Raw genomic sequence first — 72,089 nt, forward strand, 5'->3', positions numbered from 1 at the left:
TGGGGAGGGGGCACAAACCTAATCCTATTGGTCCCTGTCCTCCAAACCAAGATGGATGATTCTTCAGGGAGGGGGTCACCTCAGCTCTGGACACCTCAGTGGTGGTCCTGGCTGGGGTGGTCACTCCTCCCTGTTTTTCCTAATTTTCCCGCCTGACTTGCCACCAAAAGTGGGGATTTGTCCGGGAGGCGGGCAACTCCACTAGCTGGAGTACCCTGAGGCACTGTAATCCGAGGCCTGAGCCTCTGAGGCTCACCGCCAGGTGTTACAGTTCCTGTAGGGGGAGGTGTGAAGCACCTCCACCCAGGACAGGCTTTGCTACTGAACACAGAGTGCACAAAGGCACTCACCCCATGTGGTCAGAAACCTGTCTGAAAGTGTCAGGCTGGCACAGACCGGTGAGTCCTACACTAGCAGTTTGGGTAACATACAGGGGGCATCTCTAAGATGCCCTCTGAGTGCATTTTTCAATGATGCCGACACTGGCATATGTGTGGGTTTATTGTGCTGAGACGTTTGATACCAAACTTTCCAGTATTCAGAGAAGCCAATATGGAGCTGTGGAGTTCGTAATGACAAACTCCCAGACCATATACTCAATATACTCATTACGGCTACACTACTCTTACAATGTCTAAAAATTGACTTAGACACTGTAGGGGCATATTGCTCATGCAGCTATGCCTCACCTGTGGTATAGTGCACCCTGCCTTAGGGCTGTAAGGCCTGGTAGAGGGGTGTCTTACCTATGCCACAGGCAGCGGTTTATGGGCATGGCACCCTGAGAGGGGTGCCATGTCAACTTAGTATTTTTCTCCCCACCAGCACACACAAGCTGCAAGGCAGTGTGCATGTGCTTGGTGAGGGGTCCCCTAGGGTGGCATAATACATGATGCAGCCCTAAGGACCTTCCCTGGCCACAGGACCCTTGGTACCATGGGTACTTTTTACAAGGGATTTAACTGTGTGCCAGGGTTGTGCCAACTGTGGAAACAAAGGTACAGTTTTTAAGAAAGAACACTTGTGCTGGGGCCTGATTAGCAGGATCCCAGCACACTTTCAATCAAAGTTGGCATCAACACTAGGCAAAAATTGGTGGGGTAACCATGACAGCAATGGCACTTTCCTACACACTGTTTATCTAAATTAGAGATGAACCCAACAACTGCTGCTTATTAATTAAATATACATTAAAATGACTAATACTTGCCACCCACACCATTCTTAAAGCTTTGGGGACCTAGAATAGTATGAATTGCCACACTTCTAGGGTGTGATGGTTACTAGTTGTGTTGGTTCTGTCACTGGCGACACTGGCAGGGGCAACGGGTGGTGGAAGCTGTAGTGGCTTCCTGGCGAGGGCCCTAGCACTTATTATAGCCTTAGAACCCGCCGTAGCGGGCTCTACCGGCTATTAAAGGCCCGCTCCCCGCGTTAAATGCCCGAGCCGAAGGCGAGGGCATTTAACAAGGGAGAGGGACTTTAATAGCCGGTAGAGCCCGCAACGGCGGGTTCTAAGGCTATTAGAACATTCTGCCACTCAGGGCAGAATGTTCTGTTAAAAAACAAATTGCTCACAGAGCCCGAGGGGATTAAAATCCCCTCGGGCTCCGTGAGGCTTTGTTCACAGCTGCTGCTGTGAACAAAGCGAACATTGGAATGTTGGCGCTGCGGGCTTTTACCGGCCAGTAAAATCCCGCTGCACTCCATTGTCTTCAATGGAGCCCCCAGCATTCCAATGTTCTAATATGTTTTTTGTTTTTTTTTACAAACTAAGCACTGCTGAACAGTTGTGAATCTACATCATTCCGATTTCTTTCACCACCATACACTTTATGTCTCTTTGTCTCATGAGCCCCAAGACTCTCTAGTCTTAACTCCACCTCATGCACCTTTTTCCCAACACCCTCCACTGCCTATCTCTCAGCACACTCTCGCAGGCTCTTTTTCAGCCCTATCTTCACCATTACTTCTTTCTTTCTTTCTTTCTCCCTTTTCTGCCTTTCTGTCTCTACATCTCTCTTTCTCTGGGTCAAAGTCCAATGATGCAACGTAAGTCTCAGACCCGAAACAGGAGTGTGGTGCCCGCTATCAATGGCATTCTACCTAAGTATTGACTCCAGAATATCATGTTACCAGAATATTGAAGGCCAAAATATAAAATATAATGAATGTAAGGATCCAAAGCAAAGTACAGGGTTACTTTACTTAACTTCTCATAGATTAACCTTGACCATACATATTTTCAAGCTACTCGATGTGGAGATAGCAATAGAATAGCTATGCTCACCTATATGGACTTACCATCTAGATATTTTGGTCCTTGATATTTTGGCCAAGATATTTTTAATCTTTCTGTAGTCAATATTTAGACATACAATCCCACCAGGATCCACCCACACAAAATAAGCACTACTCATGACATATCAAAATCACTCTGTTGATGTATCTGCTCACGTTAACAAACATAGGGCCCGATTCACAAAGGTAAACTTAGACATGAAGTCTAAGTATAGACCTAAAGTCTAACTTTAGACCTGAAGTCTAAACTTAGGGTTAGATTTACTACAAAGTGGTGCAGTGCGGTTCTGTGCCAAAATTTGCAGCGCTGCGTCACTTTAGAAATGCAGGGATGAGCCGTATTTACTGAAAGACGGCACATCCTCTGTTTCCCTTGCGCCGGCTCTAAATATAGTTGCCAGGGCCAACGCAGGCATCCTTGCACCATAGTCCAAGGGTATCTGCGTTGAAGGGAATTTACAAGGTGTGGTAAAGCCACAAAAAGTAGCATAGCGCCACTTTGTAAATGTGGCGCACTGCACAGCCCCACTGGAGCATCACAAAAAGTGACGCTTTGGTGGCTCGAGGGCCTTGTAAATCTGGCCCTTAGACTTCGGGTCTAAAGTTATACTTCAGGTCCAAAGTTGGACTTTAGGTCTAAACTTAGACTTCATGTCTAAGTTTACGGTTGTGAATGAGGCCCATAGTGTGTGGTGACCAATGCACAGAACATCTGAGTAAGTATAACCAACTCCATGGTAGCAGGGGACAGGCAGCAGGCCAGGAGGGAGACTGTTCGCCCTCTCTGTGACAGATCCACCCAGTGCCATGTCCAGATGGGGTCCACAGCCTGGCCTCTGTGTTCATGAAGTGCTGTGTGTACCCTTTGCTCTGTATTCCTCACAGTTCATTTGGTTTTCATTTCCACTCTTCTGCTTCTGGGAGGGATACCCTCAAGTGCCCTTAGATCAAATCAGCTGAGTGAGAAGCAGGAAATATTATGTTTTCCTCACTCAATTAGCCCTCTGTCTAGCTAGGAGAAATAATTGAAAAAAGTGGGAGTAGAGTGTTTCTTATGTGAGGAACAAGCAAAGCTGAAGGAGGGGGTTTCACATGGTCACAGATTGAAGCGCTATTATGGGGGCACATGAGTTAATGATAGGTACGTGGTACCTAGGTGCCCATCAGCTACCTTTCTAGCATCAAATGCTTGCCACCAACATTTCAGCACACAGGGTCAAGATGTGGACATCACCAGCCAACTGGCATACACAAAAACTGTGCGTCTTCCTGCTAGGCTGCTGCCTCCATAAAGAAGGTAGGCTGGTGCGGCTGGGACAGAGTCACTTGCATCTCAGGCAACCCCCAGCACCAACCGGCAGGGAATCTTCTGGTTCTCTGATGTCTAACTGCTTACTACTGAGGTCCTAGTTACATGATCAAGTACACCCCTTTAGCACTTGACCCTCAGAGTTATTAAGTCTAGCAATCCAAGGCTTAGTCAGGGAGGTGTTGTGTGTTGAGGGACTAAAAAAACATCAAGTAATAGTCAACAAACTGCAGTCCTATCAGTACCTCAGGTTCGGAAAACACAAAGGGGCATATTTAAGAGAAGTGGCGCTGGACACAGTGCGGCGCCACTTTTCCTGCGCCCCTTAAACACCACCATATGTGCAGCATACTTAAAATACGGTGCACCGTGGCGGTAGTTAGGGGACTAGCGTCTGAATTTTTTACACTACTCCAGCGCTTTGCAGGATTAGCGTAAACAATTCTGACACGAATAACCAGGTTTTCAGCAGTTTCCTAAGTTCCTGACAGCAAGTGACAGAGCTGATCTGACACTGTTCTCGCCTGTTATGGGCGCACTGCTAAGGTAGTCCTCTCTCTGCTCTGGGATGGTTCAAGTGCTCTACCACTGAAGGTAGATCCAGGATGCGGGAGCAGCGGTGCACAGCTCACTGTGTGAAGAAAGTGCAACTGTGACTACAGCCAGATGATGGTATCTGTGCATGTGATGACCGCTGGCACCTACAACCTCGGGTAAGTTACAGCATTGCCAGTACCAGATAGTTGGAGGTGCCCTGGGGGCCGCAGGACTCACTAACAGGGATCTTGTCGCTGGTGTGTTCCTCAGACCCAGTCTCAAAACACCACTCCCAAACAAGAAGGATCCCCCCAATTCACAGTGAGGGCACCTCCTCTTGAACTGGACTTCTCTCTGCACTTGGAGTCTTTCTTGAAGACCGACTGCGCCCAAAGATCGAGCTTGCCTTAGTGCTTCAGAACATCTTGGTCCCAGGTCACACATGGGAATGCTTCTCCTAGCAGTTTCCTGGACACTTGATCACAGGTGTCAATTCAAGCCCCTTGGTAGATGTATCCAGACCTTTAAACCATCCCTCTGCTTCTCGAAGGATGGATCCCGCTTCAGAGCAGAGCTGCTGGTTTGCCTTCATCTCACTGAGCCCATTTATGGCTGTGGCATCTTGTGAGCAGCATCTTTTTCATACATGGGCACCTGCAATGCTGCTTCTTCTCAATTAGTCAGCTCCATCCTTTGAAGTTTGTTACAGGCTGCCCCTCCTAGCAGGTTAGTATGGTATTTCGCAGGGTACTGGTCCTGAAATTGGCAAGGGGAGTCGTCAATCAGCACCCCAAAGGTGAACATCAGAACATTCTCCTGGTCACCACTGGTTTGAGATTCTAGGTCTCTGCTCAGGACATCTTGGCACACTAACTGCAAGTTTCTGCACCACCGTTTTACTCAACTTCTAGTCCTTGTGCATTCCAGCACTTCAGTCTGTGATTGGTTCTGGAAATGTCAGCACTTTTGTGATTTCCACGTACACTGGTCCAGTCCAGGCTTTGCGACAAGTGTGAGCAGGAAGGCAGTGGAAAGCTGGAAGCGTCCTCTCAGCAACTCAGAAGAAGAGCAGAAAGACAAGTGATGGTGCCCCATCTAACTCCCTGTGGGGGTAGCCTATCTCACAGAGCAATGAGTCAGGAGGGGCAGAGAAGCTCCCTAATTTCAAAGGGGTCCTCTGTCCCCTTTCCTAATTTCAGCATCATCCCACTGTCTGGCCAAGATATGCCTGACCCAACCTGGAACCCACTGTGGCTGTAGTCACTCCTTGGCTGCTTTCTGCACACATCCTTCACGCAAAGGCAAGAAACGCACATGCAGCTTGTCCACTGCCCTAGGACACGCTCATGGATGGGTGAAAAACCTGGTCACAAGCGACTGGCAGAACAATTTAAAAATAAAAGAGAGCCCAATAAGTAGCTCTTCCAAATGGGTAAGAGAGAGAAAGCCCTACACTAAAATTACCTCCCTGCCACCACTGCCTGCCCTCTACAGTCCAAGATGATATCAGTCACTCTCCTAAGAAAGGGGGAGGCATGTGGTGTGTCCTCCCAACCACACAGCATCACTCCCGCCTCTCACTACAAGTCATGGAAAGGTCTGATTATGAACAGGACTGTATTGTGTGAAACGGTGTGGGCTACAAGGCCTTCACAGCAGGGGTCCATGCTCTCCAGAGCCACACAGAAGACCTTCCCCTTCCCCAACATCTTCCAAAAGTCTGCAATTTAAAAGTCACTCTTGATGCAGACTTGTCCCTTGTTCTCTATTTCAAGAACAGAGCCTAGAATGCAATCTTCAACCTGCAGGGCCTCGCAGGGTCCTGCCTCTGCTGTTCCTGCCACGGTGGCCCTGCAGCCACCTTCAGAGACATCTTAAGGCATTGGCAACTGCCCAGGGCCCCCTCCATCCAAGGGGCCCCCTGAACAGTAAACATTCTACTTATCTAGCTTTCCTAAATCTATTTCCATATGTCAGCTTTACTCCTTCTTGCCTACCTCTAAGTTTGTGACTTTGCATAATGGCATCTTGAGGGTTTTTTGGGGGCTCTGGAAAAAAAATTCAACTGTTAACACCGGCTTTTAAAACTGGTTTGGCATCATGTGAGATTCAGTTGGCAGAAAATGGGCAGTACAATTATGAATACGGGGCCTCCATAATATGGTTTGCCTGGGGCCCCAAAAATCCTTAAAATGTTACTGGGCCCACCTTGCACCGTTCATTTCCCATACCAACAACTCAACAGCCCCAACCCGGATGTCCATCTGTGTCCATGTGCAGAAAACTTCCTTTATCCAAGCACTGACGCCCTGGCATATCATGCCGCCCACCCCATTGTCACTCCGTGTCCCGATCTCAAAAAAGGGTAAAACTTAGGACCCTCTTCCTGGGTCCCCAAGACCCCTGCGTTGCTGTCCTCAACCCCGCTACAAAGCTTGCTACTCCACCATCCAAAGAGCTAGCGTCAGCTACCCAGAGCAGACTCCATCCTCCCACGGAGGTACAAGCACTGGGGTACAATCTTAAATTTACAAGGCCCTTCCCTCCATGGAGTCGTGAATGGTATAGAGGGGTGTGACCTGACTCTGGATGACTGTGTGACTACAGGGAGGCGCTCCCACTGGGACTCCATTTTAGGAACAATTAGGGGTGAAACTCGGAATGACCCTGTGTGTTTACTGGTAAGGGACCATTAAGGTCATCATATCCTGCCTTTTACAACTATGATTACAGGTACCAGATATTTTGAACTTTAGAAGTCATCTAAAGTCCTGATATAGTCTGTCCAATTCATATGTGCAATGTTGAATGGCCGAAACATGTCAAAAAATGAGCAGATGACAGGGGTGAAGGGGCAGTAATAACCCGCTTCGTTGCCGTGATTCAATTTTTAATCCTATCCAGGGAGTCCATGAATAAAGTTAGTATAGTATATCCATGATATTCTTTTAACCTTTAGGTTTGTGTATTCTTGCTGAGTAGGTCCCTAGATGTGGGCATTGTATTGTCTTTAGGCATTGCTTTTGCTCTGTCCCTGACGTTGGTTAGCGCAGGGATGTCGTAGCAAGCACGATGATGAAGCATGCCACGACTAGTGGGTGAGGGCAGTACCTTGCATTGTTTCCTACGAGATGGGCCCTGTAGTCTAGAGGAGCATCAGTTATCACCCCTTTGCCTGAGCTGTGTGTGTAAGGTCCTTCCCTCTCATACCCTAGCGACACCCCAGAAAGTGCTGGCGTTCTCCTAAGCCAACAAGTTTTTGGACAGCTTTGAAACCATCAACTTCTTAAGCCTGCAACTTTCCACCTTGGTTCATACCACCTAGACATGTGGGCGATCATAACCACCTTGCACCCTTACTCCCCGCAGAGTGCTATAAAGCAGTTACAATGCAGTTTAGGAGCTACACAAGAAAAAGTACATCTCAATGGTATACATACATATTGTGGCCACATTTGTGCAGTCCCTGGGATGCATTCAATTTGCTCAAAAATGTGCCAGGGAGTATCTAGACTTGTCACCCACCGAGCAATCTTTTTGTTAACCTCAAGGACACATTTTTGAGTTCACCAACAAACAGGTGCAGAATCCATGAGAAACACATGCTCACTTTCCATGATACATACATGCCAGGGCTGGCCATGATCTCTTAAAATGGCAGGTACCACTCTGGCCGTGGGGGAGGAGGAGATGGCTTCTGCCGCCCTGAGGGGCGGTGGGCTGCCCACTAGGATCTAAACCAGGCCCTAAGGTAGCTCATAGAGGCCTTCTTCATTGAACATGTCAAGCTTCATGAATAATATTGGCCTGAAGAGCTAACGTAATAAGAACATTTCTCACCGTTTGAAGTGATGTCACCTGTATCCACTGAGCTAATGGGGCATAAAAGGGGTCATTGCCATACATATGTAAGGATACCCCGAAAGATTAGAAAGCCTCACGCGCCCACGCCTTTCCTACGGCATCCATTTTGTTTCAGCCTGGCCGATCCAGAGCTAAGTGATGCTTACTCTAAGCACTGGCCACAGACCCCCAGTGCAGAGGTATCCGTCATGGCCTACAAAACCTCTCGCGACCGGTGCTCTCTCTGACCTTAAGAGATCAATCCAAACTCAGACTGTTCTAGCAGAAGTCAGGTAGGCTAAGCATGACCAGATCTTAAGAACCAAGGGCCATATGTACGAACACATTTTCCCATTGACACAGAATGGGAAAAACCCTTTGCTACATCTGGCCCCAAAAACCGGGACATTCTGCAAAAATAGAAGGACTACAATTTAACATCAACAGAGCCGCGTGGAATGACAGTTCTCATCAACAAAGAAAAAAAAAAATATTTCTTTAAAACCAGCAACATACTTGTTTCTTAAATTGCTTGCTTATTACAGCTGCTAAGTAGCACAGCTATAGAACACCTAAAAAAGCGCCTCTCACTGTTTTCAGTCGACCCCCTCTAAAAACCGGGACATGAGTGAAAATTGGTGAAATCTTCTGGGGCAGGTGGTGGAAATACGGGACTGTCCCGGCAAATCCGGGAGGTCTCTGAGCACCCTAGGTAAGCTCCCCAAGTGTTATACCCCCCCCCCTCCCTTACCTGGCACCTGGCTCCTGCATCACTCGCAGCAGTGTCGCCCTGGCAACGCCGATTTCCCGCCATGATGTCCGGCTGTCACCTTGATGGCGGGATGACGTCCAGCAGTAAAGGACCCAAGACCCCGGGGGATGGGAATTGGGTCACAGCCTTCCCTCTCTTCGGTTAATTGGACTCGTCTCAAGGTCAAGAGACACAAACTCTGCGGCCGAGGCCCAGCTCCAGCATGCTCGGAGCAGCCCCCTGGTTCTCTGCGCTATCAGTGACATGTATCGTGTAATTACCGCACACTCTGCAGGCTATTGATAAAACCGTAATAAACAGGCTCGCGAAGGACGACCTCATTAATTGTGGAAAACAGCGCGATATGAAAGTGGCAACTGCGCCAGCGCACAGGATGCGCGCAAGAAGCTCCCTGTGACTGGGGCAAGACATTAACAGGGAGAAGTCGAGCCAGAGCCGAGCCAAGTGACTAGCTGGGTTCTAAGAGCACGAGCCGAGCCCTGAAAATCGCTGGCCCAGGATCACACGATTTGGTCAATCAGAAAGGCCAGGATTGGTCACAAGTTTTCTGGTATCACGTTATGCAATTTACCTATCAGATGGCTCCCCGTCTCTTTTTTGACAGTAAAGTGTTTCTGTTTAGTTTTAATTCTAGGTGTATGATTGTGGAGCGTGGGTGGCAGGCAGAATCCACACTAAAGCTGAGCTCCTTTTGGGCTCGAGGATCCAAGATGACCTCGAGCTGACCCTGAGCCTGGCTCAAGCCTTAGGTGGCTCTAGCTGGAGCATCACTCAGGCAGGTACACCAGGCCAGGGTGGGTTCAGCAGTGACCCCTGACCCAGCGCCCCATTTACCTTTTCAATCTGTGGAAACTAATTCAATTTGTTGATGAAATGTGACTCCCCACCCTCTTCTGAGGGCTTCCTCCAAGTTGTGGCCTGGCCCTCATCCTGGAGTATTATAGACAGGGCCACTGAAATTATGCGACAGGAGACAGCCGAATTATGCGGCGGGTTGAGTGAATTATGCAGCAAGAAAAGGTAAATTATGCAGCACAATGCGGCACATTTTGTAATAGTATTACTTCATTATTTCATCAATTTATACTTGGTAACACTGTATGGGCATTGTTTGCACCTCATTAGCACCATTTTAACCCACAAACGTATCAATAAGAAACAGAATGGTGACCAGTCCAGCTTTGCAAAGGTACTTCCAGTGCACAGCAGCACACATTGCTGCATTGTTAGTAACTTGTGAACTGTTTGAACTAGAAACAACAGTTCCTCTTTGTTAAAATCTGCAGATTATGTGGCAGATGATGGATTATGTGGCAAAAGCGGCATATCTATAATGATGCGAAAAATCGCCGCAGCCTCACAATTGCTTGACGCCAGTGGCCCTGACTACAGGGTTGCCAATACGACTGAGTTCCTGATTTCAACAGGCGTGCCAAGCTTTTAAGAAGATGGAAGTCCGGACTCCGCCAGCCTAGAGGAGGCTGGTCAGCCATATTTGAAATTGCCCATGCCTGCAGCTGGAACTTTTTGACAAAAATGCTCCAACTGACAAATGTTCTGTGGAAATGCAATGCTGGCGGACCTCTTATGTCATGGTGATCTAGTTGACATTTTTTGGTTTCAAAGAAACAAACCCACACAGGTCGGTTTGATGCTGCAAATGTAACAAGCAGTGGCAAAACCAATAGGTCACGCCTTTAAAGAGCGAGTGCAGAGCTATTGTCAGTGCAGTGCATGATTATGCTGTCAACTGATAATGACAGAAGTACTCGCCTCTCAGTACAGAAATGCAGACAAAGGAGGCATTCGACCCATGACAGGTTCCTCTGACAAGCTCAAGAAAAGCGAAACAACTGAGTGAGAAACTAACATTGAATTAGAATTTTGACAAGAAAGCAGATTCAAAAAGTGAAAGTTGAAATGAAAAGCTGGCAATGATAATGTTGAGTTAAATCATCTTTTTGTGCATTGTGCATTGCACTCCATAACTGGAAAAAGTCAGTTTTCTGTTTCCTGCACCTAGAGTAGCTAGAACATTAAAATACCCCCTACTTTAAACCAAAGCTGTTATGGCACCAAGCAAGCGAAGCAACTCATTGCAACTCTCCGAGAAGAGCTTAGTTTACTCTTCCCTCAAAGCATCTACCAATTCATCTTTTCATCTTCCCATCCACCTGCCAAATCACCATTTCACCTTTATTTCACTCATTTCACTCATCCATTCAGTCTTTCACCTAACATTCAGTCTGTCACCATTACGCCCATCAGTCAGCCCATCCATATCCAGACCTCTCCATCTATCTTCAAACCTAATCATCACATCCACCAATCCATTCAGTCAGTCATCCATCCTTTCAGTTATCCATTCGCATTTCATTCATTCATTCATCCTTTCACCCATCCATCCTTTCACTCCACACATCCATCCATCCTCCTTTTCATTCATCCATCCATCAACACGTTCACTTAACCATCCATCCTTTCACTCATTCATCCATCCTTCGACCCATCTATCCACTCATCCATACATCTGTCCATTTACACTTTCACTCATGGATCTGTCCATCCACCCTTTCATCCAGGCATCCATCTACCCTAATTTTCACCCATCCATTTCTTTCATTCATCAATACTTGCATCCATCCTTTTACTCATCCATTCATTCATCCTTTCACTCATCCTTTAATCCATTCTTTCACTCATCCAGCCATCAAACCTTTTCACTCAGTGCATCCATCCATTTACCCTTTCACTCGATTTATCTGTTCACTCATCCATTCATCCTTTCTCACATCACTTTCATCCATCCAGGTATCAATCCATTTACCTTTTCACTCACATGTCCATCCATCCATCCGTATTTACCCTTTCACTCATGTATCCATCCTTTTATTCTTTCATCCATCCAACCATTCACCCTTCCCCTCTTCCACCCTTCCACCTATCCATTCATCAATTATTTTCCTTTCATTCATTCATTCTTCATTCATTCACTCATTCATTCTTACATCCATCCTTTCATTCATCCATACATCAATTCCTGCATTCACTCACCGTTTCACTTCATCAACTCATCCACCATCCATTTCCCCTTTCAATCATCATCCATCTTTTCACTCACTCGTCCATCCATACTTTCTCTCATCACCCATGCACCCTTTCACACAGCCATTCATTAATCCATCCATTCATCCATCCTTTCCCCTTTCACTCATCCATCCTTACATCCATCCTTTCACTCACTCGTCTATCCATACTTTCTCTCATCACCCATGCACCCTTTCACACATCCATCCATTAATCCATCCATTCATCTATCCTTTCCCCTTTCACTCATCCATCCTTACATCAATCCTTTCACTCACTCATCTGTGCATCTATCCATTCACCCCTTCACTCACACATCCATTCACCATTCCATCCATCCTTCCATTCACTAACCTTCACTCCCTTTCGCATTAATTGTGAGCCCTTGTCTGCAGAAGGAAGAGACCAATTAAAGAGCAGGTCCCTTGGTGGAGCTGCCAAAGCGGGGGGTTGGCCTTGCCCCTGTACTGCTCCATAACCAGCAGTTAATGGTGTTTTTTCATTGACTTTCAATGTTTTTTTATTTATCTGCCAGCTATCTATTCAGAGCTCTGCTCCCCTTGGTTGCACATCGCTGTAGTTGGCTGCAGGGCCTGGCCTTTCTTCATGCGCACACACCCCTCTCACGTACAGGTTTTCACCATGCACGGTGGGAAATGGCCTTAGACCAGGTAGTGTTCCCAAGTCCCTCCACTGGTTATGTGCAGCGAGGTTAGTCACCGGCCCTGGCATTTTTTGCCCCCTTTAACTTTACCCGCTGACTTTTTTGCAAGTCTTAATTTGCTGCCTTCTTTCATGCAGATTTGTCAAACATTACCAAAGTTATTAGTGAATTAATCTTATATTATCCCCATCTATCTTCCCTGACCAATTAGCTCAAAACTTAACATAACCAACTAAAGTTAAACCATGCTGAAGACCAGTACATTGTGTGAAGACTCATCAAACAGTGCAAATGATGGCTCTTTGAACCTCTCCCTGTGAAAGACCTGCATGAACCTGACAACACCTAGTGTAAGCTAAATATGCTAAACCTCTACCAGATGTCATGCAGGCAAATCAATTGGTGGCAAATTATTTAGCAAAACAATGTTTTGACTCCCCACTCAAACTAGTCTCTCCTTCCTTACTGGATCTGCACGAAACCTGAAATCCCTGCACTGGGTGTAACTTGACAACTGCCCGCCATATTCCATACAGTTAATCAAACAGTACCAAGGTACAAGCAAATGAAACATGTACTGTCTTCCTCTGACCTTTGCCCTCCGATGGATCCGGCCAAAATAGTCATACCAGTAGCAACGTGATTCTTCTCAACTTCTGTCAAATTTTGTGGAGAAGTGTCACACAGTGCCAAAGTTTTTTTTTCTTTTATCAAATTGACACTTCTCCCCTCCCCCCATGTTTTTGATGGATCCCCTCTTTGATAAATTGGCATGAATTTGAATATACCAAGAGTAAGCTCACCATGCAACAGAGCAGATGTAGTGTTTGTTGTGTATCTTAGCGCAACACCCAAAGTAGCTGCACTGTGGTGTGCAAAGGGAATAAAGCAGTGTAGTGACACAATATTAAATCGGCCTGTTGTGGCTTACCACCCCTGCGCTAGAGCACAAACAGGCTGCTGCACAACTGTGTGCACAGGGAACCCATAAATTGCACACCCTAAAATAATACCTCAGCACAATGCCCATAAGTGGATGAATTGGAGATTGTTTCATGAGGCAAAGTGTCTCCAAGATAATACACCCTAGAGCAGGGGTACTCGCGAACGTTTCCCTGGGGGGCACAAAGTTCTGTCTGTGGTATCCCAGAGGGCCGCACAGATGCCAGTACTGCAAGGGTTGGGATGATGAAAGGTTGGCGTAGGGGGATGCGAAGCAGCTGCATGGAATGGACAACAAAATGAGCCTTCCCATGGTTTATGTCTGCCATCAGTGCTTTAGTCTCATTCCCCTAGAATTGAAGTCAAAGCATTAACATCTAATTCTAAACATGAGAGGGAAAGAGACACTCATCTGGCAGGTGAATTGCAAACTATGAAACCAGAAAACCTGGTTATCAGTCCTGGCATCCCCATTTAACCAAATTGTGTGATCCTAAGCAATTGGTTAATTTTACTTTGCCTCCCTTTTCTTCACTTCCACATACAAGAGCCCCTTGACACATACGAGTCAGGATGTGTGCTGTACAAAACTATGATGTAGTTCCAATTACATAACAAGACTATGCACAAGGTGCACCTGACAAATGAGTTTCTTCTTGGTTCAATAATGGCATTGTTTTCTAAATTGGGGCGGCATGAATGTTTCCAAGATCATGTTCGAAAACTGTCACTGCTAACGCCTCTAATGCAGTGATATAATCTGCTCTTCTAAGGTAAAATGCTCATGCATGTTGAAAAAATACACTTTTTTAAGTTTGCAGAGTTGATCATGTTTCTGCATGTTAAGTGCAAGATCTCTTTAAAACTAAAGGTGTTTCTAATGAGAGGTTATCTAGGATGCCTTTTCTTCTATATTGTTACTTTAATTAACATGTAAATAAAGTATGCCGGTTTGTGTCGCAGCTTTCTGTTTGTTCCTGCGCTGTCAAGTGAACAGCAGCCCAGTGCTACTGTTCACCAGGGGGCCGCAATTAAACATCAGGAGGGCCGCATGCAGCCCCCGGGCCGTACTTTGAGTATCCCTGCCCTACAGTATGTGAAAATAGAGGTTTTTTTTAGGAAAGGGGATACTCAAAATTTGAGCTCTAGTGCAGGAATGGAATTTTTTTAATATTCATTATAAAACCATAAAAGGGGTGGTACAGGAGTTGTAAATGCAAATGCATGAAATCATTGCCATGAAGGTTCTCAGTAAACAGGGAATACAAAATAAGGTGCAAAATCAGAAAAACTCTAAGGGGCATATTTACAAAATAAGCCATCTTGCTGCTCCAAGCTGTGCCATTGGGAAAGTGCAGGAAATGGGTCATATTTACAGCAGTACGACGCATCCTTTTACTTTCCTCCGTGCTGGCGCGCAATTGGCAGCCCTGCGCCAATGTAGGCACCCTTGCACCACTGTGCAAGAGTGCCTGCGTTGCAGGGATGATTGTTTATGTGCAGGAAGGGACACCTTCCTGCACATAAACAATGATTAATGGTGTTTTCCTCCTTCTATGTGCGCTTCAGAATGCACCACACATACAAAGAAGAAAAACAAAGAGAAATAAAGGTTTTTCTCCTTGTTGTGCCACTTTTACGCCACCCCTGGGATGGCATAGGAATCTGATGCATTCACGGTCTTGTAAATCTGGGAACACGTCAGATTTCATGGGTATTGCGTGAGAACACCCACAGCAACACCCATGGAACGCCCCTTTCAGGAAGAATAATGCGTGAAAGCGGTCCATATTTACAAGGCCATGAAAAGCCACGCAAAGTGGTTTTGCGCTGACTTGTAAATATGGGCCGGCCCACTGCGCCACCGGAGTGTCAAAACAAGTGACGCTCTGGTGCCGCTAGGGGCCCGGGGCTTGTAAATACGCCCCTAAGTCCCAGATGAGCAGCCAAAACAATAAGATCTCAGGCAGCATCGCTAGCAGCACCCAAGAGAATCAGGAAAATCTTTTTGCTCGTCCCTAAAATGTGGGGTTCATGTACAGTTTTCTTGCAGAGGAAAGCATGCATTTCTGCGTAAGCATAATGTGATCAAACAAATAACACTTTTAGCAAATCAGAGCATGGTTCTATTAAATGTCAAATTGTCTCACTATTTAAGCTCTATCTCATTACATGAATACTGATTTTGCCCATTCTAGGCTAATGTCATCTGGAGGTAGCAGGACAAACTAGTTACAAGCACAACAGCAAACTATTGAGAATGAACACAGTACATCTCACTGTTGAGCTGTTGTGTGTCAGATTACCGCACTCTGACCCAAACATATAGAAGCACATTTTGACTTGATGGCTGGCAGTTTTGTTCCTATGGGCCTGATTGAGAGGTTGGCAGACAGCAGTCCGTCATTCCGAACAGCAGAGGACATTACATCGGCTACCCTGATGGACTACCACCTGCCAGATTTAGAGATCACCACAGGCCGAGGGCTGTTCCTAGTACCTTCCAAGAATGACCATCCAATGTGGCCACTGTAGGTCGTTTTTAGAAACAAATACCCACAATGGAGTTTGTTTGCCCCATAAGTGATTGCCCCATGTTATTTTTTTTTATTTACAGGGTGTCCCCTTACTCTCCCGCTCATCCTTCCCATCCTCGACTAAGCTTTAGAGGGGGGGCCTTCAGCACAGTACCCTGACCTGAGAGATCCTGAGTGACTCCGGGGGGTGCCCTCTTCATGTACTATGCAGGGGTTCCCCATCAAGTTTCGTTACTCCACTGCCTGAAAGAGTTACATGAGTCCCAAGGACGCACATGCCAGGCTCTAAAAGGCCAGAAGGCCTAAAGCTGAGTAAAATGATCTACGTGGCGCTGACTCTGCTCCAGCCCTTCCAGCCTTTCGGAAAGGGGCCCCCGTCCCCTCTTTTTAAATCCACACCTGTCCTTTCCACACATGGGCTCCGAGCACGAGGTTTGGGAGCTGCAGAAACAGAGGAACAGAGGAAGGGCCAGATGTAGGAAGATTCCAAATTGCGACTTGCAATTTGAGAGTCCCTGCGACTCGCAAATTGCAAGTCGCAATTTGGAATGCAGAAAGGTGTCTCAGACACCTTCTGCAACTCGCAATGGGGTCGCAAAGACCCACCTCATTAATATTAATGAGGTGGGTCGCAATTTGCGACCCCATTGCGAGTAGGGGCACTCGCGGGTATGGTGGCCTGCTGGAGACAGCAGACCACCATGTCCGTGACTGCTTTTTAATAAAGCAGTTTTTTTTTTCAAAGTGCAACCCGTTTTCCTTAAAGGAAAACGAGCTGCACTTTGACAAAAAAAACGAAACCTTTAGTTTCGGTATTTTTCAGGGCAGGTAGTGGTCCATGGGATTACTGCCTGCTCTGAAAAACTATTTTTTTTCCAGACATAAAGGGGAAGGGGTCCCATGGGGACCCCTTCCCGTTTGCGCCTGGGTTACCATCCACTTCAAGTGGATGGTAACTGCGCTTTCATTAAGCGGTCGCAAATGAAAATGAATAGCATTGCGAGTCGCAAATAGGAAGGGAACACCCCTTCCTATTTGCGAGTCGGAAATGCATTTTGCGAGTCGGATCCGACTCGCAAAATGCATTTCTGCATAGCAAAGAGGCATCTGTGCCTCGCAAACGGCGATTTTCGCTATTTGCGAGGCGCAATCTCTTTGCTACATCTGGCCCGAAGTGTCTTTCTAAGGATGACGGGAGACTCAAGGAAGACATATTTTGGGGACATCATTCAAAAAACAGTGAGTTTTGTTACCCATTTTTCTCCTTCTTTAAACCCCACGATGCCAAACAATATTTACTTAAGCATTGAAAGTTGAGATAGAGAAATAGCCAGAAGTGAGATACAGAAAAATGTCCACTTTCATAGGGGCCCCTTGGAAGGCGGTGGCCCCCGCGATCGCCCACTTTTTCCAAGCCTTAAAACGTCTTTGGACGGATGGAGTGAAATATCCAATTTTAAATCCTGCTCATCTGCGGTTTCCAGTCACTTCTCATGTAAGAAACGAGAGCATCTCCTGGGCGCAGAAGTGAAATCATTAAAATAACCTAACGAGCGGCAGAATCAATGGCCCGGACGAAGTGAAATTAGAAAAAGGGATTAATTGATTTTCTTATTTTTTTAATCAGATTCAAAAGGAATTTTAAACATAACTTATTCGGAATCGTTAACTCAGGGAAATAAATTTCACGATTCTGCCTCCGAGGGGCTCGTGAATGCAGACCTTTCAGATTAAAAGCTGCTGGGGGGCAGCCCCCGCGGGCACGCATGGAGCAGGGGGGCTGGGGTGGACCCAGGTGGGTGGCTTATTCATGAGGGAGTGAGCCTGCCAGCCTGGCACTCCTGGGCATTCATTCCTCTTCCTGAAACCTTCTTTCTGCACTGCTATTCCCTCAAGAGACTGATATCCACAGACCCCTGAGGTCCAGGGGGGTCCCGACCCTTGAGGGGGCTTCAACCCTTCAAGGGGACCCCCGTTCACCCCAAGGCCAATGAACATCTGAGAGATATGGGAGGACATTGGGTCCCCTCTTCACATTCTGTAGGGGAATCATTACTTTGCGTTATGCAACTGAATATCTATTGGATACTCATTCTTCCTTTTCAAGCTTTCTCTGTGTCACATTCCAGCTCTCCTGGTATTCCCTCGGGTGCCTGATATCCCGCATTCATTCTTCCTTCCCAAGCTTTGGCTGTGCCACACTCCAGTTCCAATGCTTTACCCTCAGGAGACTGACATCTCCCAGGCACTCATTTTTCCTTGCCAAGCTTTCCCTATGCCACAGTGCAGCCTCTGTCTGATAGCCCATAGTCATTCGTTATTCTACCCTATGCTTTCCACGTGGCCCAGCCCTGACTGCTGATATTCCCCCTTGGGAATGAAATCCCTAGGTACTTATACTTCCTTGACAAGTTTTGTCTGTGCCACACTCTGGCTTTGCTTCTACTCCCTTAGGAGACTGATATCCCACAGCCACTCATTTTTCCTTCCAAAGTTTTCCCTTTTGCTTCAGTCCAGCTCTGCTGCCATTCTCTCAGGAGACTGATATCCACGGGATACTTATTCTTCCTTACCAAGCTTTGCCTGCACTTCAGTCCAGCTCTGCTGGCACTCCCTCAGGAGACTGATATCCCTAAGGGATTCATTCTTCCTTGTCAAACTTTGCCTGCATTCCAGCCCAGCTCTGCTAGCATCCACTCAGTAGAGCAATATCCTCAGCATCCATCATCCACATTTGCCAAGCCTTACCTGTGCCACAGTCAAGCTCTGCCAGTACCTTCTGAAGAAATTATATTCCCTGGCACACATTATCCTTCCCAAACTGTTGCTGTGTCCAAGTCCATCCCAGCAGATATGTTCTCTAAAGACAGACATCCATTGGGCAATAGTAGTTTCCTCCCAACCTTTCCCTTTGTCTCAGTCGGGCACTGCTGAGGTTCCCTTACGAGACAAATATTCCCTGGGCATCAATTCTTCCTTGGCAAGCTTTCTACGTGCCCCTTTTGGGGGTGAGTGAAACTCGCGGAATTTCACTTCCCGGAATTCCATAAAACTCAGCAGGATTCTGTGGAGTTCAGCCAACTGGAGGAAATATACATGTGGCACTGCTTGTGCTACAATTAATGCCAGTTGCGCAAGCAGCACTGAAAAATCAGGGCGAACTGCACCATGTGGTGTGCAAGAGGGCACGGCCAGTCGAGTTGATCTTGCTGCCACTCGGGTTGAAAATCTCCTCGAACTGCAGCAAATCTACACAAGACTTGAGAAGCAGCCTTCTGACCGTGACCGCCCACGTTAGAACATGGCGCTGGGGACGCCAAATTTCACTTGTGCCTTCTTACACTCTCATTTCTGGAGCCTTGAGGAAAAAAGCCCGCCATGCGCCCATTGGCAGATTATGGCCAGACTCCATGTTACAAGAGTATTGGGAGTTTCCAAATTCCTTCAATTCCGCGAGAGGAATCCAACATTCTGCCCACCTTTACCCTGTGCCCGAGCCTTGCGCTTCTGGTATTCCTTCAGGACAATGTCAGTTTCCTTATTTCCCAGTCCAGCTGTGCCACTATTCCATGTGGAAAAAGATTTCCTACTGCCATTAATTCTTCTTTCCCAATATTCCTCTGTACTCGAGTCCAGCTTTTCTGTTATTTCCTGGGGAAACTGATATCCGCAAAGCATTCATTCGTCCATCCTTTCAAAACTTTCTTTGTGCGATTTTGGTGCCTGCTGGTATTCCCTCAGGGGTCATATTCCCTGAGGGGTCAATCCTCTACGACACTCATAATTTCTAGTCCTTCGGGTATTCATCAGGAGAGGAGTGTTTTGTACCTGTTCTGTGTATGAAGGAAGCTTGCACTGCTGCTGTCAGTGCTGTACCCGTCCTATGGATAACGGAAGCTTGCACTGCTGCTGTCTGTGTTGTACATGTTCCATGTATGAAGGAAGCTTGCTCTGCTGCTGTCCGTGCTGTATGTGTCCTGTGTAAAGGGAGCTTGCACAGCTGTTGACTGTGTTGTACATGTTCCATGTATAAAGGAAGCTTGCGCTGCTGCTGTCAGTGCTGTACCTGTCCTGTGTGTGAAGGAAACTTGCGCTGCTGCTGTCTGTGTCCTGTGTATAAAGGAATCTTGCACTGCTGCTGTCAGTGCTGTACCTGTCCTGTGTGTGAAGGAAGCTTGTGCTGCTGCTGTCAGTGCTGTACTTGTCCTGTGTATGAAGGAAGCTTGTGCTGCTGTTGTCAGTGCTGTTCCTGTCCTGTGTATGAAGGAAGCTTGCGCTGCTGCTGTCCATGCTGTACATTTTCTGTGTATGAAGGAAGCCTTTGCTGCTGCTGTCTCTGCTGTACCTGTTATGTGTATGAAGCAAGATTGCACTGGTGCTGTCCATGCTGTACCTGTCCTGTGAATGAAGGAAGCATGCACTGCTGCTGTCAGTGCTGTACCCGTCCTATGGATAACGGAAGCTTGCACTGCTGCTGTCTGTGTTGTACATGTTCCATGTATGAAGGAAGCTTGCTCTGCTGCTGTCCGTGCTGTATGTGTCCTGTGTAAAGGGAGCTTGCACAGCTGCTGCCTGTGTTGTACATGTTCCATGTATAAAGGAAGCTTGCACTGCTGCTGTCAGTGCTGTACCTGTCCTGTGTATAAAGGAAGCTTGCACTGCTGCTGTCAGTGCTGTACCTGTCCTGTGTATAAAGGAAGCTTGCGCTGCTGCTGTCAGTGCTGTACCTGTCCTGTGTATAAAGGACGCTTGCGCTGCTGCTGTCAGTGCTGTACCTGTCCTGTGTATGAAGGAAACTTGCGCTGCTGCTGTCTGTGCTGTCTGTGTCCTGTGTATAAAGGAAGCTTGCACTGCTGCTGTCAGTGCTGTACCTGTCCTGTGTGTGAAGGAAGCTTGCGCTGCTGCTGTCAGTGCTGTACCTGTCCTGTGTGTGAAGGAAGCTTGTGCTGCTGCTGTCAGTGCTGTACCTGTCCTGTGTATAAAGGAAGCTTGCACTGCTGCTTTCTGTAGTGTACCTGTCCTGTGTATAAAGGAAGCTTGCACTGATGCTGTCAGTGCTGTACCTGTCCTGTGTATGAAGGAATCTTGTGCTGCTGTTGTCAGTGCTGTACCTGTCCTGTGTATAAAGGAAGCTTGCGCTGCTGCTGTCCATGCTGTACATGTTCTGTGTATGAAGGAAGCCTTTGCTGCTGCTGTCTCTGCTGTACCTGTTCTATGTATGAAGCAAGCTTACACTGGTGCTGTCCATGCTGTACCACTCCTGTGTATAAAGGAAGCTTGCACTGCTGCTGCCAGTGCTGTACCTGTCCTGTGTTTGAAGGAAGCTTGTGCTGCTGCTGCCAGTGCTGTACCTGTCCTGTGAATGAAGGAAACTTGCGCTGCTGCTATCTGTGCTGTACATGTTCTGTGTATGAAGGAAGCTTGTACTGCTGTTGTCAGTGTTGTACCTGTCCTGTATGTAAAGGAAGCTTGCGCTGCTGCTGTCTGTGCTGTACTTGTCCTGTGTATGAAGGAAGCTTGCACTGCTGTTGTCTATGTTGTACCAGTCCTGTCTATGAAATAAGCACACGCTGCTGCTAGCTGTGATGTACCTGTCCTGTGTATAAAGGAAGCTTGCGCTGCCTGTGTTTGCACCTGTCCTGTGTATGAAGGAAGCTTGCACTGCTGCTGTCTGTGCTGTACCTTTCCTGTGTATAAAGGAAGCTTGCACAGTTGCTATCAGTGCTGTACCTGTCCTTTGTATGAAGGAAGCTTGAGCTGTTGCTACCTGTGCTGTACCTGTCCTGTGTATTAAGGAAGATTGCACTGTTGCTATCAGTGCTGTACCTGTCCTTTGTATGAAGGACGCTTGCACCGCTGCTGTCGGTGTGTTCCTGTCCTGTGTATGAAGGAACCTTGCACTGCTGCTATCTATAGTGTATGTGTACAAAATAAGCTTGCACTGCTGCTGTCTGTACTATATCTCTGCTGTGGTTGTCTATTTTCAATGATATAGTGCTTGCAGTCCTAAGGTATTCAAGCACTACGCTGCAGTTTCTCGGGGACACTAGACTAGATAGAGATGCTGGGTCTGCACGATTCTAAGATGGTTGTTCAGCTGTGATGATTGTGGTAAATCACTCAATAGGGCACCTGGTTGATGGAGACTTTGGCACGTGCTGTAATTGTCATTATCACTTGAGGGTGTGTAAGATCTACTGCGGGGGCTGTGAAATGTAAATTTGTCCTTTAAAGCTGCACAGCTCACCTTAGGGGGGTGTGCAGGTAAGGATGTTAGACTAACATCTCATAACCTAGGCTGTCACAGAAGATGGACCACTGAGCTCCCTTCAACCAGGGCCAGGAACAAACAAATTACTCAGACTTTGCTTCTTAGTGGCAGCTCTTAGAACAGGGACAGCACCAAGGCTCAGATGGCATAACACATGGCACAGCGATTCAAAACCTTTTCTAAGAGGTCGTGTGTGACAAGTATATTAGGGATTGGGGCACGAGAACAGTGTTTGAATTTTTACCTTCTGGCTGGGAAATATGTCAGCCACTCCACGCCAAAGAGGTCAGTGTCGATCACCCCTGAAACTGATGCCTGTACTGATTCTGGGCCTACATGTTCAAAGTGGAGGCAAAGTTCCTGAACAGGAACCTCGCTCAAACCAGGGATGGCCAATACGCAGTCTTGTCGTTGGATAGGATGCAGAGTTGAGGCGTACTTGTTTCAGGAATCCAATGCCTGGTTGGGTCTCCACCTATGAACTTGCTCACATTTTCAAGGGAATTTTCAAAAGATTCATTAAGCTGGGCTGTTATCTTTTTTTCTGGGCCAGAGTCAATTTAGACCCTGCAGAAGTCTCTAGGAATGGTTGCAGTGACTCCAAAATGGGGACTGAATTGCTTGTGAGGTTCATGTGGAGGTCCTCTAGCTAATCATATATCTTCATTGTCACTGGTGTTTGACTGAAATACGTCCATAAGACTTAGGTCCTAATTATAAGTTTTGCAGTAAGTACCGCCTACTGCTGCGGCAACGCCCGCCAAAAGACCGTCACTGCGGCTAACATCCGTCTGCCATATTATGACCACAGCCGGATTTCCGCCATAAGAAGGGCGGAAATCCAGCTGTGGAATGCTGGCAGACGGTGTTGAAGTGGCACTGCTACCACCACCAGCGCTACAGCAGTAGTCCGCCGCCAGCCGTATTATGAAAAATAATACAGCCTGGTGGTGTTCTGCTGGTGGGTGCTGCTGGCCGTTGCAGCGCCCCTTCCCGTCCCCTGCCGGAAGACCCCCTGGATTCAGGTAAGTCGGGTTTCCAACAGGGGAGAGGGGTGGGGAGTGTTGTGTGTGTGTGCATGAATGTGTGAGTGTGTGCGTGTATGCGAATGAGTGTGTAGTGTTGCACCAGAGAGGCTGCACGCCCTGCCCATGCTGCACTGTGCACCAGAGAGGCTTGTACACTCCTGCTGCACTGTGTCAGTGCACCAGAGAAGCTTCCACAGCCCTGTCCGAGCTGCACTGCGTCAGTGCACCAGAGAGGTTTGCACACTCCTGCTGGACTGCGTCAGTGCACCACAGAGGCTTGCACACTCCTGCTGCAGTGCGTCAGTGCACCAGAGAGGCTTGCACACTCGTGCTGCACTGTGTCAGTGCACCAGAGAGGCTTCCACAGCCCTGTCCGAGCTGCACTGCGTCAGTGCACCAGAGAGGTTTGCACACTCCTGCTGGACTGCGTCAGTGCACCACAGAGGCTTGCACACTCCTGCTGCAGTGCGTCAGTGCACCAGAGAGGCTTGCACACTCGTGCTGCACTGCGTCAGTGCACCAGAGAGGTTTGCACACTCCTGCTGGACTGCGTCAGTGCACCAGAGAGGCTTGCACACTTCTGCTGCACTGCGTCAGTGCACCAGAGAGACTTTCACACCCATGCCTGTGCTACGCTGTGCACCAGAGACGCTTGCACATTCCTGATGCACTGCGTCAGTGCACCAGAGAGGCTTGCACGCCCCTGGCAGTGCTGCACTGCGTCAGTGCACCAGAGAGGTTGCACAGCCCTGTCCATGCTGCACTGCTTCAGTGCATCTGAGAGGCTTGCATGGCCCTGTCCGTTCTGCATTGCATGAGTGCATCAGAGAGATTTGCATGGCCCTGTCCTTGCTGCACTGTGTCAGTGCACCAGACAGGCTTGCACCCCCCTGGCCGTGCTGCACTGTACACAAAAGAGGCTTGCACGGCCCTCTCCGTGCTGCACTGCATCAGTGCACCAGAGAGGCTTGCACGCCCCTGGCTGTGCTGCACTGCATCAGTGCACCTGAAAGGCCTGCACACCCCCTGCCCGTGCTGCACTATGCCAGTACACCAGAGAGGCTTGCACGCCCCTGGCCGTGCTGCACTGTGCACAAAAGAGGCTTGCAAGGCCCTCTCCATGCTGCACTGCGTTAGTGCACCAGAGAGGCTTGCATGCCCCTGGCCGTGCTGCACTGCGTCAGTGCACCTGAGAGGCTTGCACGGCCCTGACCGTGCTGCACTGTACACCAGAGAAGCTTGCACGGCCCTGTCCGTACTGCTCTGCTTCAGTGCACCTGAGAGGCTTGCACGGCCCTGACAGTGCTGCACTGTGCACCAGAGAGGCTTGCATGGCCCTGTCCGTACTGCTCTGCGTCAGTGCACCAGATGCTTGTACACTCCTGCTGCCCTGTGTCAGTGCACCAGAGAGGCTTGCACACTTCTGATGCACAACCTCAGTGCATCAGAGAGGCTTGCACACTCCTACTGCACTGCGTCAGTGCACCAGAGAGGCTTGCACGGCCCTGTCCATGCTGCACTGCTTCAGTGCATCAGAGAGGATTGCACACTCTTGCTACACTGCGTCAGTGCACCAGAGAGGCTTGCACGGCCCTGTCCATGCTGCACTGCTTCAGTGCATCAGAGAGGCTTGCACACTCTTGCTACACTGCTTCAGTGCACCAGAGAGGCTTGTACGGCCCTGCCCTTGCTGCAGTGCGTCAGTGCACCAGAGAGGCTTGCAGGCCCCTTGCCGTGCTGCACTGCGTCAGTGCACCAGAGAGGCTTGCAGGCCCCTTGCCGTGCTGCACTGCAGCAGTGCACCAGAGAGGCTTGCACGGCCCACCCATGCTGAACTGCGTCAGTGCACCAGAGAGGCTTGCACGGCCCTGTCCATGCTGCACTGCTTCAGTGCATCAGAGAGGCTTGCACACTCCTGCTGCACTGCGTCAGTGCACCAGAGAGGTTGGCACGGCCCTGCCCATGCTGCAGTTCACCAGAGAGGCTTGCACGGCCCTGCCCATGCTGCAGTGCGTCAGTGCACCAGAGAGGCTTGCGGGCCCCTTGCCGTGCTTCACTGCGTCAGTGCACCAAAGAGGCTTGCAAGGCCCTGCCCATGCTGCAGTGCGTCAGTGCACCAGAGAGGCTTGCACGCCCCTGCCCACGCTTCACTGCGTCAGTGCACCAGAGAGGCTCGCACGCCCCTGCTTACGCTTCACTGCATCAGTGCACCAGAGAGGCTTGCACACCCCTTGCCGTGCTTCACTGCATCAGTGCACCAGAGAGGCTTGCACGGCCCTGTCCGTGCTTCACTGCGTCAGTGCACCAGAGAGGCTTGCACAGCCCTGTCCGTGCTTCACTGCGTCAGTGCACCAGAGAGGCTTGCAGGCCCCTTGCCGTGCTTCACTGCATCAGTGCACCAGAGAGGCTCGCACGCCCCTGCTTACGCTTCACTGCGTCAGTGCACCAGAGAGGCTTGCACAGCCCTGTCCGTGCTTCACTGCGTCAGTGCACCAGAGAGGCTTGCAGGCCCCTTGCCGTGCTTCACTGCGTCAGTGCACCAGAGAGGCTTGCACGCCCCTGCTTACGCTTCACTGCGTCAGTGCACCAGAGAGGCTTGCAGGCCCCTTGCTGTGCTCCACTGCGTCAGTGCACCAGAGGGGCTTAAAGGCCCCTTGCCGTGCTTCACTGCGTCAGTGCACCAGAGGGGCTTAAAGGCCCCTTGCCGTGCTTCACTGCGTCAGTGCACCAGAGGGGCTTGCACAGCCCTGTCCGTGCTTCACTGCGTCAGTGCACCAGAGAGGCTTGCAGGCCCCTTGCCGTGCTTCACTGCGTCAGTGCACCAGAGAGGCTTGCAGGCCCCTTGCCGTGCTTCACTGCGTCAGTGCACCAGAGGGGCTTGCACAGCCCTGTCCGTGCTTCACTGCATCAGTGCACCAGAGAGGCTTGCAGGCCCCTTGCCGTGCTTCACTGTGTCAGTGCACCAGAGAGGCTCGCACGCCCCTGCTTACGCTTCACTGCGTCAGTGCACCAGAGAGGCTTGCACAGCCCTGTCCGTGCTTCACTGCGTCAGTGCACCAGAGAGGCTTGCAGGCCCCTTGCCGTGCTTCACTGTGTCAGTGCACCAGAGGGGCTTAAAGGCCCCTTGCCGTGCTTCACTGCGTCAGTGCACCAGAGAGGCTTGCACGCCCCTGCCCACGCTTCACTGCGTCAGTGCACCAGAGAGGCTTGCAGGCCCCTTGCCGTGCTTCACTGCGTCAGTGCACCAGAGAGGCTTGCACGCCCCTGCCCACGCTTCACTGCGTCAGTGCACCAGAGAGGCTTGCACGGCCCTGTCCGTGCTTCACTGCGTCAGTGCACCAGAGAGGCTTGCACGCCCCTTGCCGTGCTTCACTGCGTCAGTGCACCAGAGAGGCTTGCAGGCCCCTTGCCGTGCTTCACTGCGTCAGTGCACCAGAGAGGCTCGCACGCCCCTTGCCCACGCTTCACTGCGTCAGTGCACCAGAGAGGCTTGCACGGCCCTGTCCGTGCTTCACTGTGTCAGTGCACCAGAGGGGCTTAAAGGCCCCTTGCCGTGCTTCACTGCGTCAGTGCACCAGAGAGGCTTGCACGCCCCTGCCCACGCTTCACTGCGTCAGTGCACCAGAGAGGCTTGCAGGCCCCTTGCCGTGCTTCACTGCGTCAGTGCACCAGAGAGGCTTGCAGGCCCCTTGCCGTGCTTCACTGCGTCAGTGCACCAGAGAGGCTCGCACGCCCCTTGCCCACGCTTCACTGCGTCAGTGCACCAGAGAGGCTTGCAGGCCCCTTGTCGTGCTTCACTGCGTCAGTGCACCAGAGAGGCTTGCACAGCCCTGTCCGTGCTTCACTGCGTCAGTGCACCAGAGAGGCTTGCAGGCCCCTTGCCGTGCTTCACTGTGTCAGTGCACCAGAGGGGCTTAAAGGCCCCTTGCCGTGCTTCACTGCGTCAGTGCACCAGAGAGGCTTGCACGCCCCTGCCCACGCTTCACTGCGTCAGTGCACCAGAGAGGCTTGCAGGCCCCTTGCCGTGCTTCACTGCGTCAGTGCACCAGAGAGGCTTGCACGCCCCTGCCCACGCTTCACTGCGTCAGTGCACCAGAGAGGCTTGCACGGCCCTGTCCGTGCTTCACTGCGTCAGTGCACCAGAGAGGCTTGCACAGCCCTGTCCGTGCTTCACTGCGTCAGTGCACCAGAGAGGCTTGCAGGCCCCTTGCCGTGCTTCACTGTGTCAGTGCACCAGAGGGGCTTAAAGGCCCCTTGCCGTGCTTCACTGCGTCAGTGCACCAGAGAGGCTTGCACGCCCCTGCCCACGCTTCACTGCGTCAGTGCACCAGAGAGGCTTGCAGGCCCCTTGACGTGCTTCACTGCGTCAGTGCACCAGAGAGGCTTGCAGGCCCCTTGCCGTGCTTCACTGCGTCAGTGCACCAGAGAGGCTTGCACGCCCCTGCCCACGCTTCACTGCGTCAGTGCACCAGAGAGGCTTGCACGGCCCTGTCCGTGCTTCACTGCGTCAGTGCACCAGAGAGGCTTGCACGCCCCTTGCCGTGCTTCACTGCGTCAGTGCACCAGAGAGGCTTGCAGGCCCCTTGCCGTGCTTCACTGCGTCAGTGCACCAGAGAGGCTCGCACTCCCCTTGCCCACGCTTCACTGCGTCAGTGCACCAGAGAGGCTTGCAGGCCCCTTGTCGTGCTTCACTGCGTCAGTGCACCAGAGAGGCTCGCACGCCCCTGCTTACGCTTCACTGCGTCAGTGCACCAGAGAGGCTTGCACAGCCCTGTCCGTGCTTCACTGCGTCAGTGCACCAGAGAGGCTTGCAGGCCCCTTGCCGTGCTTCACTGTGTCAGTGCACCAGAGGGGCTTAAAGGCCCCTTGCCGTGCTTCACTGCGTCAGTGCACCAGAGAGGCTCGCACGCCCCTTGCCCACGCTTCACTGCGTCAGTGCACCAGAGAGGCTTGCAGGCCCCTTGCCGTGCTTCACTGCGTCAGTGCACCAGAGAGGCTTGCAGGCCCCTTGCCGTGCTTCACTGCGTCAGTGCACCAGAGAGGCTCGCACGCCCCTTGCCCACGCTTCACTGCGTCAGTGCACCAGAGAGGCTTGCAGGCCCCTTGCCGTGCTTCACTGCGTCAGTGCACCAGAGGGGCTTAAAGGCCCCTTGCCGTGCTTCACTGCGTCAGTGCACCAGAGAGGCTCGCACACCCCTTGCCCACGCTTCACTGCGTCAGTGCACCAGAGAGGCTTGCAGGCCCCTTGTCGTGCTTCACTGCGTCAGTGCACCAGAGAGGCTTGCAGGCCCCTTGCCGTGCTTCACTGCGTCAGTGCACCAGAGAGGCTTGCACGCCCCTTGCCGTGCTTCACTGCGTCAGTGCACCAGAGAGGCTTGCACGCCCCTTGCCGTGCTTCACTGCGTCAGTGCACCAGAGAGGCTTGCAGGCCCCTTGTCGTGCTTCACTGCGTCAGTGCACCAGAGGGGCTCGCACGCCCCTTGCCGTGCTTCACTGCGTCAGTGCACCAGAGAGGCTTGCACGCCCCTTGCCGTGCTTCACTGCGTCAGTGCACCAGAGAGGCTTGCACGCCCCTTGCCGTGCTTCACTGCGTCAGTGCACCAGAGAGGCTCGCACGCCCCTTGCCCACGCTTCACTGCGTCAGTGCACCAGAGAGGCTTGCAGGCCCCTTGCCGTGCTTCACTGCGTCAGTGCACCAGAGAGGCTCGCACGCCCCTTGCCCACGCTTCACTGCGTCAGTGCACCAGAGAGGCTTGCAGGCCCCTTGCCGTGCTTCACTGCGTCAGTGCACCAGAGGGGCTTAAAGGCCCCTTGCCGTGCTTCACTGCGTCAGTGCACCAGAGAGGCTCGCACACCCCTTGCCCACGCTTCACTGCGTCAGTGCACCAGAGAGGCTTGCAGGCCCCTTGTCGTGCTTCACTGCGTCAGTGCACCAGAGAGGCTTGCAGGCCCCTTGCCGTGCTTCACTGCGTCAGTGCACCAGAGAGGCTTGCAGGCCCCTTGCCGTGCTTCACTGCGTCAGTGCACCAGAGAGGCTTGCACGCCCCTTGCCGTGCTTCACTGCGTCAGTGCACCAGAGAGGCTTGCAGGCCCCTTGTCGTGCTTCACTGCGTCAGTGCACCAGAGGGGCTCGCACGCCCCCTGCCACCCCATACATATGCAGACAACGTCCTTCACTGCTGTCAATCTGGCGCGGTTCCCTGGCAGGTAATTCACTCGCTCGGTGTAAAGGATATTGTGCTGCGTGTCCTGGAAGCTGTGTTTACAATGTTCCAACAAAGAAATGATTTGATGCGCGGCGGAGGGAGCCACCGAGGAGCAGCGCTCTGGATTTACTGTAAATGTGTCATTTTCTCCAGCTCTGCTCAATATATCTCTTCCTTTATAACTCGGGGGATTCTGCGGGGTCTCTTGAGCGACGCCAATGAACCCTGAAGCTGGAAATTACTTTGGGAAAGTTACAAAACATCGGTGCAACTTTTCTGCATTGACAGCCAGAGCAGGCGTGTCTGCTGAGGTTTCCTTTGTGCTCGGAGAGGAGATACAAGATCACACAAGGAGCCGCCCGCCCAGAATAATCTCTGAGCTGGGATTAAAAGATTTCATGTTCCTCAAACCGGTGCAATTTAAAAACACAAAGGCCGTACTCTGACTCTTGGGCCAACGCAAATGTAAATGTTAATTTAAAGTTAACACATGATCGTGCTGTACAGTGATGTTTTGAGTGATACATACGGATAATTTATGGAGGGGTTGGTTGATGGAGGGGAATTTGTAGGGAGCAGACCTTATTTCAGTCTGACATTTTTATAGTAGAGAAAATCCTCACAAGATTTCCTTTTTGGGTCTGCCTCAGATATTACTTTACTTTATAAGCCTCCTGTTTTAAAAAAAAAATAATACAAAAAATACCTACATATCTACGCATTCTGAGGGGGTTTGGTTCAGGGGCGTTTAGCTACTAGTGGCATTCACATTTAGGGCACATTTTGGGCAATGGCCAGTGATGCTCTCTTCACTGTGAATGACATGTTGGTACTAAACATGTGCACATCCCTCTAAAAAGTGGCCTCCTTCAGTGCCAAAGCTGGTAGTCTAATCTCTGCTTTTCTTTCATGTGTTTTTTCATTTATTTCTGCAACGGGTCATATTTTATTATTTTGAAAACAGGCTGGTTATGCCTATCGCACATGTTTTCAGAAAATAAGTAAAAAACATTACAGGCTTTCCAATGCCAGACCTATTTATTGCGCTTGTCTTTATTTCTAGTGACTCTCATGGTCCCACCTCCTTCTGCCGTAGTTAAGAAGTTTCATATTGTTTTCATTTTACCAAATCACATAGTTATACCAAATACAATTTGACAGCAGCCAACATTCGTGTGCTCTATAATTTTCAATGCACTTTTATTTTTATTTATTTTTTGTCTTCAAATATCGCCACTACTGCGCCTGTACCACCCCAGGTCATGGCAGAACCGATGTAAAACAACTTGCCTGATTGATTAGTAATTCTAAAGTGCTCCAGCCCGCGACAGAGATGGGAAATAGTTTATCCTAAGGCCATATTCGCCACCAGGGAAGTACCTTGGTCAGGAAGGAGGGGCGTGGAACAGGGTTACAATTTCCCAAAATTCTCCCCGGCATGTGTCTTTAAAATACAATATGGGAAGCCGGACAAGAGCGGGGTTTAGAAGGCAGTGGAAAGAGAGGAGTGTGGATTGTTGGAGCTACTTTAAACACAATGGGGCATATTTACAGGCCCCTAGCGCAACCCAAGCAGAACCTTTTGCGACACTCCGCTGGTGCGGTGCACTGCGCCGTATTTACAAGGCGGCGTTATGCCACTTTTTGTGGTGTTACTGAAAATATAGAAAGAGAAGGCCCATTTTTGCTAATGCATGAGTTAGGAGGAAAACATGCAGAGTCGTATATGCTCAGAGAGGAATACAGGCCCCGAGTGCTCATGGCATCCAAGTAAAAAGGTCAGTGCAGGAGACAGAGAAGTGAGACAAAGGCATAGTTATTCACAATGCAGTTGCACGTAGAAGGGCCTAGAAGCTTGAATCATAACTCGATAATATAGTTACAGGAAAGGCACGCATTTAAATCCACGTTCATGAGGAAAGGGAGTTTATGGACAGGAAAGGCACGCATTTAAATCCACGTTCATGAGGAAAGGGAGTTTCTGGACAGGAACACAATAAGCATTGATGCTTTAAGGCCAGCAGCTGTGTGAGGGAGGCCAGACAGATGGGGGGTTCCAAGTCTGGAGTTAGGAAAGGAGGAAACACAGACAGCCTTTAGAACGTGAGATAAAAGGTATTGCTGTTTATTAATAAATGTGCACATGACAGATATGTAACCTTTGCTTTCCTGCAAACGTGTAATTAGATGCCTTCTCATGAGAAATGCGGCTTTATGCTGACGTAAGTAGTGATACAATGTACCAAACAAGCGCTTAAATCAAAATTGCATGACAAGTGATAAGACGCATTCAAGGTGGCAAAAACATATAAAAAGGGCTGCTTGAGTTGACGAATTTGAGTGCGGTTTCAGACATAGAGCTGTGCTGCCCTCCCGGCCGTTATTCATAGATGCTCATATTAATTGCCAAAATGAGTCCTGTCGTTCTTTATTCATGACCTGCCAACATCTGGCGAGCCAGCCAGGAGCCCTCCTTCTCCTCTCCGGACGCAGCTGAAGGAAGAGCCGCCTGTACTGCTTGAATAGAACACTGCGCGCAACATAAACAGGTGAGATTACACCTGCCTATTCAACCAGGCAGTCGGGGATTCCAGATGTTGCTGTCCTAAAGGGTGGAGAGAGGTCGGGCTTGTACCTTATTATTTTTAATTACATGATTCTTTTTGGCAACTATAATATGAGAAAATGCATGCATGATTTATGTGGGGTTTAAATGCAATGTTATGTTGTTATGCTAAAAAAAAAATTGTGATTCCCTGGTTAGACCGGAAGACTAGTCAGGGGGTTAAAGTAATGTTTAGATGGTATTGTATTAATACACTGTGATTCCCCGGTCAGACCGGAAGACTAGCTGGTGTAATAGACAACAGTGTATTACCCAGGGGGCAGCCCCTGGAAGACAACAGTGCATTACCCAGGGGGCAGCCCCTGGACGACAGTAGTGCATTACCTAGGGGGCAGCCCCTGGAAGAGACATTCATTTGGGAATGCCTACCAGATATTCCGGTTAGAACAGGGGGGTTAGAGTAGGAAATAGTGAGGTGGACCGAGTAACAAGTGTGCACATTTTGCTCTGATTGAGTCACACGCCCGGTTCACCAGATTCCCAGATTTACTAACCTCTGGAAGACGTCTTTGAGGGAAAGCGACCAGGGCTGAGATATTAGTGGGAGTCTGAGTACAGTCAGACCCCTGGTTGCAAACCTGCAAAGCGCAATAGGGACCAGTGAATGCGTTTCATGAGTAATGAGTAAAAAAGAGAACAAAAATAGTACTGTGTTTTACAATCATAAAGGTCAGGTTATAGAGAAATGGCAGGTGTGTCCCCACTAGTTGTCACGCAGTCAGATATAAGTGAAGAGGAGAGGGTGCGAGATCTCTGCCATATTTTTGACATCCCAATAGACATCCTTAAAGCGTTCCGTAAAGGGGAAATAATTAGTGAAAATAAAAACACAGGAGGTCCGAATAAATAATCCCAAAGCAAGTAAAGGTTGATAATAACTCCCTATGAGTGAGGCTGATAATTCTCTGTGGCAGGAAACAGATACACTTGAGTTAAAATTAGTATTTAATTGGGCTCATGGTCAACCCCCATGCCCATGTAACACCCCGAGGTTTGAAATAATAACTCAATCACCCCTTATATTGGAGGCTCTTCTTGATGCATTCCTCACAGATATTCGTACCTTCACTGCCTTAAATAATGAACGGCTCAACGCATCCCCGAGCACCACAAATACTCATCTACATACATGACAACGTTATAACACGCATTGCTTCAGCTACAAATCCACTTAGACCTCCCATAAATTCACCTGCCCCAGACATCACCATAGAAGAAGTGTTACACAGACTAGCGATAAGCATGGCTGATGTCCACCGATACGGTCTTAGAAAAATATATGTGAAGTCAGGTAATACTGAGTAGGACTGACTTTACACAATACTGCTGTAAGTTAGTGGCAGTGATATAGTTAAAATTACACACAAGATAACAGACAAGGGATAAAACATTTTTTTTAAAAAGAAACACATCAGTTACGCTGCTAGAGGTACACATAGGAAACACCCGTCCTATGGGGATCATGGATACCCCTTTGGACCATATGATGAAAACGTTCCCTTCAGATAAGAAAAGAATACTAAAATATTGCAAACAGTGGCATAAAGGCACAGAGGGTCACGCTCGACCATGGCCACAAGATGGGACATTTGACCACGACATAGCTGAACACACATTAACTTACATTCGTTCAACATATAAGAAAAAGAAAAGACAGAAGAGGGAAGCTATTCTATCACCATGGCGAGTATTCTGTCATGAAAAAGAAAGGGATAAATCTACCGCGCCCGAAGAGGCAGTGACACCCATACAAGAAGTGGCACAAACTCAAACAGAGTCCCCAGGAAATTCGCTAGGGGAGCCCCCACCTTATGGGTTGTACCCTATCCTGCCAGCTCTAGGGTACCAAGATCCCATTCGGGTTGAGCCTAAGGAGGAGAGGTTAGAGGCACAGGGAGCTGAGGCAACCCCGCTCCTGTCCCTTCGGCCCCTCGAGCTGACCCAGAGCTGAGCGGGAGAGACAGGCTAGTAAGTGAATTGCAACACACAGTGAGACAGGCAGAGCAATCTAGGAGTCTTGCCTCCCTTCGGGGACAATGGACTACAGGGCATGTTATTCTCAGGCCTGGTGACACGTCTGCAGAGACACTAAGAGAGGCAGCAGAGGACTGGATAGAAGAAGAAGAGTGGGGGGGAAGGAGGTGTAGACACGCCACCATACGAGGAGCCCCCGGAGGGCTCACCAGGCATAACGGGGACAGAAGAGGATGAGGAATGGGACAATGGGTTTAATAGGGGTGCGCATGAGCAAGGAGTTAATAGAAGGCTATACAATTTTCGTCCGCGCCCTCAACGAGAATTAGTGATGACAGCCAAAGGTGAATCAGTCACAAAAAGACCGTCAACACTCAAAAAGAGGTCAGAATTGACACCCATAGAGATAATAGAGCAAGAGGAGGGTAGTTATTATTGTTACCCCTTCTCAAATGAATTGGCGAGGTGGACTAAAAGAGAAGGAAGAAAGCCATGGACCCAACAAGGGTCTTTTCAACCCTTTTATTTAGCAACTGCAGAAGATTGCATACAACATGGACAGGGTGACCCAAGTTGGAATTACCTTTACATGCAAGAATGCCTTGCAGTCTGGGAAAAGTATGCTGAAGGCAAACCAACTCAAGTGATATGTAGTACTAGACCAGATCCAAGATTAAGCCTCAGATCAGGAACCCCTCGACCAATAACTCAGTTGCCCCTTATCTTTAAGGGAGGGCAAGTGCCCACATATGACCATGGCCACAAATGGACAAAAATAATTTAAAGAGAGCATTGCCTCCGTTGTCTGAAGGTGCAGGGAAATGGATAGGATGTTTTGAAAATACCGGGGTCAACCTTGCCTTAGGCGATGTCAAAAGCCTGCTCAGCTCATTAGTGGGAGATGAAGTAAACACAATATTTGTAAGGGCAGGGTTCCCTCAGGTAACATTGATAAATGTTACACAGTTTGATGGGTCATCTTTTAACAACGTCCGCCAACATGTTTGGGATGCGCTCCGACGGACGTACCCAGACAGGCCAGATATTGGAGCCCTTATGGCAGAAAGTATAAAGCCAACTGAGGATATTGCAGAATTTATCAGCAGAATGAAAGAGCAATGGGTTCAGGAGGTAGGATGTAACTGGGAAAATACGGGAGGAAATGCAATTTTGTTTTATAATGTATTAAAGCGAGGCCTTCCCACTGACATTCAAGCAAATTTAGATGGCGTGGTGGGAATAGAGGCTAAGCCGTGGCCCGAAATACAGGCCCACATAATACATTATTTTAAGCGAAAACAAGAAAAAGACGAGGACAGAGCAAGCAGAAAGGGCTGCAGCGAAGTTGGTGCAACAAAAACTTAAGAAGCCGTGTACAGAAGGGGCATTTGTGGCTGCACCACCAATGTCCGTCACCATGCCAGTACAGGTGCAGACACCAGGGGGACAACCAGTAAGTGATACAAAGAAAGGACAGGGGAGTTTTACAGGAGAGCAAGGGACAACACAAGGGAGAAGGCAGGGGAAACTATAGAGTAGGACAGCAATGTTATTATTGCGGCAAGATGGGCCATTTTGCACGAGAATGCAGAGCCAGGAAAAACGATAGGAGGGCACAAGGTTGGAATACCTCACAGAGGCAAGTGAGGCCTCAACAAGTGCAGTGGGCATCCCAACAGCAAGCCATGCAGGGACCTCCACCGGGGCCCCAAGCCCAGTGGGCTGCACCTCAGGGGACAATGCCACAAGGCGGGCCACAAGGTGTTAACAATACAATGGGAGGACAGGCACAGGTGGGAGAGGTAATAGTGCAAGGAGGCAACCCCTTCCAAGCAACACCCCAAATGTTTAGGGGAGCACCAACTCAAAACTACATGCAATGACAGAGCCTGCAGATAGCCACTGTGTGTCCAATACTATCGGTAACCCACAGGTCAGACGAGGAACCCACTGTGACGGTAGCCATAGAAGGTCACCCCTATAAGTTTCTAATCGGCACTAGGGCCACCAAATCGTGTATTAAGGAAGGAAAATTACCGCTTTCTTGCTACTCAATGGACACACAAGGGTTTTCTGGGGCTGTGAGTAGGGTTCCATTCACCAAATCAGTAAACATGACTGTGGGAGATAAGCAAATTGAAGGACCGCTACTATACTCCCCAGAGTCACCAGTTAATCTTCTTGGGAGAGATTTGATGAGTAAACTGAAGATGACCATCTCCTTTCTGGAAGATGGGTCAATGGTATGCTACACACCAGGTGTTACACCGAGCAGAATATTGTCCCTCATAGCTCATGAGGAGCTAGGACAGCAGGTGAGAGCAGCTCCTGTTGATACAGAAGCTTTCTTGCGCGGTGTGTATGCCCTAATAGCGCACACACCAGCGCTGCAAGGGAAAACAGTGCACTTACCAAAAGAACTGTTGTTCAGGCCTCATGAGCCTGTGGATCCTATTAAAGAACGTGAAATGATATTGGAAATATCTGCCCTTGAAATCAGACCCACATATGCTGTGTTGTTCGCAACTGACAGGAGAGAGGAGAAGTGGGCGTCAATAATATTCACAGATCCTGGGGTAAAATTAAGAGATATATCAGATGAATAACTATCTGATGATTACCCACTAACTGAGACAGTTGTGTTTGAGATGGACATTGATATTAGAGTACAGTTACAGTACAGAACAGCATCCAGACATGCACGAGACCCAACCATAACTGAGAGAGACTTGGCAAAGATCCCAGAGGTACTGTGGACCAAGAGTCCATATGATGCGGGACTGATCAAAGGGGCTGAGCCTGTGAAGATTACTTTGAAGCCTGGAGCAGTTCTGCCCAGGATACGCCAGTACCCCTTGTCCAAGGAAGCAGAAGAGGGTATTCTCCCAGCAATACAAGCATTACTGGAGCAGGGAGTAATATACGAGAGGTCGTCACCGTGCAGTACTCCGATGTTCCTGATACGCAAGGCAAAGTCGGGAACTTGGTGAATGGTTCAAAATTTTTGTTCTCTTAATGATGTAGTGATACCAGAATTTCCAGTGGTACCTGACCCATCAATCATACTAACAAACATTCCTAAAGAGGCCACTTACTTCTCAGTGGTTGATCTCAAGAATGCGTTTTTTAGCGTTCCACTACATCCTGACAGCTAATATTTGACCGCCTTTACATTTAAACAGACTCAATTGTGCTACAGGCGTTTACATCAAGGCTACTGTGAATCGCCAAGCATCTTTAACAGGGTAGTAAAGAAGAATTTAACAAACATAGAGTGTAGGAGTACATTGTTACAATACGTAGACGACATCATGGTTTGCAGCGCTACTGAAGACATATGTAGAGATGACACCATTGGTCTCCTCTGCATGCTTGCAGAAAAAGGTTACAAAGTGGATAAGAACAAATTACAGTACGTGCAGACAGAGGTCCACTACTTGGGACAGATAATATCCAAAGATGGGAGGAGGGTGACACCAGACAGAGTACAGAGTATTAGGAACATGTCTAAGCCCACAACCACTAAACAGATGCAGAAGTTTTTAGGACTCTGCAATTATATGAGACAGTGGATATTTGATCATGCCACATTAACTGCACCACTTCTCACTGCCTTAAAAGAGTCCCACGCAAACGCAAATAAAGTAGATTGGACCGATGACGGGGAAACAGCATTCCTGGAGCTAAAGGAAGCAATAACAAATGCTCCAGTGTTAGCTACACCTGATTACAATAAACATTTCTACCTCTTGTCATTGTAATGGAATAACAATGACAACAGTACTGACTCAAAAGACATCTATGGGACACAAACCAATTGCCTACTACAGTGGGCTGCTAGAGCCCGTCATGAAAGGGCATTACCCATGTGAGCAAGCTCTGGCAGCAGCAGCTTTTGGAGTTCAAAAGAGCACCACCATAGTGATGGGATCACCTTTAACACTGTATGTAGAGCATGCAGTATTTTCTATTTTACAGAGAAACAAAAGCACTCTTACAACTCAGAGAGTATCTGGATATGAAGTAATACTGTCAATACCATCCTTGCAAGTGGTACGGTGTCACACAGTTAATCCAGCAACATTCTTTGCACATCCAGTTTCTGAGGATGAGCAGGTACATGACTGTGCTACTTACACCCCAGAGGAAGAGAGCGAGGTAAGAGAGGACCCCATCTCTGGGAGCATGCTACTCTTTGTTGATGGGTCCTCTTTTATAGATCAGGAGACTGGGATTCGGCATTCAGGAGCAGCTGTTGTTAGAGCAGAGCAGCAGGGATCCTCTGACACCTTACAGATAGTGAGCCAGATACCACTTCCATCCCATTTCTGAGCACAAGCTGCAGAGTTAGTCGCTATGATTGAAGCGCTACAGCACGCTGAAGGACTAGAGGTCACCATTTATTCAGATTCAGCATATGTCACCACCACCGTGCATTCTAGTATTCGCCGGTGGGAAAGGAGGGGGTTTCTCAAATCTGATGGATCCCCTGTAATGCATAAAGATCTATTAGCGCAATTGATAAAGGCCGTAACACTGCCATCTAAGGTAGCAGTTATAAAATGTGCAGCACACACTAATCAGCAAGACCTCGTCTCCAGAGGAAATGCCTTGGCAGACTGGGCAGCAAAAGAAGCAGCTAAAACATCTCCAAACTTCAGCGAACAAGATGAATACACATTAGGGATGATGACAAGCAGACAACAGAGTGCTACTGAATTACCACCCCCATACACTGAGACAGCACGATTGTACTTACGCGAATTGCAAGAACAAGCACTACCTCATGAAAGGGAGCTGTGGGAGCAGCGAGGGTGTATACAGTCACCAACAGATTTTATCTATAGGCAAGAAAGTACAGGCAAGCCAGTGATGCCTCAAGCCCTGCTGTATATTGCCCTTGAGAAACTACACCTCCCTGCACACACTGCCAAGGAATAACTTCTTGCCACATTACAGACAGACTGGTTCATTCCGCAGTTATCTGAAATGATTACGATGTATAATGCAGAATGCACGGTATACCAACAATATAGTCCAAGACCTACACTAAAAGTAATTACATCAACCATACCGCGTCCAACAGGCCCATTAAAAAATTGACACATAGATTTTGTTGACATGATTGAAAGATGTAATAACTACAGATACTTTATCGTAGTAGTTTGCCCTTTTTCAAGGTGGATTGAGGCAGGACCATGTGTACATAATGATGCCAAAGCTGCAGCTAATTTTTTGATAAGAGAGGTCATACCTAGGTGGGGAATCGCAGAAGCAATACATTCAGATAACGGCACCCATTTTGTTAATGCCATGTTTCAGCACATCTGCACCTCTTTAGGAATAAAACATAAATTATCATCTGTTTATCATCCCCAAAGTAATGGTATAGTGGAACGCCTTAACGTCCTGTTGAAGAACAAAATTAGTAAATTATGTGTCACAATGAAGAAAAACTGGCTGTACTGCCTTCCCCTAGCCTTATATGCTCTCAGGAACCAACCAGGAAGTGACCATCATTTGACCCCTCACCAGATAGTAACAGGACGGCCTATGCCGACTCCCTTAACAATAGCTCGACAGCGAACGGATGCTCAAAAGACAGCTGAGGTCCTAGGACAGGAAATGAGTAGTTATCTATCTCAGTTATTGAAGTCTGTCAAGTTCTTCTCTAAACAGGTGGCATAACAAGCGAAGTGCACCAACGCAGCCCAGCAGACCAGTCCAATCTCCGTGGGCCAGCAAGTGTACATCCGCAATTTAGTGCGACGATGGAAAGACAGCAAGTTCGAGGGCCCTTACTTAGTGACCCAGAGCACCCCCACAGCGGTGAAGGTGGAGAGCCGGAAGCCATGGATACACCTATCAGACGTTCGACGTTCGATTGTCCCCGGCTCCATTCATACATCACCATCTTCACAGGAACATTTGCAGCAAGACAGACAAAGACAGAGACGAAGGACAGCGTCCTTCCTAAAGAGGCCAGCGGAACTCCTACTCGACACTGCTGGTGGGCAGTTATGTATTTCAATTTTGTTTTTCTGTTCATGCTTTGTTATGTTAGTGATTACCTTTCAATGGTATTTTAGTCCACGCATGACAATGTGTCAGTATACTAAGCGCTTGCAGGGAGAAGTATATAAATATGAAAATATATCCCACAATATTCATGCTAGCTTATTAGACAATGTATGGTATCAGCACATGACAGAGATAGGCATGCAAATTACTAATGAATCATGTTTTGTTTGTTCTTTGATTCCACATGCTAGTGACACAGACAGGCTACATTCGTCAAAAGCGGTATCTCCAAATATTACTCAATGTTTATTGCACTTGTACCTTTGTAGAATGAGAGCACGGATGCAACCCTTGGAGATAAGACAGGGAGCATTTCTAGTAAACACCACACAATATAAGGAGGAATTAGCAGATATAACAGATGTCCTGACAGATCGCAAGGAATTAGTAGTGAAATTAGGGAGGATGGCTGAGACAGGGATAATGAAATATAAAAGTAGAAATTGGAAGAGTGAAATAATAGAACAGGGATTCCTGGGAATATCAAGATCTACACTTTTCTGTAAGAATTATTCAGCTTCACCCATGCCCCAAGATAAATGGATCAGTGTATGTTTGTGGTCAGTGGTACCACGGTGCAACATTTGGATGTAGAGCTCTCTCTCTCTGGATGGGAAATCAGACTGATAATAGCAGGCAGCAGAAGTGTCAGGCTATATGGGATGAAAATATATCTAGATTAACTTGGGTGGAAACACCAACAACTCTCCGAGCAGGCAGAACACCAATTGTTTTCTTTTTATGTTTCAGAGGGAATGGAACAGTCCCCGTGGGAAGGAACATCAATTGCATCACCACAAAGTACAATGCCGATATGCAATGGGGCACCTCCAGTCTGATGGACTATTATTGGCAATGCAGAGAATGGCTGTATTCGCGACTTCCTTCCGGATGGAAAGGTTTCTGTTCCTCAGTAACTGTGCACACCCCCTCCCTGGTGATTCCAGGGGTGGACATCTCAAAGTTATATGATCACCCCATGAGCCGTCCAACGACTTTATTGCATCATCGGAAAAAAGAGATATGCAGAGTACATGGGTACTACAACCTGGGAAGACATTCCACGAGAGCACAGGTTGTTTAATGATGCCAAATTGTTTTTTGGTAGCATCTTCCCCTTTGTTCAAGCAAAGGCCACGACCCACTGGCTGCAGATAACACAATGGGAACTGATGAAGACAATTAATGCAACTGAAGATGGATTCAATGCAGTCAAGGAAGAGATGCGGGCTGTGAGAGTGATGCTTATGCAACATAGGTATGTGCTAGACTTGATGACGGCCATGGAGGGTGGGGTCTGTGCCGAGATCGGAACTGCCTGCTGTACATACGTGCCGGGCAACGATGCAGACAATGGAACAATCACAGAGGCCATACAGACTCTACATAACTTACGGAAGAAGATGGCAGACGAGGGGGGTGGCCCCGATGGATGGTTTTCAGGATGGTTTGTATGGATACGATCCTGGTTACCAGGACTGATTAAGGGGTTATTCCCGATACTTGTGGTGATCTTATTGATGTTCTGTATTTTTCAGTTAGTGGTAGGATGCTGCAAGAAGGTTAGCCAGAAGTTAGGTGGGATGTTCACTATTAGGGTAGCCAGGAACGTGAAGGAGGATGAGGATCACGTATATATCCAAATGAATGAGTGTAGTAGGGATGGTGGAATAGTAGTTGAAAGTTCAATTAAAGGGGGAATGTTACTGAAAATATAGAAAGAGAAGGCCCATTTCTGCTAATGCATGAGTTAGGAGGAAAACGTGCAGAGTCGTATATGTTCAGAGAGGAATACAGGCCTGAGTGCTCATGGCATCCAAGTAAAAAGGTCAGTGCAGGAGGCAGAGAAGTGAGACAAAGGCATAGTTATTCACAATGCAGTTGCACGTAGAAGGGCCTAGAAGCTTGAATCATAACTCGATAATACAGTTACAGGAAAGGCACGCATTTAAATCCACGTTCATGAGGAAAGGGAGTTTCTGGACAGGAACACAATAAGCATTGATGCTTGAAGGCCAGCAGCTGTGTGAGGGAGGCCAGACAGATGGGGGGTTCCAAGTCTGGAGTTAGGAAAGGAGTAAATACAGACAGCCTTTAGAACGTGAGATAAAAGGTATTGCTGTTTATTAATAAATGTGCACATGACAGATATGTAACCTTCGCTTTCCTGCAAACGTGTAATTAGATGCTTTCTAATGAGAAATGCGGCTTTATGCTGACGTAAGTAGAGATACAATGTACCAAAAAAGCACTTAAATCAAAATTGCATGACAAGTGATAAGACGCATTCAAGGTGGCAAAAACATATAAAAAGGGCTGCTTGAGTTGACGAATTTGAGTGTGGTTTCAGACATAGAGCTGGATCTGCCCTCCCGGCCGTTATTCATAAATGCTCATATTAATTGCCAAACTGAGTCCTGTCGTTCTTTATTCGTGACCTGCCAACAGTGGCTAAACCTCACCTTGTAAATACGACCCCTTCACACGGAGCACTGTGCGTTGGAGGGGCATGCAATGGGTGTTGCTGTGGGCGTGCCACAGCAACACCCATTGCATTTTGCAGCTGCCCCAGATTTACAAGAAATCATAAATCTGTGGCAGCGCCCAAATCTAGAGCTAGCCAGGGGTGGCGTTAGCACGCAGCAACGAAGAGAAATGCTTTAATTTCTGCTTGTTTCTTGCTCTTTCTATGATAATGCACCACACATAGAAAGAGAAAATCGCAACTGAAGATAGTTATTGTGCAGGAAGGTGTCCCTTCCTGCACAAAAACAATCTTCCCCACAACGCAGCCATCCTTCCACCATGGCGCAAGGGTGGCTGCATTGGTGCTCGGCAGCAAATTTAGCGCCGGCAGAGGGAGAAACACAGGGGTGCACCAGATTAATACAGCACAGCCAGCGTTTCTAGAGTGACGCAGCACTGTGCCACTTTATTGTAAATATGCCCCAATAGTTTTCTAACAAAGTTTTAAGGCAGAGGTATGAACGAGAGAGGGAGGAGGAGAAAGAGAGATGGAGAGTATTTTTTTGTCAAAGTGGGCAAGTAAACATCCAGGGTGAAGTCCAACAAACACCCCAGAATACCCAACTCTAGTCACTGGTACTCAACTAATTACTACAGAATACATTTTTAGGGTAGTGTAACACCCCAAACACCTCCCTGGACCTTGACCCCTGTTTGCCCCTCTCACTCCTTTCCTCTGTTCCCTACTTATTTCTATTTCCCAGTCTCCCTGTGCAACCTCTCTGCTCCATACCTCACAACAACCCGGTCAGTGCTTACTTTGTCAATAAAAAGGTGCCGGTGCCCAGTGCTCTCCTCTTAAACATATGGCTGCTGCAATTAAATGTGTGGCCACGGAATACTGAGGCAGAGTCATCCTGAAGCCATCTCAGGCCTCTTTAATCCATTTACAGCCACTCCCTGCCCCTTCAGCTCACTCTTGCAGCTTTCTCCAAATGTGACACATTTTTGTTTTTCTCCTCCTCCGTCTTGCCCATATGTGTCTTTTGCTTGCAGTAAATGCTTGAGGCAGAAAAATAAGTGCCGGCCCTCAAAAATAAGTGCCAGTGCGCCGCACCGGAAACAACTAGCACAAATTTAGCACTGCACCCGGTCATCTTTCCATATGCAATGCACCATTCACTGCTACACCCCCAAGATACCCAACCACTCCTCCACATAGCAGCAGCACAGTCAGAGAGGCAGGTATGTGTGTCTGTGGTATTTGTAAAATGCAACCCTAGCTGGAAGGCATAGAAGCACTGAAGATGGTCAGAGGAAGAGATACATTCAGTGTCTGATTGGAGGGATATCTGCCTTCTAAGTGCAAGAGTGGCCTGTTACTGCATCTCGAGGTAGTGTTCTTCAAAGAGGTGTGTATTCAGCTCTTTCCTAAATTGGAGCAGGGCTGGGAAGTCCTGGTGTATACGAGGCTGTCATTCCAGATGTAAGGTGCATACATTTTGCCTTGTTTTTACTTTTCTATAACTTGTCTCTAGTCTAATGGTGTCCTGGCTGCAGGTGTGCCAAGAGCCACCGGAGATGGTCAGCTTGTCAGCCCGGGATGTGATGGCTTTGTACATGATGCTGGTGATTTTGAAGTCTGTGAGGCTGGTATAAGAAGCTAGTAGAATTGCAAATGGGTGGGTATGATGTGGGCATATTTCTTCAGGTGTGGTTAAGACGAGTTGCAGCTTGCAGGATGCCCTTTGGGGAGTAGGGGAGAGTGATGAGTTTGTAAGGCAACGTCAGGAACAGTAAAGAACTACAGGAAGCAAGGGCATGGGAGGTGGTGCTTACGGACCCGTGCCCAGGGTACAGAGCTCGTGTAAGCTCAGAAGAGGTCAGGTATGGAACCTGTGGTAGGCTGGCACATGGCAACTAGCATAAGAATAGGGTGTTCATGCTTTGGCTCTCGCAGGCATTGGGCGGGTGCTTTACAATGTGGGTAGTTGTGTTAGCTTCTCACCAGCTCATCACACGGCATTGCATCCCATACTTCGTTGTTTTCTCCTTTCTGAGTTACCGTTTCCCCTGTTCCTTAATTTCTTCAAAACTCTGGTTACTTCAGTGACTCTTCCAGTGTAGACTTTGCTCGACTCAACCACTTACTTCTCACATCTCCTTGCCCGAACCTTGGACCCTCATCTACTCTTCCTCTGAAGGTGTTTAACCTCTACTCAGCCCCCACAGATGTGCTGTCCTCTCCTCAGCATCCCTTCTGCTATGGACATGTACCCTCCTCTCCTCAGCATCCCTTCTGCTATGGACATGTACCCTCCTCTCCTCAGCATCCCTTCTGCTATGGACATGTACCCTTGTGGGATCAGGGCTAGTCTGAGTCTTCCTGAGCAGAGTGAGAGGTAAGCTGCTAACATTACTGATTCAAAGATTGTAAATGGTGTTGCTTGGTTTAGGCTCTTATGGTCTAAAGTCTTTGTCCTTTACTTGTTTGCCAAGATTACTGAGCAGTGCTCAGGTGATGACCAGTGTCTCTGGTGTCTTACACTTTCCCACATTTTTCCTCTGGCTCTGGATTGAGGTTTTATAATTCAGTACCTGGACTGGGACAGGTGGATGATTGAAACTGTTGGCTACATCCCATGGGGTCCTAGGGGCATATTTTAGAAAAGTGCCCTGCACCCAGTGCAGTGCCGCTTTTCTTGCTCCCCTTAGTGCCTCCTTACTGCCAACATATGTGTACGGTGCACCATGACGCAGGGTAGGGGGCAATAGCATAACTTTTTGTGACGCTATTGATATAAACTGCAGGCATAGCGCCAACATTTTGGCGCTACACCTGGAGAGTACATAGGGGTCCACTCTATTCAGTGGCATGGTGCCTTTTAACGGCTGCTCTGAGCAGGCGTTAAAAGTGCCCAAAAAATGACACAAGGAAATCTGTTAGATTTCCTTGCGCCATTTGTTCGGCCCCCCTAACAGGGGAATGCCCCCTTTACATACATTATGCCTGGCGCAGGCATAATGTGGCGCAAGGGTTTTTCAAAGTGGAGCAATGCATGCATTAAGCCACTTTGTAAATACGGCACAGCGTTTTTGGCCTTCTAACACCACATTAGCATAAAAAAATTACACTAATGTGGTGATAGAATGGAGGTAGTGGCTCTTAAATATGCCCCTTAATTTTTAAAACAAATCCTGAAACGCAGTAAGTGGGATGTGATCACCATCCAGAAGCAAGAGTACAAGGACTTGAACAGCAGATGTGAAGTCACTTTCTGGAAGTAATAGTTTCACTTTCTTTAACAGAGAGAGAAAGCAGCTACCAGGCCACCTTGGTTTTCTAGGCCACTCCTTGAGAGTAAGGCCGGTGTTGGGGGTGGTTCCAACTTGACTTCGCACTGGGTGAAAGTTGTACTTCAAATCTGTCCAAGTTAATGTCCTTGGGTCAGGGTTGGACTAGTTGAGTGCAAAATGCTGCTGGCAGGAGTATTAGTCAAGGATGTTCATGGATTCATTGCTAGAGCCATTAATATACCTCCTGGACACAGTTAATGCACCTCATTCCTGACCCCAACAATCCCTTATTCTTTCTCTATTATGAGGAACCACAGGTCTGCCAATGCCCCTCTTTCTTGGCCTTTAGCACCCTTCCTATTCCTGCCCACAGAGTGAGTGACACATGATCCATGGGACCTCAGTAGTCCTAATTTACTGCATTTATTCCTGTTTCAGAAATGGGACCAATGCACAGTTTTGTCAATAAACCTTAGTTCTGACCTACATGAAGTGCACCTATTACCTGACTTGCAGAAGTCCTGGTACTTTGGTACTTCAGTACTGGGGCCCACATACTGTCAGTGCAACCGCTGCTGGAGTACTGGGTGATGCAACTGGGCTATAGAAGTGGCACTTAGGGGCTCATTATGAGTTTGGCGGTTGGACAAGCTGACTGCCAAATTCAGGGGTAGGAGGCAGCTGTCAACCCGGCTGCCTTACCCCCCACTGTATTATGACGTTTTCGCCGGTCAGCTTGGCGGGTCAGTGCTCCGGTATTGGTCTCGGCTCCCTTAAGGGAGCCGAGACCAATACTGTAGCACAACAGCACGCTTGGCACATTCCGAGGGTGCTGGCAAGGGGGCCCCTGCACTGCCCATGCCACAGGGAGGGACTGTGCTGCGGCCCCCTTGTGGCCCCAGGACTGTTTCTGCCAGCCTTTCCATGGCAGAGTCCCCACCATGGAAATGCTGGTGGGAACAGGAGTCATGATCAGCACGGCGGCGCTGAGCTCAGAGCCGCTGTGGCCGACCATAAGTCTGACCACAGTCAGCCCATCGGGAACCTTGTTCCCGGGGGTGACGGAGGTCCCCTGGTGGTCCAACTGCCAGGGCCGTAATGTGGCGGTCTGATCGGCAGGATCGTAATGTGGCGGTCGGACTGCCTGGAGTGCGGCGGTACGACCACCACTGCGAGTCTGTCGGGTCCTTGAACCGCCAGACTTGTAAGAAGCCCCTTGGTCTTGCACTAGACCAGGAATCCAGCATGACCCCATGGAATAGTTCAATCCGTGCCCCAGTACAGTTTGCTGACACCGGGGAACAGCAGCAGGGCGGTGCTCCACTGCACCTGCACAGGGGATGTAAGTGCTTCCCATCCTGGCCCACCAGTTCACTAGACGAAGGCGCATCCTGTACAGAAGAAGCTGGAGCTCATACTAAGCCCAGCTGGAGCCCAACGCCCGACACATCACGGTACCGGAGATACACTCACAGTGTCACTTCGTGAGATGCCAAGAAATAAACCCAGTTCAGAATTTTTCATAGATTTTCATAAGCTCACTATGGGGAATATTTCAGAAAAGTGGCTCTGCACACAGTGCAGCACCACTTTTCTTGTGCCCTTTAGAACCCCTCCAAATGCTGCCATGTATGCGCATTATTTAAAATACGGCGCACCATGGCGCAGGGTAGGGGGCAATAGGGTCATTTTTATTGACACTATTGATGTACTCTGCAGGAGTAGCACCAAAATATTGGTGCTACTCCTGTGGAGTACATAGGGGCCCATTGTATTTTAATGCCTGCCTGACCTGGCGTTAAAAGTGCTGAAAAAAATATAACAGATTTCCTTGCGCCAGTTTTTCAGTCCACCTAACAGGGAACGCCTCCTTTGCATACATTATGCCCCTCATTCTAACTTCGGCGGGCGGGAAAGGCCCTGCAACAATGAAGCCGGCTCCGAATGGAGCCGGCGGAGTTGCAGGGGTGCGACAGGTGCAGTTGCACCCGTCACGATTTTCACTGTCTGCTAATCAGACAGTGAAATTTTTATGGGGCCCTGTTAGGGGGCCCCTGCACTGCCCAAGCCAGTGGCATGGGCAGTGCAGGGGCCCCCAGGGGCCCCATGACACCCATTCCCGCCATCCTGTTTCTGGCGGTGAAAACCGCCAGAAACAGGCTGGCGGGAAGGGGGTCGGAATCCCCATGCAGCGCCGCCATGGAGGATTCCCACAGCCGGGGGAAATCCGGCGGGAAAACGCCAGACCCGGCTGGGCGACCGCGGCTGTCGGAATACCTAAGGAAGCACCGCCAGCCTGTTAGCGGTGCTTCCGTGGTCGTCGACCGCCAGGGTCAGAATGACCCCCTATGTCTGGCGCAGGCATAATGTATCATAAAGGGTTATAAAGTGGCGCAATGCATGCATTGCACCGCTTTGTAAAGATGGTGCAGCATTTTTGGCCTTCTAACGCCACATTAGCGTAAAACAATGACGTTAATGTGGCATTAGAATGGCGCTAGAGGTTCTTAAATGTGCCCCTATGTATATAGGTCTATGCAAGCTCTGTGATAATTTGAAGAGCAGAAGAGCAAGCAGGACGGGGGTCAGGAGGACTAAAAGAATCAAACCAAGAAAACCAAAAGGTTCAAGAAGACCAGTACCAATGGAACCAGAGCAAAGAAGGCCAGGAGGATGGAGAACAGGTGGACCAGTGTCAGTGGATCAAAAGCTGTATGACCAGCACCAGGGTGACCAGGGCAGTCAGCACCGGAAGAGCCTACCTCGGGATAATTAGTTCTAAGAGGACCCGAAGCGGTAAGAGGAGCAGCATCAGGATCATGCCTAGGAGTGCCACATGGATGATAAATTTCAACTTCACCACAAAGAGAACTGGGAAAATCAGATTCTGGTGGACCAGCAGGGGCAGAAGGACCAGGATCAGCATGGGCAGAAGGGCAGGGCCTGGAGGACTAGGACCAGGAGGACTAAAACCGGAAAAATCAAAAGGTCCAGAAAAATTTGGAAAATGATCATGCCAGAAAGTACACGACCACAACAACCGGGACCGGGGGCCACAATATGAAGAAACCAGAGGACCAGTATTAGGAGCAAGTGGACCAGAAAAACAAGGTCCATAGTAACCAGCACCAGCAAGACTAGCATCAGAAGCATTATGACTGAGAGGGGCAGAAGGGATAAAAAGAGTAGGAACAGGAACAAGACTGGGCGGTCCAAGAACAAGACCATGACAGAGAATAGGACTAGGACCCAGAGGGGCATCACAAGTAGAATGAAGACCAGTTAAACTACGATGACCAACGAGACCAGGAAGACTAGGGCTAGGGTTACCTGGAAGCACAGCAAGGCCACAACAAGAGGGACTCAAAAAATGAGGCCATGGAGGACCTGGACCATTGGGACCAGGGCCTGCGGGGCCAGTGTAGGAGGCTGGCCCGCTATATAGTGTGCACAACCAGGCACACTGTGTAGGGGGTCCAGGCAACCACACATTGGTTTACAGAGGTAAAAATGCGACCACATAATGCTCTAATTTGTATGGGAAATTGGTCGAGCAGTTAGGCCAGTCTTGGAGAATTGCAAAGCATTTGTTGCACTCACAGTTTCAATAAAGCAAGATGCACACTCAAAAGAATAACTCGAGACCCATTAACAAAAATATGTCATATTTGTATACATTTTTTAAGACCAAGATCATCAAAATCAGGTAAGTACTTTTTAAGTTATGAATTTTTAAAGTTTAGAAAATTTCTCAATTCTGTGCGTACTTACGCACCATAGGAATCAATGGAGAAATACTTTAAAAATGCATAGAAAATCAGGCAATGCATTTACTAATGTCTCCTCTTGCAGGTATGTTGAGGTTGTTGGTGGGCCTATGAACCTGCTGGAGAAGTTTGAGCGGCTACTTGTTCCACGGGGAGCAGCTCCCAAAGGTCGCTGCAGCTGGTGCCAGGCCACTGCGAGGGACCCCTTGGAGTGTCGAGGTCGCAAGGGGTAGGGGACCCTTAGGGCACAGCTGGATCTTTTGTGCAGGGCACTGGGCGGCCGGATGCAGTGTGAATCAGTGAGCCAGGAGCTGTGCGCAAAGGTGCCCTTGGAAGCAGGAGGTAGGTTGCGCTGAGGATCGCCTGCAGGTCAGCAGGGACACTCTGGTCCGGCTGCAGCATCTGGTTCCCTGGTCAGGAGCCATTCAGTGAAGTGGACATCACTGGTCTTCTGGTCTTTTTTGCAAGAGAGGGATACCTTCACTCTGGAGGGAGATCTTTGGCAATTTTCAGAAGTGTACAGGTCCTCTGGGGGTTTGTAGAGCTCATCTGATGTCTGAGCAACTCCTCAACAGCAGTTGTCGAGTCCTGGGTGCAGGAGGACTTCAGGTCTCGAGCCTTGGGTCTTCTTTGTTGCTGGTCTTCTTTTGTCCTTGGAATGTGAACCTCTGGTCTAGGCGTGCCCACTAAATATGGTATTTAGTGGGTGTTTAGGGGAAACTAGTAGTGACCATTGGGTCATCTACCTTAGGGTGGCTACACCCACTAAGTAACCACTTCCTGTGGGTAGAGGTCACTTCCCTACACCCGATTGGCTATTTGTTCCTTCCATGCAAGATGGAGGAAAATTAAATTGAGGGGTCACCTTGCATGCAACACCTTAGGGGTGGTGCAAGCTGGGGCCTGACCACTCCTCCTGTCCTTTGTGTGTTTTACCGCCTTTGCTCCTGCCAAAAGTGGGGTTTTGAAAGGGGAAGGCCATCTACTGCTAGCAAGCTTAAGGTTCGAGTTTCAAGGGCAGTAAGCCCTTTGAAGCTCGCTAGCAGGACAGTGCACATTCCTGGGGGGAGGTGTGATAGCACCTATGCCCAGGAAAGGCTTTGTTCTGGGACCCAGATAGGAGGATCTCTCTCCCCAGGGTTCCAGAATCTTGTATGGTTGTGGCAGGCTGGTTCTGACCAGCCAGCATCCATGCCATGGTAGTTAGCTTTTGCAGGGGGCATCTCTTAGCTGTATTATTCTGAGTTGTTTCATAACAAACAATTCAGAGTGGCCATCATGTAGCTGTGCAACTCGTACTGACCAATATCCAGCACATGCATTTAAAATGGTTGCTCTGTTCACTTACTATGTCCCAGGTTTGGCACAAACACAGTAGGGGCATTTTGCTGGTGCATCTATGTCCACACATACAATATAGTGAACCCTGCCATGGGGCTAGAAGGCCTGCCAAAGGGGTGACTTACCTCTATTGAATGCAGCGCATAATTGGACAGGGCACACAGGCTGTGTGCTATGTTGAATTTGCATTTTAGGATTGCATCAGAACCCTCAGCCTGCAGTGGCAGTGCAGGGTGCATCTGGATACATGGCCCTAGAGGGTGGGTCAGTCTGTGCTGCTGTCCTCAGGGGCCTTCCCTTAGTACCCCATGCCCTGGGTACCTAAGTACCATTTACTAGGGACTTATAATGGCAGCTAAATGTGTTGCCAATTGTGCCAATGCATCACAACAGGGACGCACTGGAAACCCTAAAGGGAAAGAGAGCTGTCCGAGGGAACCTGGTTAGCAGGGGCCCTGGGCTCTAACAACTTTGAGACTATATCAAATACCAGGCAAAAAGTAGAGACTAACCATGACAAAAGAGGCGTTTCCTCACACTCAGGACCGGGAGGCCAGGAACACAAGGACCAGGAACAAGCCATCAACATGTAGGAGGCCTAAAACCTGAAAGAGCAGCACCAGTGACTCCAGAATGACTAGGACCTTTGGGTCAAGAACAGAAGGCGCAGGAGGACCAGTTCAGAACTTGGAGGTGGAGGACCACGATGAACAGAAGGAGGAGAAGGATACTCAGTCAGTTCATGCGGAGGAAAATAAGGGGTATCAGTAGGAGGAGACGAGGTCCAGTGGAACCAGGACTCAAAAAACAAAACCAAAGGACAAGGATTAGGATCCGAAGAAACAGTACTAGGCATCAGAAGAAGACCGTGATTATGAGTCTATGACAAGGACCAGGATCAGGAATAGCTCCAGAAGGAAAGTCAAGAGCAGGAAGGCAAGGAAGACCAGAAGGCGGAAGACCAGGAAGCAGAAGACCATAACAGGAGAAATAAGAAGACAGAACCAGAAGGACCAGATGAGTAGGACCCAGAGGATAAATCATTTTTACTCTGAGGTGTGATGAAATCTAGTGACAGTGTGTGCCCTTTAAAGCTGGCTACTGAGAAGATGTTACGAATATGCTGCTTTGTTCTATTCTTGGCATTACCCTGCTTAAGAAACATGTGTCAGTCTATCAATCAAAAGTGAATACGTAGGATTAGGACAATGCTTAATGTGTGTGATTTGTATGCAAATATTTAGATCACACTATTTGGAACATTGTTTATTTGCAAGATGAAAGTATGGTGGTCAAAGATGACCACCAGATTTTGGACTGATCCTAAAGGAGTTAGCGGAGGCAGCAGATGGAGGGCCACACAACTGGAAGCAATGTAGGCCTCCTGTGCCTAGTAGCAGGATCTTGCTTCGAGTACTATTCAGCCATTCCCAGGTCTGACCACTTCATATTCTTCAAGTTCTCTTCTTTATAGAACCCAGGCCATTAACGCACCTGTATTTTGCTTGCCAATATTACAGTGTTTCTTACTGATGCCCAGTACAGGTCGTGATTAGGGGATTGGGATGTGGAGAGTTGTCAAACTGTTTTTATTCTGCAAATAGTCGGGGCATTTAGGCCTTCATGCCAGCCTAAGATTCACCACTTCACCCAATTTACCACAAGGTTCAGTGATATTTCACATCCCACCTCTTTCTGCTGGTTTCCTTCTCCAGGGTGTTGCGGTGGGACATGGCCAAGCTGGAGTTTGTTGGAGCATGACTCCCTCCCATGAAGACAAGATCTGAAGTACCCTGAAAGGTCCACTGGGGACAGTCACTGGGTACTTCAGAGATGAGCTGCCCCCTGATTTATTGCGGTGGGAGATGCAGCAACTTGAAATTTGTCACTAGGGGCAGGTGAGAGCTCAGAGGAGGACACATGGAGATATGCCAAGAGACACCAGACTAGCTGCTACCACTGGTGGCCTTTTACAGCAGTGGGAAGTATTTCCTGTAGCTGCAAAGGGCCACAGAAAATGTCCCTATTTCTTTCAACAAAACACTTTGCAAAGTTTGCAAGAATGTTAAAAGAAAATGTCCAAATTTGCAATCCTGAGTAATTTGCAGATTTTCACAACCTAAGTCATGATTGGCCCTGCCTTTGATGGAAACATCAAAGACTAATCTAAATGCAGGGGAATTATAGATATTGTTTACCTTTTAGGTGATGGCTGAATATGCTCCCTCTTTTGCAATCAATATACCATAAAGTAACATTATAAAATAGCTGCTATTGATGCTATTATGTTGGTCCATATGTAGTATCAGTTGGAAGCATTTTGGTCATGGTTCCAGTGAACCATCACAATCTGGATCCAAGGGGAATGCTTCCTTCTGTTTATAAACATGCATTATTGTGATGCACACTTATCATTTTTACGCAACCAGAGCTGGCTCCGAGGCTGGGCTCCCTTACATCTAGTTTTATTGACCAAAGTGTGGCTTATTGGTGGCACTGTGTTTGGTCAATCATTATTTAAAAAGTGTTTGTTTTGGTTGATGTGAAGATACAATATATCCCAAATCACCCTCTAGGTGAATCTGACTCCTGAAACCATCCCTAGGGGTGTCCTCACAACCACCTTATCAGGTGGTACTGTCATGGGGTACCTGGTGGCATGGTCCATTACAACCAAGACAGACTTGTTACCTTATGCCGAGGAATGGTCAATTCGACCAAGAATGTCAATGCACACTCAGTGGAATGGATCAACTACTACTGGCACTGGCACTAAGGATGCCTTTGTCTTACCTCCTTGCTTAACACTAGGCCTGAGAAGAACTCGTGTAGTTCCACTTCATAGAATTCCACAGAGTTACATAAAAACTCTGCGAGATTCCGCAGAGTTCTGTGAGCAGGCGGAATGTGGCATGTCACGCTGCTTGCTCTGATTTTTTGCACCGGGAGCTCGTTCAACGCAGTAAAATCTGCACCAACAGTACCTTGCGGCGTGCCAGAGGGAACTGCTTCTACCTGCCACTCAAATAGATTTTCTACTCAAGCGGCAGCTTTTTCATTGCAAACGGTTGTGAGCTGCTGTGACCTCCCAAGTTGAGGAATCTCTCAGAGTTGCGTTCTAGCACCTGAAAATCAAGCTAGGAGATATAAATTCTCGCTCATGCTTGCATACTTTTGGTGAGCCGCACGCAAGAAGAAACTCCACCATACCAAGTGGAGTGCGGAGTGGGCAAAACTCAGCGAACTCCACAGGCTGAGCGTCATTTTTCACCCACCCCCACTTAACCCTCAATTGAAAAGCAGGCCTTGGTGAAATTTCAATTATACCGGCGTCATTTATGTAAAATGTGGGAATTTCGCATTACACACTCTACCGCAAAGACACAGGACCAACCGAATGCAAGTAGCTGTTTGGGGTGGTTTTGTTTAAAAGCAACCTCATCCTAAAAATTGATGCAAGGACACATTTCACTCTAAAATATAGTGAGAAATTATCAATTTACATTTCACATAAATACGGATAATTGAAAGTATTTTTCCTGAAATTTCATGTAATTACATGAAAACAAATTATGTAAATTTCGCACACACTTTTGGGCAAGTAGGAGAGCTCTGCAGAACCTTTCTGTGTCTATGAGCCTCCCATGCCAGTAGAACAGAGGGTCCAGCCTATTCTGGGTTTTCTAATGTCCAAGGGTGCTTCTAAGGGCGCTTCATTGGCCGGTGGCAACAGGATGTCCTGTGCACTAATGGAGCTACTACCCTCCTGCCAGCACCTGCCTCAGGATTTACAGCCTTACAGCACATTTGTCCATCATCCAAGCCAAACTAATACTCCCTTGCTGATCTGCTCCTGGACTTCATTCTGAAGTGGTGGTGGGAGTCATCCCGCATTGGTCCTCCAGCAGCTAAGACATCCTGAAGCTCTGGCAGTGACTCAAACTCCAACACCCATCCTGTTTTGGGGGCTTTGTTGTCCACTTGGTCTGAAGCAAGGGCATCACGTGCCACATCCTGTGACTTCTCAGAGCTTGCCCTAGTCCGGTCACTACTTTTTCTGGTACGTGCAAATAACGAGTGATCACAGTTATTTCTTGAGACTGATGTTTAGCCTGTGCCGTCAAAAGCTGATGTGGACAAACCCGTCTAGGCTTTTAACTCTGGAACTAAGCATGCTCAACCAGATCTTACCTAAAAGGCATTCGGCCCTCTGTTCTCTTGAACCCTACCTAAAACATTGGTTTATTGCTTTTTATCTCTACCTTAACACTGGCAAACAGGAACTCCATGATGTTTGTATTAGCCACTACGCCTGTCCCATTGGCACCAGGTAGAACTTCGTCAGATTCTTCCTCTCAGTCATAGTCCTGAAGGCAGAAACTTCCCTTTCCTTCCCTTTCCGTTCCCTTCTCTTCCCTTCCCTCCTTTTCTCATCTTTTCTCTTCAATTTTCTTCTCTTTTCTTCCCTTTTGGCCTATGCTGCCCCAGCCCCTGTTGACCCTCTTAGCTAACCACTCGTTAGCTAACTCTACTACTTTCTCTGGATATTTCTAAGTCAAATCAGACATCTATTGCCTCAGTGGGATAGCAGGGAGTGCTCCAGTTTTCAACACCTACCTTTCAAAAACACACCCCTTTCTGCAGCACCTCTGAGCTTCTCCGTTTATAAATAGATCCATATATTTCCTGGTTTTATTTTTCCTTATCTTCCCTTTCTTGCTTCTTATCTTCTATTTCCCTATCCAAACCCTGCTTTTCATTCTCATTTTCTGCTCCTGTCATTCCCTTTTTCCTAGGGCCATCCCTCATGTCTAACATGCCTCAACCAACTCCTGTTGCTCCTGGACAAATAGTCTCAACTACTCCCTCTCAACATTTCTGTCATTTGTTTCTTCCTCAGCCTTAGCATTCTAAAAGGCCAATTTGATCAGACTATCTATATGAGGAATGCAAGTAGACAGCTAGTCTTTCACCCAGTAGCCTACCAAGCCTGCATGGTATGTCAATACCAGTGCAGAACATCAGACTTGGGGAAATGGGAAAAATGGTCAGGAAAGGAGGAAACAGGAATAGTTTCTGGTGGCGTGCAGTAGTAAAGATATTGCTTATTGCAGAGGTTCACAACAGAATGTGCCAATATTATAAAGGCAATTGTACCACAGTCTTGGAAGTAAGGGTGAGCAGAGCAAGCAGAATTTCACTCCGTGGAGTTACATGAAAACTCTATGAGATTCCACAGAATTCCACAAGCGGGCAGAGTTCAGGCACATCAGAGTCGGGAGCTTGTTCTGCATTGTAAAATCAGTGCAACCGGCACCACAGGGCGTGCCAGAGGGCGCTGCTTCTTTCTGCTGCTCAAGTAGATTTTCTACTTGAGCAGCAGCTTTCTCAATACGAACCTGCTGTGACCGCCTGAGTTGAGACATCTCGCCGGGAGGCGTTTCAGTACCTGAAAATCACACTAGGGGATGCAAATTTTCAGTTGAGCTCAACAACTTAACACTAGTAAGCTGTGCATGAGACACATTTCCACTAAGCGGAGGTTGGCATAGTATTGCCAGAACCCCATGCTCAAAGCAGAACGCAGAGGGGTCAAAACTCTGCAAACTTCGCCGACTGAGCAGAATTTTTCGTGCACCCCTGATTGGAAGCAGGGAAGAGCAGAGCCACAGGAGGTACACTCTAAAGAATACGGACTCCAGGTGGAGACATGATCAACATTTCAATATAAACAAGAAGGTAAATCAACAGTAACTTCAGTCAGAGGAAAACTTGAATATGAAGAGAACCAGAGGAAATAGTTCACACAACATAAAGGGCTTTGAAGGGGAAGCCAGGTGCAAATTAAGAGCACAGCAAAATGCTGTTTATTCCACCTATCATGTTGTCCCCAGGATCCCAACTTCCTTAAATCTCTTGGATGCCACAGCCTCCAGCTCCCACTCCATCTACCACACCACTGCCTACTTACCCCAATCAGCTCACATCTTCTTCTGCCTTGTTGTTTACCCTCTTGTCTGGATGGGTCTGGATCTCAGTCAGACTTAACCCACTGAAGAGGATGACCCCTTGGGCCCTTCACAGTACCCTTGAAGTGGCGATAGGGGTATTGCCTTGGGGAATGTCTGGAATGCAACTTTGGTAACACACTCAAGGTTTGTTTTGGGAAAATATTTTCTAAAGGGCTAAAGAGTTTTATGCATCAGCATTCTCAGTGGTGTAACGCAAAATTATGGGACCCCTGCAAACTGTGAAAAAAATACCCTGAGTCACCCATATCGGACCAATACCCATGGGCCTTAAGCTGAATGGGGATGCCTGGAATGGTTTGTGGACCCCTAAAGCGTTGGGTGCCCTCTGCACCGCAAAGGCTTCAGGGACCTGTGCTATGCTTCTGAGCATTCCCTTTCTCTGTCCCTTCCATAGTACCTTCTCCAGGGTCCATCACAGGTTTTTCCCTACTACTCTGTTTCTCTATCTGGTCCTTGGAAAACCCCACAAGGATGTCCTTGTTCTTCTTTCAAGGAGCCTTTTCCCCTCTATCCAAACACATTCCTTTTAATTGTGCTAAGACCAGGGTATCATTATCTACTCTCACTTACCTTTGTCCCCTATTTCTCTGTGTCGGGTGATGAACACAGTCTGTGGAGGACACTGAAGGGATCATGCTGTCGCACTCTCTCCTCCTTGATCAGTGCAGTTCACTTGTTATGTTCTAAGTTGAGATCGGGTGTAGCTTGTAGAGGCTGTGGACACTCTCATGGTGACCCGCTCTCTACTTCTCCTTGGCTCCTGCATTGCTCTCTTTCTTCTTGGGTGCAGGGCACCAATGGTGCTTTAACAGCATTAGGGGAGACGGAGACTCCAGCACTTGTATCGGCTTGTGTGTTGCTTACACTCTAGTGCAGAGGTCTTCAAACATTTTTACTGTGAGCCCACCCAAGCAAAATGTTTACAAGTTGGGCCCCCACCACAACTTTATGGCAGTACTTGGGGTAGCAGAAGGCGCAGGGCTGAGGGCAGGAGGTGGGATTACCATTTCAGGAGTACTTTTTCTGTAGTTTATAATCCACACTAAGGCCCATATTTATACTTTTTTAGCGCCGCATTTACGTCATTTTTTTATGCAAAAACGGCGCAAACTTACAAAATATAATTGTATTTTGAAAGTTTACGCCACTTTTGCGTAAAAAAATGACGCAAACGTGGCGCTAAAAAAGTATAAATATGGGCCTAAATTAGAGACTTATAAAAGAGCAAATACATCAAGCAAAAACACGACTCCTGATAATTAGCGTGTTGTGAGCGCCTCACACTCCTGGGACCCAATGCAACTGCACCTATTGCACTAATGATAGCTGCAGTCCTTAGTAGCAGATTGTGCCCTCTGCCTCTTTCACCCCTTCCCCACCATTAATGGCCATCACTCCAATCTTGGAACAGGTTTTCTGTCCCTTTCAGAATAAAATGAGCTCTGGCATGTTGCCCACCACTTATCAGCAAGGGTGCCTTCACCTCTAATGCTAGAAAGAAAAGCGAGCCTCCAATCCTCTTTTATAAATAAAGGCAGCCATAATTGTTATGCAGTGGGCCCTTCACTCATGGCCCCAGTGCCACTGCACCTGCTTCAGTAATGGGTTTGACTGCCTTGCGAAGCGGTTGTTTTCTCTGCCCTTTATTGAAAGAAATGGCACTCCATCTTGCCCCATTCCCTATTCTGTCATCTCCCTAAGCTAATATGTCTTTCCTGCTTCAATTTTCCCTTCTTGTGGGCTATAGGTCCGAGGCCCAAAGCAACACTGGCACAACAACATTACAATGGGCCATAACGTAAGCAAGAAAATATAGTAAAACAATACCAATAGGGTTGACACCTATTGGCAACTGGGTCTCTAGTTGGCAGAGGTTTGAACCCTGTCCAAGGAGGGACCACAGTCCTAGCCAGGGTAAGTCACATACACAACCTAAATGAACCTGAGCTCACTCTCTGGTAGCTTGGCACAGAGCAGTCAGGCTTAACTTAAGAGGCAATGTGTAAAGTGTTTGTGCAGTACTTGAGTACACCACAAAAAGACCCACATCACTTTAGAGAAAAAGAAGATATCTATCTAGTTTAAAGTAGACCAGAATGAGAAAAATCCAATCAATACTATCCAAGTTATAGTGTTATCAAGTATCCAGCTAATGTCAGAGGGATGACGTAATGCCTTTGTTTGTGCAACGGCCAGAAAAGCACTCGCGGTTACTGAAAAATTGCAGTCTCACTACGACTGGGGTGATTGACAGGGATCCCCAACAGGGAGATCGGCTAATCTGTGTGAAGAAGTTAAGCAAGCCTTTACAGCGCACCCAAATGAGCCACAGGTCCCTCAAAACCAAAAGAGAAAAGTTACTTAGCTGCTGTGTGGTGCTGAATAATCACAGAGGACCTTGCGGGTCCCTTTCTGAACAGAGTGCTTCTCAGTGCAGGAGCTGTCCTCCTGATGTAAGCAGTGGGGCTTCAAGGTGGATGAGGTTATCCTGGGCGGACGAGAATGTTCAGTGATTTCACACTCCTTTGTGGCGTATGGTGCGGCCTCAACGGCACGTCATCACGAGGAATGACCGGATGTTATGGCATTGGGAGGTTTCTCTCAGTCGTGTGGCATTGGCCTCGGCCATAGGTGGTGATTTCAATCAGCGCATGTTGCTGTTCTTGGACGCAATGTAAGCAGTGGGCACTGGTTTTGTTGGGAGTGCAGCGCTTGATCCTTTCTGGTGAAGTCCTTCCTTTGCAGGGCAATGTGCTGCGGACGATCTGGTGTTCATAGAATGGCTCCTGTGGCAAGGTGACACAAAGGAGGACACAAAGTCTTTGAAGGCCCTGAAACTTCGAGAACAGGGGCACGCCAACAAGCCATTGGAGTTACTGGGGGTTTGAATGTTGTAGAGTAGGTTTCAGTCCTTCTCACTACCTGAGTCAGCGGACCACCACAGCAAAGCAAGATGAAAAATGGCAGTCCCTCCTGGTAGCACAGCAATCAGCAGGCAGCAGGCCAACACAGCAAAGAAAATAACAAGTGATACGCCCTCCTGGCAGTACAGTATATGAACTGATTTGGTGGGGTTTGAGGTCCCGTACTTATACCAAAATGTGTCTTTGAAGTGGGGAAGACTCCAAAAGAAGCCTTTGAAGATCCCAAGGTCCCTTCCCTGGCTCCAGTCACTCTACAGGGGGGTATGCAGATCTTTGTATGAGGAGAGGCACAGCTTTATTCAGCTGTAGGTGTCAGCTCCTCCTTCCTGTTCAGCCCAGGAAGACCCATCGGCGTTGGTCCGAAGTCATCCGAAGGATGCAAATGTCACACCCAGGCTCCCTTTGTGTGTGACTATTTAGAGAGAATGTGCAAAGCCCAGCTGTCATTGACCCGAGGCATGTATTCAGAGACAAACAGAGGACCAGAATGGTTAAAGTACGAAATGCCAACTTTCTAAAAGTGGCATTTTCAGACATACAATTTAAAATCCAATTTCAGCGTAAGTTGTGAATTTAAATTGTGAGTTCAGGGGCACCAAACTCCATATTTCTATTGTTTTCCATTTGAAAATTACACTTAAAAGATGTCTTAAGATAATCCCAATGTTATCCTAAGGAGAGATAGGCCTTGCAAAAGTGAAAAACGAATTTAAGAGTTTTTCACTATCTGGGCATGTTAAACTTAAACGTACATGTCCAGATTTTTAAATACACTGCAATCTGCCTTTGGGGCTAACTAGAGCCTACCTTAAGGGTGCCTTACATATAATACAAAGGAAGGTTTAGGTCTGGAAAGTGGGGGCACTTGCAAGGTCGAAATGGCAGTTTAAAACTTGCCACTCAGATTTTGCAGTGGCAGGACTGAGACATGTTTGCAGGGCTACTGTAGTGAGTGGCACAATCAGTGCTACATGCCCACTAGTAGCTTTTACAGGCCCTGGGCACATATAGTGCACTTTACTTGGGTCTTACAAGTAAACTAAATAGGTCAATTATCTATAAGCCAGCGTTACCATGGTTTAGAGTACAGATCACCTGCTCTTTAGCACTGGTCAGCAGTAGTAAAGTGCCCAGAATCCTAAAAACCAACACAAAGTGAAGTCAGAAAACAGGAGGTCAGAGGGCAAAACATTTAGGGGAAACCATGCCAATGATGTCAGGCCTAACAACACCTCACATTCCTGGGCCCAGGGGCCACTGCATCTGTGGCACAAATGATACCTACTATTCTGCCCACTCTTTCCACAGGCCCATCCCTCCTAGACATGAGGCCCAAAGCAGGATGTATTCCCTTTTGTGTAAAACCACAAGGAAAAAAGATATTTCCCACCATCTTGCTAGTAATACATCTAAAACTGGGCCACACTGCCCCAGTGCAACTGCACTTTCTACACTAATGGTAGTTATGGTCAGTCAATAAAAAAATATCCACCTTCCTCAGGGGATTTCCCTAAGAGAGCTGGGTCTGTCCATTTATAAAAAGAAAACCTTAGCCCATGCAAGGCATCCTTTTCTCTGGGCCATCTCCTTGAGGCTATCCATGGGAAGAGAACTAAAGAAGAAACAGGACTGCTAATTTATGAAGTCTCTGTTGTTTTTGAGAGGTGATCTAAGGGTGTTAGGCTTTGGAAAATGCCCTTTGAGGAACTTATACAAAAGTTGCACTAGGTACCCTGCAATTATCTATTTCTGAAAGGTATTCTTTGAAAGCCCTTGTTTTACCTTAAATGCTAAATCACTTTTTGGCAGCCTATTTTATATCCAGGACCACTGAAACCAGGCAAATTTGCCCCTGCAGCATTTTCCAAATAATTATGAATTTGTGTCACAATCCACCATCTGCTGCATGTTCTACAGATTTTTTTTATTTTTTTTTATCAGCTCAAATGGATCAAGAGTTACTAAAAAGGCAACGACACATGTTGCCACTCAGTAGAAGACCCATTGCAAAGGTGGATGGTCATCTTTTTGTTGCTCATTGCTCAATCTGGGTGTTAAACTGGAACCAATAAGGTGAAACAGCTGCCCACAGTGCTAGGCTGTGTAAAACTGATAATACAATGAAGTACCACTGTCACAAAAGGTACTGCACCAAGCTGCATACTTTGGCTTTTTTCACCCCATAATTTAGTCAACGTTGCAACATAATTTTGACCTTCCCACCACATAACCCCAAGAGCCTTTGCTTATACAGTGTACAATACAATTTGTGAATAATGACCTGCATATTCAGAGTGCTTTGTGTCACATGATGGGAATTCATAGCATCATAAATATGCAAGCCAGGATTCTGCACTTGCCAACCAGGAGACATTTCTGTGACTCTCTGGTCTCATGAGCAGACATGTGAAGTGATCACATTCATGAACTGAGGTTTGAAAACATAAAGGAAAGTATTCCCAAGGATTAGTTGACAGTATGTGCATTATTTTATATGCAAATGGCTAAATATGAAAAAAAACAAAATACTTACAGAAAATGTTGTTCTTTTTGGCCACTTAGCCACATCTGTGACCCCGCCCCCACAGGGCCACAACTCACAGCTGCCATACTTTTGTATCCATGCTGGATGTATATGAAGACAGCCTGGAAACGTGATAAAGAGTCACACTTCTAGGACATCTTCATTTACAAATGTTTACAAAGGTGTTGTGCCCACCTGGGAACATAGCCAGGGCACCCCAGGAGGGCGCACCCCACAGTTTGAAGACCTTTGCTGCAGTGCACACTTCTGAGCTAGCCCTTCCATTCCGGCAAGGCTGCTGGGCTCCAATGTGTAGTTTCCTCTGGCACTGGTATCTTCAGTAGCTTTCTCTCAGCAGTCCAGCTAGGTTCTGGTACCGAAGCAGTCCCACGGCATCTCTAGCAGCATCTGAAGACCTTGCCTGTGATGGTCCCTCACCTCTGGAAAACTGGCTTTCAGCGAGGCCAGCCCTGGGCCTCAGGAATACGTCTGATACCCTGTAGAGTACTACCTTCTCAGTAAGCGATAGACCTGGAATCAAGTGTTGATGTTTCTGTCCCACTTTTATAGTCATTTTACTGACAAAGAATGTTGATTCCACTCTTCGGTCCCTCAAATCAGCCTAAAGTGGATCCTTCTCTTAGTGTATCCCTCCTGCACTGGAGACTGCCATCTCCACCTCCTGACACCCTCCATCAAGTCAAGTGGTGATGCTCAGGAAGAGACAATCAGCAGGCCTCTCCTTAAAAGGTTACTGCTACAAAACTGAAGCAGCTGTGTCTCTGTCTCCCCTCATTTCACTGCCTGATACTAAACCCAGAGATCAAGAATAAATGACTTAATTAAAAAGGTGTATGAAATGCCCTCATTCCCAAAACTTGGCATGTGGGGCTAATAATGGAAGACAAGCACCAATGAAAGGCAAAACTGCAAAGATTAAATTAAGGAAGGCTGACAAGTCACATTCTGAGCAGGGTGTGGGGGACAATTTCCAGTCCGCCAGCAGAAGTTGCAGAGTTTTGCCCACACTGCGTTCCACGTGGAGTTCAATCATAACACTGAAAATCTTCGCATGGTGGGGATTTTTCTCACATGTGGCAAGCCAATGAGACGTTGGCGAGCGAGAATTTGCGTCCCCTAGCATAGTTTGTTGGTGCTAGAATGCCTCCCAGTGAAATTTCTCAACACATGCGGTCACGGTAGGTCGTGACCAGTCGCATTGAAAATGCTGCCGCTTCAGTAGAAAATCTACTCGAGCAACAGAAAGAAGCAGCACCCTCTAGCGTGTCGAGTGGTGCCATTCGCGGTAATGTTACAGCGTGGATGGAGCTCCAGGTGCTAAAAATCAGCACGAGCAGCATCACATCCCTGAATTCCGCACATTCGCGGAACTCCACGGAATCAGGCAGAGTTTTTATGTAACTCTGCAGTATTTCATGGGGTGAAACTCAGCGAGTTCCGCCCACCCCTAATTTTGAGCTGTTTCTTAAATAAGGCACGAAAGGAGATGCCTCTCATTGTACGAGGTAGGGCATTCTAGAAATTAGCAGCTCTAAAAGATAAAGACCTGCACCTAAACTACTGTGCCTAGTGAGAAGGATCCTGAATAGGAAGGTGGTACCAGAAAATAAAAAGTGGGAGGGCTTTCAATGTCCTAAAAAAAAGGTTGGTTCATTTGTAGCATCGCTTCATTAACAAAGTATTCAAATAAATAAATGTCTTCTTATAACTCTCACTACTACAAACAACTGGAGATGTTCCATAATAGAACTTCTGACATTGTCTGATACTATCTACCTAAACGTCTTACTTTCCTTTGTGGGAAAAGGGGTTTTGCTAAATCATAGGTGAAGACAGTTCCTATAAATAAAGGAATTAAAGGAGGACGTAGCCCCTGTTTTTTTACTCCTCTCAGCAAATCAAGACTACATTAAGGACTGGATCACATTTTTACATGAAGAAAGAGGAAGAATCTGGAGTATCTCGTGGAGCATATTAAAGATAGCAAAGCGGATGGAGGCCACATGCATGATCTGAGATGCCAAAGATGGACGGACGTCCAATGAGATGCTGTGATTCTTAGAGCAGGAAGAGGGAGCAGAGATTTCCACAAGTTTTACCAGGCAAGGGCCAGACAACAAGTTTGATAGTTGGGTTTCCAATATTAGGAGCTTTATTTTGATGTTTTGTTAAGCTGTTATTGCTCATACATGTGGTCACTGCCGACATGCAGAATGGACAAACATTCCTGTGTATAAGAGATTATCTGAGAAGGATACCACAATCTTCAAGTTGTCCACATAGGACATGAACCTAAAACCAAAGGACCTAATGAGAGCAGAAATTGGGGAAATGTATATGTTAAATAATGTGGGGCTTAATGAGATTCCATGAGGAGCCCCACATGTGGAAACAAAACTTTGCTATTGAAGGGGCTTCAATGAAATACATTGGGTTCTGTCCAAGAGAAAAGATTTAAATTACCTGGGAGCAGACTTACGGACAACACTGTTCTTACGCTCTTGGCATGGGAGACCGTGTTAAATGCTGCAGAGAGATCTGCTAGAACCTGAGCGACTGTTCCACCTTTACCTAAGATGAAGCTAAGATAAATTTTCAAGAGATTGGTCTCTGTACTGTGTTGGCTCGGAAACGAGATGCACTCTCATCCAGTAAAATAATTGGCATAAGGTTGTTGAACAGTTGAGAGATAATGTGTTTCTTTTTCAATTTACCTTGAAAGGGAAGCAGAGAGATGGGTCCGTAATTTGCTAATATTACAGGTCAGTGGAGGTTTTTTTTCTGAGGAGGGCTGTGATGTAGGCATGTTTCCAGCACGAGAGTACAGTGGCCATCACCAGAGAGAGATTACACAGATGTGTTATAAAGTCAATAATAAGATTAGAAACTAAGGCTATTACATGAAGTGGACACAGATCAAAAGGAGACCTGAATTGGACCGAAGTAAGGAGATCTTTCATCTTCCTAGATGTAACGACACCGAACTTGGTGAGACAGGATTGATTGTACCTGCTGAGAGAAGAGAATGGTCATTCAGCTGTTCCATTATGCTGGGAAAAGGCAAAGTCACCTGGTTCTTATGAGGCCTGGGTGAAGTTTTAATTACCCCAAAGTAATTGGAGTAATTTCAGTAACTATGCATTACTCTTGTGATGCAAAATTACCAAAATTATGTGATTACGCCATCTTGAGTAATTGGGAGTAATTTGGGGCAAACATCCTACGGCAGGGGCACAGGAACAACTAGCTAAGAGAATGCAAGCGGATGTGGCTACTGCTGTTCGTGTCCTGTAGCGTTTAGTGCTATTTTCTCCCTACGCCCCATTTTGGACACAAGGGTGAATTTTGTTCTAAATACTGGATTACGCTTCTCACCTAGTTATGAATAATTATGAGTAATACTACATAATCACAAAAATTATGCTAGAAAGAATTATGCCAGTGACGCTTACCCCTAGATCTTGCACATCTCTTCCTGAAAAAATATAGATAACTTATTGCAAAGATGCTGAGAGTGAGAACTTTGCTTACTATCAGATCCAGGTTGAGTAAGGCTTTTTTACAATAGTGAGGAGCTCGCTTAAAGAGTTCTTAGCTGTTTCAATTCTTGTTGCATTGTATGCTGCTCGAGTAGTACGGAGGAGCTCTTGATACTGTTTCATGTTTTCCTATAAGTTCCTTTATGAGTTGACCAGTACGACTTGCTCTAGCATTCTTCCAGCTTCTCTCATTGGTGTTGACTATGAGCCTTTCCTATCTGAGCTGGGGCATTTTAGAGGTGCAGTCATGCAGAGATGTTTTAAGGCATGGGTAAAGTGGGCCGTGGCCCAGGGCCCCATCCTTTCAGGAAGCCCCCTGATAGATCCAGCTCTGTTCTCCTGTATACTGCTTAACTGTGTCACTGAGGCTCTGCTAATCAGAATCTCAGTGCTTATGCTCGCTCTGCCTTTAAAATTGTCACTATAGGCTAGTGACCATTTTCACCAATTCTAAATGGCACACTGGAACATCCTTATAATTCCCTAGTAAATGGTACCTAGGAACCCAAGGTATAGGGGTTCCAGGAGATCCCCATGGGCTGCAGCATTTCTTTTACCACCCATAGGGAGCTCAGACAAATCTTACACAGGACTGCCACTGCAGCCTGAGTGAAATAACGCACACGTTATTTCACAGCCATTTTACACTGCACTTAAGAAACCTATAAGTCACCTATATGTCTAGCATTCACTTGGTGAAGGTTACGTGCAAAGTTACTAAGTATGAGGGCACCCTGGCACTAGCCAAGGTGCCCCCACATAGTTCAGGGCAATTTTTCCCAGACTTTGTGAGTGCAGGTACACCATTACATGCGTGCACTACATATAGGTCAATACCTATATGTAGCTTCACAACGGTAACTCCGAATATGGCCATGTAACATGTCTAAGATCATGGAATTGTCCCTCCATGCCAAATCTGGTATTGGGGTGCCAATCCCATGCATACCGGGGTTCCACTATGGACCCCGGGTACTGACAAACCAGCTCTCTGGGGTTTTCTCTGCAGCTACCGCTGCTGCCAACCCACAGACAGGGTTCTGCCCTCCTGGGGTCTGGGCAGCCCAGTCCCAGGAAAGCAGAACAAAGAATTTCCTCAGAGAGAGGGTGTTACACCCTCTCACTTTGGAAATAGGTGTTAAGGGCTGGGGAGGAGTAGCCTCCCCCTGCCTCTGGAAATGCTTTGAAGGGCACACATGGTGCCCTCCTCGCATAGGCCAGTCTACACCCGTTCAGGGAACCCTCAGTACCTGTTCTGGTGCGAAACTGGACAAAGGAAACGGTAGTGACCACTCCCCTGTCCATCACCACCCCAGGGGTGGTGCCCAGAGCTCCTCCAGTGTGTCTCAGACCTCTGCCATCTTGAATCCAGAGGTGTGAGGGCACAGTGGAGGCCTCTGAGTGGCCAGTGCCAGCAGGTGACGTCAGATACCCCTCCTCATAGGTGCTTACCTCTCTAGGTGGCCAATACTCCTCTGAGGGATATTTAGGGTCTCTCCTGTGGGCTTTTCCTCAGATAAGGACTTGCAAGAATTCCCCAGAGTTCATCTGAATCTCCCTCTTCGTCTTCTGCCAAGGATCGACCGCTGACTGCCCCAGGATGCCTGCAAAACTGCAACAAAGTAGCAAGTGGACTACCAGTGACATTGTAGCGCCTAACCCTGCCGGCTTTCTCGACTGTTTCCTGGTGGTGCATGCTCTGAGGGCTGTCTGCCTTCACCCTGCACTGGAAGCCACGAAGAAATCTCCCGTGGGTCGACGGAATCTTCCCCCTGCTCCAGCAGGCACCAAACTTCAGCGTCACCGGTACTCTGGGACCCCTCTCATCCTGACCAGCGTGGCCCCTGAAACACTGGTGGTGGACCCAAGTGACCCAGACTGTCCAGTGGTCCAACTGTCCAAATTTGGAGGAGGTAAGTCCTTGTCTCCCCTCTCCAGACAGTAATCCTGTGTACTGCATGAACTGCAGCTGCTAGGGCTTTTCTGCACTTTTTCAAGGAATCCTTCATGTACAGCCTAGTCCAGGTCCCTAGCACTCCGTCTTGCTTTGCTCAACTTCATGAGTTGACCACTGGCTTCGTGGGACCCTCTTTTGTAGTGTTGAGACGACTGTTGTGCTCAGTTTTCTTGAACCCGTGTTTAAGTACTTCTGCGGGTGGCGCCTCCTTGTGCGTGGGCTCTCTGTATTGCTGAGGGCCCCCTCTGTCTCCTCTTCCAAGTGATGACCTCCTGGTCCTTCCTGGGCCCGGGCAGCACCCTTTATCTTCAACCTGACCTTTGCAGCTAGCAAGGCTTGTTTGTGGTCTTTCTCCAAAGAAACAGCTTTGCGTCCTCCAGCACTTCGTGGGACATCTTCTGCACAAAGGAGAAGCTCCTAGCACCTTTCATTGTTGCAGACTCTTCATCTTCTTCCATATTGAGGCAGCCATTTTGCACCTTCATCTGGGGTTTAGTGGGCTCCTGCCCCCCGGACACTTTTGTGACTATTGGACTTGGTCCCCTTCCTTTACAGGTCCTCAAGTCCAGGAATCCGTCTTCAGTGCTTTGAAGTCTGTTGTGGTCTTTGCAGAATCTTCTATCACAAGTTCCGTGTGTTTCTGGGAAAGTAGTATCACTTTACTCCTACTTTTCAGGGTCTTGGGGTGGGGTATCCTGGACACCCTTAGTGTTTTCTTACACTCCCAGTGACCCTCTACACACTACACTAGGCCAGGGGTCCCTAAGTGGTTCGCAGTCCACTTTCTTAGTATATGGTTTGTGTTGCCCTAGGCCTATTGCATCCTATTGTATTCTACAGTGTTTGCAGTACTTTCTGACTGTTTTACTTACCTGATTTTGGTTTGTGTGTATATTTTGTGTATTTTACTTACCTCCTAAGAGAGTATATCCTCTGAGATATTTTTGGTACATTGTCACTAAAATAAAGTACCTTTACTTTTAGTAACTCTGAGTATTGTGTTTCTTATGACATAGGCCCTCATTCTGACCCTGGCGGTTTGTAACCGCCAGGGCTGAGGGCAGAGGAAGCACCGCCAACAGGCTGGCGGTGCTTCCGGGGCAATTCTGACCGCGGCGGTAAAGCCGCGGTCAGAAAAGGGGAACCAGCGGTTTCCCGCCGGTTTTCCCCTGCCCCAGGGAATCCTCCATGGCGGCGGGATTCCGACCCCCTTCCCGCCAGCCTGTTCCTGGCGGTAGAGGCTGGTGGGAACGGGTGTCGTGGGGCCCCTGGGGGCCCCTGCAGTGCCCATGCCACTGGCATGGGCACTGCAGGGGCCCCCTAACAGGGCCCCATTAAGATTTTCAGTGTCTGCAAATCAGACACTGAAAATCGCGACGGATGCCACTGCACCCGTCGCACCCCAGCAAATCCGCCGGCTCCATTTGGAGCCGGCTTCATCTTTGCTGGGGCTTTCCCGCTGGGCAGGCGGGCGATCTGCTTGAGATCGCCCGCCGGCCCAGCGGGAAAGTTGTGATCACCGCCGCGGTCATTTGACCGCGGTGCGGTGTTTGGGCGGTTTCCGCCCGCCGGGGTCGGAATGACCCCCATAGTACCTAAATTATATAAGTGGTATAGTAGGAGCTCTGTATGTCTCCTAGTTCAGCCTAAGCTGCTCTGCTATAGCTACCTCTATCAGCCTAAGCTGCTAGAACACTACTAATCTAACAATGAGGGATAACTGGACCTGGCACAAGGTGTAAGTACCATCGGGTACCCACTATAAGCCAGGCCAGCCTCCTACAAATATTGAACACACAAATCACTATCCCCGAATATTAGAGGGAAACACATTTAGAATTTGGACCAGCCTGCCTGTGCAGTGTCAGTGACCTCGAAAAAGAGGGATGGGAAAGCTGAAATGGAATCATAAATTCAAGGTTTTTCTGAAAAGAGGCCCCCAAAATATGTTTGGCCTAGGGCCCCCAAAATCCTTAAAGTGTCCCTGCAGTTATGTCTAGGGCTGTGGCTATCCACTCATTGAAGGCCTCTTCTCTTTTAGCAGAAAGGTTAGGAAGGGCCTCTAGAAGGGCTTTAACAAGGTTTTACTGTTTATTTTAGCCATGCCCAAGTAGGATTCTTGAATGGGTCCAAGTTATTGGTTGCAAGTGGTTTGATGGATATGTGAAAGGGGACTGCATGGTGGTCAGTCTATAGTAGATGGAATGGAATATCACTGACAGAAAGACTAAGGGCCACATGTGGAAACATTTGCGTTTGTGGTTACCAAATAGCAAATTTTGGCGAATTGATATTTGTTAGTTGCAATCACTAATTTATTGAAGTGTGTTTAACAGTCTTTGTGATTCCCAGTGGGTCACAAACAGACCTATCTCATGAATTATAATGAGGTAGATCTGAGTTTCCGACCCATTGGGAATCGCAAAAATCATATGAATGGTGACCTGCTGGAGTCAGCAGACCACCATCTCTGATTGCTTTAAAAACAGTCTTTTTTTAACTTGAAGAAAAACAAGATGTGTTTCAAAGAAAAATTCAAAGGTTTTCGTTAACATTTTTTAAGAGTAGGCAGTGGTCCGCTGCCTGGTCTAAAAAAAGATTTTTACAACCATTCTGAGAGGAGAATGGGTCCATTGGGGAATCCTACCTATTTGCGAATGGGTTGCCACTAACTTTGAGTTGGTGGTAAAATGCAAATCTTTTAAAACCGATTTTAGTTGCGAAACATTTTTTCATACCAATGCGAATCAGAATTAGGAATGGAAGCCCTAAACACGCCCCTTCCAAATACCGAATCACAATCCCAAATTGCGATTCAGTAACAGGTTACCGAACCTCAATGTGAGCTTGGAACATACAAAAATATATTTTTTGTTTGCAAAAGGTCCTATTCTGATTATCCAGCCTTTTGTGAACAAAAAAAGCTCTGTACATGCGGTCCTGAATTAGTGAAAAAGGGATCAAGCAATGTCAGCACTACACTTTTCTATTATGGGGGGTCATCACTCCTTACAGTCCACCTAGTGTCATGCTTTACCTGGGTGATTCAAAGTGAATTTAACTGGCCTCTCAATCACACACCTGCACTCAACATGGAATCGCACTATGTTATGATGTAAACTATGCGCGAGTGGATTCTAAGAAGAATGGGAGGCGGAGTGAAATTCCAGGAATTTCAGTTGCTCATGGTTTGTTGGTGTGGCTCGACGCCAGGTCATGTACTCCAGTAAAAATTCATATAAACCTTCAATTGTGTATTGTCGTCCTTTGACGGAGCTCATAACATTTTAGCAACAATTTATCTAGAGTTCCAGGAGGCTGTACACGACCTGGGTGGTCACAACATGGCAGCTTTCACTGTGGTCTGTGGCACAGAATATTTCAGAGTATATTTATGGGGGCATCAATTTGTCTTATGCAGTGATCACAAACCTTTACTAAAAATTTTGTCATCTGGTGGCGCAGGCAAAGGGTCGGCAAGACTGGCTAGACTAGCTGCAAGATTACCAGAATATCAAAATAGGGTGGAATTTGTTCAAGGATGGAAGAATGTGCAAGCAGATTGCTTATCTAGATTGTCACTTGACGGGGAAACTGTGGATGGTCCGCCAGTGAAGAACTTTAATGCTGAAGAGGCAGTATCATCAGTTGAGGATGTTGTAGGAAGTAGTTTGGGGGCTTTTAAGAAGTGGGGTTGGGAAGAATTGTCAGTGTGTGGCGAACAAATAGGGCCTCATTACGACCCTGGCGGCTGGCGGTAAGCTGGCAGTAACACCCCCAACAGGCTGGCGGTGTTCCGCCAGCTATTATGACCTTAGCGCTATAGCCATGGCCATACCGCCGGCCCCTCCACTATACCACCAGGATAATCCCCAATCTCCAGCCTGGCCACGGCGGTAAACACCGCCATAGAAAGGCTGGTGGTAAGGGGGACTTGAGGTGCCCCTGGGGGCCCCTGCACTGCCCATGCACTTGGCATGGGCAGTGCAGGGGCCCCCAGACATATCCCCATCTCGCATTTCACTGCCTGAATTTTGGGCAGT

General features: G+C 47.9%; 1 protein-coding gene across 1 annotated transcript; it reads left to right on the top strand.

The window, feature by feature from the left end:
* Positions 1-37,408: 37,408 nt before the first annotated feature.
* Positions 37,409-37,858, top strand: LOC138259811 (uncharacterized). The gene has a single exon (XM_069207708.1). It carries the CDS (start codon positions 37,409-37,411, stop codon positions 37,856-37,858), a length of 450 nt encoding a protein of 149 aa, XP_069063809.1.
* The last annotated feature ends 34,231 nt before the right edge of the window (positions 37,859-72,089 follow it).

The sequence above is a fragment of the Pleurodeles waltl genome, chromosome 9, assembly GCF_031143425.1.
Source record: "Pleurodeles waltl isolate 20211129_DDA chromosome 9, aPleWal1.hap1.20221129, whole genome shotgun sequence".
In the NCBI taxonomy this organism is placed as follows: Eukaryota; Metazoa; Chordata; class Amphibia; order Caudata; family Salamandridae; genus Pleurodeles; species Pleurodeles waltl.

What these genes read in the sequence shown, in the direction of transcription:
- LOC138259811 (XM_069207708.1), top strand. Translation starts at nt 37,409, where the DNA reads ATGGTTTGCAGCGCTACTGAAGACATATGTAGAGATGACACCATTGGT.